At 39.5% G+C, this 72,089-nt stretch overlaps 1 protein-coding gene across 1 annotated transcript; it reads right to left on the minus strand.

Moving 5' to 3' along the window:
* Positions 1 to 8,701: 8,701 nt before the first annotated feature.
* Positions 8,702 to 10,825, minus strand: LOC147465580 (uncharacterized). Its single transcript, XM_086520627.1, has one exon. It carries the CDS (start codon positions 10,580 to 10,582, stop codon positions 8,960 to 8,962), a length of 1,623 nt encoding a protein of 540 aa, XP_086376753.1. The 5' UTR covers positions 10,583 to 10,825; the 3' UTR covers positions 8,702 to 8,959.
* Positions 10,826 to 72,089: the final 61,264 nt, after the last annotated feature.

Below are 72,089 nucleotides of genomic sequence, written 5' to 3' on the forward strand. Positions count from 1 at the left end.
TAGGTAATTAAATAATTAAATTAAACTCTCATTGGACCCCTTTGCCTCCTGGCCAATAGGAATCAGGCAAGCCATGGGGCTCCTGAATGCTCATTGGACCCCTTGGGAGACTGCCCAATAGTCTTCTAGGAGACTTAATTCTCATTGGTTTCTTTTATTAAATGTTTTTAAATTAATTAAACTAGATTTACTCTAGCTTAATTCTCATTGGTCCACTTCAAGGGTCTTCCAATAGGAATTGGGCACACCTTGTGGGCATCTGGCCTAGGGAGCTGACATGTGTCCCTCATTCCCTTTGTGTAAAGGGAGCCTGTGTGTGTGTGTGTGGCTTTCTCTCTCATCCCCTAGCTTTGGGGCTCGCCCCCTCCCATGTAGGGATGTAGAAAGACTTTTTGGGCACACACTAAGCATCCAATTTTCCCTAGGGTTGACCTTTGGACACAACCTTTGAATTTTGGAACCTTAGCATTTTGGAAGTCTTAATGGGCTGAACCTTAGGGTCTTTTTGGCCCATTGTTTCACATGGCTCTTTTGCAGATGGCCCCCCCTTTGATCCCTATTTTCCCTCCTTTGGATCCCTACTGTGGCCGGTCTGCTAACTTAACCAATATTCTAGCTTTTTCTCCCTTGGCACTTCCCCACATTAAATGATCAGTTTAATATGAGAAAATCATTTAGGAGAATTAGATATTGATTATTATGACACCTCCGCTCTTCATCTGCCCATCTCGCTCTGCACCCTGTGCCTACTCATCATCAACCTACCGCATGCACCACCCTCACCTTTGCCTGTAGCATCCACCAGCTCATGGGACACTATAATCTGCAACTCTCAATAGAGAGGAGGCTCAGCTACGACAGACGCATATCCTCCCGCCAGGCGCCAACACCTCCAAGAGAGGCCGTCCAAGTTGTCCATAGCTGTGTCCAGTTAATCCATCGCTTTCTCATTGCATTCTTGCGCCCAGAAATGCGTTATTCTCTCTCTCTCTCTCTCTCTCTCTCTCTCTCTCTCTCTCTCTCTCTCTCTCTCTCTCTCTCTCTCTCTCTCTCTCTCTCTCTCTCTCTCTCGCCTACATACAACACGATTTCTTTTCTTGTATGGAGCTCCTGCCCTCAAAAGCTTCATTTGCTAGCTCTCTAAGCCTGCTTCATTAACCTCGCTATCCTCAAAAGTTAGGTCACCTAGCTCTGACTGTGGGTCATCGCCTACACCATCTTCAAGGACTCTCACCTATAGCGTGCCTCTCATGGGGCACTACAAGCTGTAGATTTTGATAGAGATCAAAGAGGCTTAATTAGCCCTCAGCTGTGGCAGTGACAAGATGAGATGCAAAATGCTAGAAGGTATTAGTGAGTGTGTGCATGTGTGTTATAGAGAGAGAGAGAGAGAGAGGAATTGACACTATCGTGGCTAGCAGGTCATATGTATAAGAGAGTGCAAACCCTTCTTTGTCTGAAACTTTGGGTATTGAGAGCAGGCTACAGCATACCACTTTGGTTGTATTATTTGAAGTTTTGGCATTGGGTCCGTTGCAGAACTAATCTCGCTTTCTTTATGATTATGTTTTATAGTACAGCCAACACTATTTATGGGGAACCTCATTGTTTACCTTGCTTATTAAAAGCAGTGACACACACACATTTGTTTTGAAGCTCTATGTACAATATAACAAACCCATGTTGGTTTCTTTTGAAATATGATAGTATAGTGAAGCTTTCTCTTTGTACTTAGTTTTTTTTATATTATTGTGCACTGTATACTATTATACTTTGGCATAACCTTTGTGCATATAAGTCTTTGTAGTGTAGCAAGAGTTGGGGTGACCTTTTAAGTCTATTGATAACTCTTTGCCATGAGAATTTTTCTTGATTCTTGAGATGGAAAAGAATGAGTCGAGAAAGGTGATATGCTAGCCAAGATCGTACCTTGCAAACTGAGTTGTGGAAAGTCATTTTGGATGCTTTTGGGGAGCATGCTAAACAAGCTCGGCATGCTAAGCAAGCCCTTGATTCTGGGACCAACTGCGTGAAGGAGTCAATAGCTGATGAAAGAAGGGTAGCTCTCAATCATGTCAAATGAAGCATGCTTATAACAAGAATGGATTGCAAGTCTTTTGGCTGCTTGATACCTTATTCGCTCAATTTTGGGTTCATTATGCACATTCATTATGTAAATGACTATTGTGCATGTTGTTTAAACCCCTATTGTGGGCTACAGACTTACTAGAAGATATAATGCTAACTCATTCCTCTTCTTCTCAATGTTTCCAAGGTTTCTCTTTTTCAATGCTGTTTTCACTGTGCCACTGGTTTTGTGCATCAATTTGTAATGGATGCTCAAAAATTTATGTAAATTCCGTATTGTTTAGATCATATTGAAGGTCACAATTATAATCCCAATAAGACATAAGTGACCTTTGTAGGCTGTGAAGATCAATATGTTTTTTGTGCATGCACGAGCTTGCATTCGTTTGCTGTATGGTCTACTCGCAAGTAAAATTCTTAGCAAAGTGTGTATGCACAACTTCCCAAGGGTCACACATTCATTGCCCCTTTGGTTGGAAATGTCTCTCTCCTCTCTCTCTCTCTCTCTCTCTCTCTCTCTCTCCCCCCCTCAATCCCCCCTCTCTATCTACTTCTGTATATCTGTATGGCTTTCACACGTGTCACAAGCTACAACTTGAAGGTTAAAATCTAAATTTTGAGTTCTCCCTCAGATTTCCCATTGGCTCTTAGGTACACACACACACACACACATACATTCAGAGCGATAGAGAAATGAGAGAGATAGTGTTAGTGTTTCAGTGTGTACTCATGATTGAGCTTGAGAAATTGTATAAGATTGTCATTTGAAACTATTGGTAAGAGCGAGCGAGACCTATCATTCGGTGGGTCGTGCGATATAGATTATGTTTTCACAAGTTGCATTGCTCAACAAGAACACAAATGGACCAAAATAGCCTAATAACCAAGATCATTGATGGGCTTGCATCTTGCTCTCTTTTCTTCCGCTTTCGAAGGAGCTATTGAATTTGTCATGTAATCATCAAAAGGAGCCCTTGAATCTATCATGTAATCATGAAAAGTTGTGAAAGAAGTAGTCGACTAAGAAGGATTAGATAAGGTGTAAGGCTTGAGGGTAGGAGGGGTCATGCTGTCGCTGGGGGCGGCTTCGTTTTACTTATAGATGAAGGAGATAGGAATTCAGGTGGCCACATGCGAGTGTTCTCTGAGCCTCTCAAGTCAACCGGGCAAAATAGCGAGCGCGACACGCCACTGAACGTGACGTCCTCTTGCTTTGCAATGAATGCTTTAAAGTGAACTTCACTCAAGAGAGTATTTGAGGCGCACGGGGAGAGGGAGAGAGATAGAGAGAGATCCTGGCACCTGTAATAGGCGTTGCCCATCGGCGTGAGAGAGAGAGAGAGAGAGAGAGAGAGAGAGAGAGAGAAAATACCCCTTCTCCGTGTGCACGCATGAGAGAGAGCGTGTGTGTGTGTGTGTGTGTGTGTGTGTGAGAGAGAGAGAGAGAGAGAGAGAGAGAGAGAGAGAGAGAGAGAGAGAGCGAGAACCATCTGATCCTTAGAATTTTGAAGTTGATGGCCATGGGAAAGAAATGAAATGATATGTTAACAATAAGATTGAAGGTTAAAATGATGTATTGACTTCAAGAGGCCGTCCAAAATAATATATCGAAAATTACCAAAATACCCGTCTACTTTGTGGAATTTTCCAAAATGGCCCTCAAATTTCAAAATTTTCCAAAGTACCGTTCTTATTTTGTCACAAATTCTGAAAATGCCCTTCAAATTTTCCAAAAAACCTTTGGTTGTGAGATTAAATTTCTCCAAAGATAAAGAAATTTATAGCTTTTCATAAGAAGATTGATTGTCTATCAATACAAGATGCTATAACGAAAATTTGAGTTGGTTATGTAGGCTTTCGAGATGAAATGCGTCATTATTTTCAAACATAATTGCTTTTTTTGAAGGATCTCAATTGTCAAAAAAGAATAATGATTCGAAAATCTTGATCAATCGAGGCAAAATAGATACAAGTGTGTTTTGGGGAATTTTGAAATTTGAGGGATATTTTGGAAATTTCCACAAGTTAGAGGGGTATTTTGGGAAGGTTTCTAATAATACATTAACGTCTTCACAAGATCTGTCACACATATGTAAGTCATGCCTTTTTGATGTAGAGATCTCTTTGGGTCATTCCAAGTTTTGTTCAATTGCAAACTTGAGACTGGAGCGGAATTTCATCTATTGCACTTAGTAATTTGTCGGTTTGTTTGAACGGTGAAAGATATAGGTGGGTCTCTTTGTGCCAGTGGTGGTCTTTTCAAGAACATTATATGTAGCCTGTACGCTTGGTTTTCCATTTTAAGACCAACACCCCTCCAGTTTTAGTTAAAGCATAAGGTTTTGTTTGTAAAGGAACCAATGGGTTGTTATAGGGTATTGTCATCAATCAATGCAAGGCTACGAAGCACTCTTAATATCGTGCCGTACGTTGTCGCCGGTTCAGAGCAAGGGAAAAACGAGAAATTTTGCCCCATAATAGACAAAAATAACGCAAAAGCCCAAAAAATCGTGCAGGTTCAGAGCAAGGGGAAAAGGAAAAATTCTGCCTTGAAATAGAGAAAAATAATGCAAAACCCCAAAAAAATAATGTAAATTTATAAAATTTGCTCTTGGAAAATTTAAGGAAAGGAATTTTATTTGCTTGAAAAAATGATTGGTCCGGATTGTGTGAGATGGTAAGCATGACCATTGAAGAGAGAGAGAGAGAGAGAGAGAGAGAGAGAGAGAGAGAGAGAGAGAGGACTCAGGAGCAATGTTCATGAAAAATGCATCCCAGCTTAATATTGTGTCGTTTTCAATTTAAAAAATACCGACACTGCATGACGAGAGAGAGAGAGAGAGAGAGAGAGAGAGAGAGAGAGAGAGAGAGAGAGAGAGAGAGAGAGAGAGAGAGAGAGAGAGAGAGATGCTTAGAACCCCCATAGCTTTGTAGTCTGGAGTCCCAGTCTTAGGGAAAAATGTGTCTCTCTCTTAATATCGCGCCGTTTTCGCCGGTTCAGAGCAAGGGGAAGACTTATCTCTATAATGCACTACTTTGTTGTGTATGTGGTCAACAGAATGTCTCTTTAGCATGTGCATTCTCGGGAATTGCAGCTTTACTTCTTAGCAATGGACATACACCACATTCGAGATTTAAGATACCAATAGAAGTGCATTTTGAATCAACATGCAACATCAAAGTAAATAGTCAACTTGTAGAGCTTCTGAGATTAGCATCATTGATCATTTGGGATGAGGCTCCCATGGTCCATCGTTATGCTTTTGAGGCCTTGGACAGGACATTGAGAGATGTTATGCAAAGTGATGCATTGTTTGGGGGAAAGGTGTTTCTCCTTGGGGGTGATTTTAGACAAATTTTGCCAGTTGTGCCCAAAGGAAGTCGAGCAAATTTTTTTAATGCCTCTTTGTGTTGATCTTATGTATCAACAGCCCATAAATGCACTACCTTCCTTTGGATTTGAAGCAGAGAATTGGAAAGTGAGAGTGTATATTGTCGATGATACTCCAAGGTGGCTTGGACGAAGTGTGCGATACATTGAGCCCTGTGTATTAGGGATGCGAATCCGTGTCTATCGCAAGCTTCGCCGTAAACCTAAATGATGCCTTCTACAATGGGTTTGGTTTCATGGTGATCTCTTTTTGGGCTTGGGATTCCTTATGTTTTATCCCTTATGTCTTTGATGATTACTCTCTTATCAAGAAGCCTCTTTTTTGTAACAAAACTATTGGCTCCTATTTGGAATGAAAAGCATGTTGCGTTCTTTGTGTGTGTGTGTGTGTGTGAGAGAGAGAGAGAACCATGAAAACAACTAATTAAAATCATACAAGCACAACTTATGAATACCATGTGTGTCATTAATTTAATTTGTGTCATAGTAAGAGCGAGCGAGATCCGCCAGTAGCGGGTCACGCAAGCTAGTCCTTTATAATAGTGGAGTGAGAGGTTGGAGAAGGATAATCCTTGTCCACGTGTTGGCAAACAAGTGGCTCATGACTCGTGAGATCTCTTTCTTGCATAGGATACCAACCACACCAATGATGGTGGATAAGGGGAAGGAGAATCAAAGGCCTCCTTTTCACTCCCAGTTTTGATACAAAAAAATGTTTATTTTGACTTGTTACCTCGTCTCCCTTTATTGGAACACCTTCACTTTCTTTCCTCATGTGCAGTGACATACAGCGCTCCTAACCAATACCCTAACAACCTTAAAAATCCCATTTTTGACCTCGAAATCACCCCTCCCCTTAGGTGGCCTTAACATGGCCCCTTTTGCCCTAAAACTATTACATCACTTTTCTTCAAGAGTATTATAAAAATTCTTTATCTATAAAAATTTTATGATTATAAGACACCGTTTTTGGCTTTTTTTTAAAAGCTTTAGAGGAGAGTTGAGGTAGGCATACTTTTGATGTTTTTGGTGATGAGTGATGATAATGTTATTTTTGGTTTAAAATATTAAATGGATCTTTTTATTTCACCGTTCATTCCACTTCCGGACATGTCTTGGCCTTTCTTGCATTCTAGTGTTTTAGAATGTTAAAGTGAAGCTTCACCTTGCATAATTTTAGTAGATTCTATATACACACACACACACACACATATATATAAATTAATGAGTTCTTTTTATTTCACCTTTCATCTCACAGTCTCGCATGTTCAAAAAAGTCACTTTTATTAAGCGAGGCCAAGTTTCCTCCTCACAAGAAAAGCAAACCAAAAATACTAGCCGAAAGTTTAAAATTTACAAGATTTTTGAACTATTTTCTCACACAATTTCATCAGGTTTTTTCCTTTACCACCATGGTTTGCAACCAGCTAGTCTCGATTTTCAAGAGGCTCAAGGCTAAACTGAGACAATCCTTTTCCAAATATTGATAGCAATTAAACTCAACCTAATGATTTCTCAATTTTCAATTGGCTCAAGGTTAAGCTGAGGCAATCCTTTCTTGAATACTGATTTCAACTCAACTTAATGATTTTATCACTTTCTTATTGTTTTAGAAAGCCAACATGACCCTTTCACTTTTTTTCTTTAACTCGTAAATGTTTTTGAAGTTCCTTAAATGATACCCGTTAGTGAGTAAAACAAGGTGAAAGTTCACTATGGCCTACATAAGGCTATTGACAAGAATTTCCTATTAAAAAGCTTCTTTGAGAAATATAAAAACTGTCACGATTATTTTTAAACCGTAGTAACACAATTCAATATTATGTTTTTTTTAAAAACAAGTGAAAGGACACGATGGCTTTCTAAAACAAATGGCTTATATATTCTGAAAGGGCCCCAATAATAAGGTAAATGGTTCACATTGCACATTAGTATTTTGAAACAAAATAAAATAAAAAGGAAATAAAATAAAAAGACACTTAAAAAATCAAAACAAAAGAATATTTTAATGCTTTCCAATAAGCATAGAAAATAATTAAACAATTTAGTGAAGTGGTTTTTTTTAAAGATCCTCAAATGAGAGAATCGTTTATCAATACTTCCGTGTTTGAGAGAGATGTATCTGAGCTTGGGCTTAAGCCGATTGAAAATCGAAATTAGCCGGTTGCAAAGGAAGGCAAAGTAGAAAAACCCGATAGAATATATTAAAAAATAGTTCAAATATTTTGCAAATTTAAAATTTTCTACTAATATTTTCATTTTGTATTTTTATAAGGAGGAAACTTGCCACTTAAACAAAAAGGAATTTTTCGAAGATTGCATCAGAAGATCAAACTCCTATGAATATTTCGTTTAATGTTTTAATCTTTAAAATCATTTTCAAGCATGCAGAGAAAGTAAATGCTGCCTAGCATTTTAAAACAATAGAATGCAAAGAAAAGTAAAGAAAGGATGTGAAATGAAAGGTAAGTCTTTATCATGGACTGAAAATTGTGAAGCCCCCCTAACCGAGCCCAACACTAAGGGTTTGTTTTAGAAAGCGAAAAAGCGTAACAATGAATTATTTACATTGCAATATATTTCAAAGACATAACAAATAATGTTTGACACAAAATTCAATGTCCCTCTTTAAACTCTATGGTACACAAATGTCAACACCTTCTCACAAGGACCTAAAAAAATAATTTAAAATTATCATTAGCTTGTCATGTGACAATAATCGACAAGCTTTTTTCAATGGTCCAGATTTGCACTCAAAAATCAACCCTTCATTAAGCATTCCTTTTGTAGTCCAAATATAGCAATATTTGAAATTAAAAAGATCCTTTCATTGAGACAAAAGGAAGAAAGATAATATTGAGACTTGTAGATTCTTTTATGTAAAAATAATTTAAAATTATCATTAGCTTGTCATGTGACATTAATTGACAAGCTTTTTTCAATGGTCCAGATTTGCACCCAAAAATCAACCCTTCACTAAGGACTCTTTTTGTAGTTCAAATATAGCAATATTTGAAATTAAAAAAGTCATTTATTGAGACAAAAGTATAGCAATATTTGAAATTAAAAAGGTCATTTCATTGAGACAAAAGTAAGAAAGATAATATTGAGAATTGTAGATGCTTTTATGTGATTCACTCAAATTATTTCTGGGTGTCGCGTAGGTAGTGCAAATCTATTGAGTGCAACAAGCTTCTTCACGTAAGTGGGCACAATAACGCAACGATAGAAGTTTTTTTCCTTCTTTAAATTGAAAGTGAGTCTCCATGAAATGCAAATTTTGGACGTCAATTAGCACAATATTTACCTTAGGAGTGAGGGAAGATCTTAGTTAGCGTATGGAAAGAGTGAGTGTGTGGGTGTGTATGTTTGTGGGAGAGAGAGAGAGAGAGAGAGAGAGAGAGAGAGAGAGTAGGCCTATGTGTGTCATGTGGAGGTAAGTAGCCATGTGTTTCTAAGTGAAAAGGTTATAGAAGGAGGTCACACACCGGAAGTTGCAAAGAGTCGAAGCAAACCATAAGTGATGAGCATAGCAGACCATCCACCCAAAAGCACACGAAGGCTTCCTTTAAGGATGCTTCCGGCGGAGAGCTTTGCACCAATGCCACCCATGCAAAATAGAGCAACACTACAAATGCCCAACATAACACTGATACGAGAGGATTCCTTTCGTATGAAGCTTGCGGACAAGAGAGGAACCATGGCACCTAGGGCAAAAGCGAGTCCAGAGGCACCAGCTGCCTCCCAAGGGCTTGGCCCAATAGAGCTCTCCTCCTTGTCCACCACCTTTTCTTTGCGTTCTCCAAAATGAGACCCTAGTTGCTTCATAGTCCCACAATGTTGGTTGAGGGTCCCACAACCTACATCTAGCTTGAAGGAATGTAAAACTACCTTTTTTGAGTCATCTTTAAAAGCAGGGACATGTGTGAACTCTTTTTTATTAGGAGTCTTAGAGAGGAACATACCAAGAGTGAAGTTCCCTTCTTCTAAGTCTTTCTGGGATTGGGGGTGTTCAATGGAATGGGCCTTCTCTTCAAGGGCTTTGCTTTTCTTGTCAAATCTCTCTGCATCTCTTTGGGAGTAGACAGAGATGAACTCTCCAATGGCCATGCTACAAGCACCACCCACAAGTCCAGCAAGGCCAGAGATTACCATAGCCTTAGGATCAGTACCTTTGACAGCCCCTACTCCCAACATTAAGGAGGCTGTAGACACAAGGCCATCATTGGCCCCCAATATGGCTGCCCTCAACCATTGTCCCCTATGCACATAGTCCACTCCCTCCTCCACCACTACTACCCCATTCCCTTTTTCACTCTCTCTATTTACCACCTCCTCTCTCTTCTCCTCTTCCCCCTCCATGTGCCTACCCCTACCTCCCTCCTCTCTCTTACCACCCTTCCCTTGCTCTCCTACGCTCTCTCTTCCCCTTCTCCCTTCATCACAATGTCCATCCTCACTATCATCTCTCTTGAACCCCTCCTCGTTCTCTCTCCCTCTTTCTTCTTTCTTTTCATCACCATGCCTATCACCTCTTATGTACCTCTTCTCATTCTCTCTTTCCCTTTGACCACTCTTTGCCATACTTTGTCTTTCCCTCTTGTCTCCATCAATATCATACCCCCTCCCCTCACCACCAACACTAACCCTATCTATTCCCCCTCCATAGCCATGCACCACTCCTAGGGCTCTCTTCTCTTCTTCACCATATCCAAAACTTTGCCTCTCTCTTTTGTATTGCAGGATACCATGGCCAATGTTAAGGCTTCTTCTTTGAGTTTGTAGCTTTGTGTGATCTTCATGAATATGAAGAGCAGAATCAACATAACCAAGGCCTTCATGTGAAGCATTAGAGCTTCTATCCAAACCTTTGATTTTATTAGTACCATATCCAAAGTTACCTCTTGCATTAGAGATATTTTGGCCTTCATTCCTTGTAGATTGAGCATAATCTTTTTCTTTTTTGATGCCTCCATTATTATCGCCATTATTCATGAAGAATGCCCGTGCTCTGCCAACTACTAAGGATCCATCTTCATCAAAGGCACTCGGACTAAGTGGAGAATTGGAAATGATTTCAAGGTCATGTTGCAAGGATCCCATGTGATAGAACTTGATTGGCAAGTTTTCAAGAATAAAATGAGAATTAAGAGAGGTTTGGATTGGAGAGAGTGGGTACAATGAAGTAGTGGAGTGTGTTGTATCAAAGACAATCACGAGCTAATTGCTAATTGCGCCTACTTGCATGCTTAAAGTACCACTTAAATTGAGAGAGAGAGTATGTTTTCCCTTTGATTAGGGTTAGGGTAGTGCTCATTTGGGTGTACCTACTAAGTAGAGATCATGAAATGCTTACACGGTCTCTCTCACTCCCCCAGGTTGGCTTTTGCAATAATGGGTCCCTTTCGTCTTCATCCACAAGCCCAATTAAAAAAGGTTGCGTAAAAGATATCACCCATGTCTGATTCTCATCCTTCCTGTCTTGAACAAAATCAGATGAGCAAAGAAATCCACTTTAGATGAATGAGGAAGTCTCCGACATGTGTGTGTGTGTGTGTGTGTGTGTGTGTGGGGGGAGAGAGAGAGAGAGAGAGAGAGAGAGAGAGAGAGAGAGATTGTGTTAAGATGGTAGAATCAGAAAAGGCGATGGGGAGGTGGGTATGGCTTGAAAAGGCGTAGAAGAGGGTGAAGGGGGGAGGAAGGAAGAAACGCGTGAGCGAAAGCAGAGCAGAGCAGAGCAGAGCAGAGCGTTATCGCCCTTCCTGCTAAATGGGATGCTTTTCTGCCGTTACCTGCCTTTCTCTCTTCATTTTGTGGCGGTCCTAACGAAGGGTGGCGGTTCTCTCTCCTCACGACAACTCTTTTTTGGCCCATTAGTCATGCTTTAACCATATGTAATTGTGCTTGCCATAAGGTGATGGTCACACGAGGCATAGTTATCAGCTATTTTGCTAATAGCTAAGCATCAACCACGATCATGCGCATGAAGATTCCAGGGCACACGAGAACTATGCCCTTGAATTTGCAACTATGCCAAAATCGCCATAGTTGCAATGGTAGCGTTGTTTCAGCAATAAATGTAGAGGCAAAAGGCTAACTCTCTAGATGCAAGCGTGTTTTTAACTACCAGTGCCAATTGTGTTGGGCAACTATGCACGCACATGACCACTCAGACGCTCCAGTTGCGAGCAATTAATGTGATTGTTCACCAGTGAGCTCACAAATTGCAGCATCTATGTATAAAAGTGATGAACGATTTCATTTTAAGGGCCCATGGTACCATTCAAAATCCTTCTTCTTTTTTTGCCATACTCACAATTGTGAGTTGAGAGAAATTATATTAGCTCGAAAAGAATACAGTTTCCCTCAAGGCACTACATGTGCCTTGAGGGGACTAGGGTTCCAGTAGAGACTTGTACACAGAAACAAAGTGATGATACACCTACCCTCTTGAGTGTTCAAATAGTTCACTGCCTGAATCCATTATTCATCCTTGTCAATTGCCCCTCTTCTTCCTCCTACTACATGTATGAGCTCAGTGCTCTGATGCACAATATCCTCTTAATGAGCTACATCCAGGTAGTAGAATCTGATAATTTGTGTGCACACCAAAATGGCATGGCTTTAAAAACCACTTCTCAAGATCAGGTCACCCATAAGAATATGGGTGTCCAAGTCCTTCTTACCCATTTGCAAACTCTAGCAGCCAGCCCTCATGAAATAGGCACTTGCAGAACAAATAAAGGGGTCTTCAGAGGTTGCCCTGCACAGTCAGAGAAAGTGTCAGAGCCGATCCCTCTCGCGTACCTTAATCCCAGTTAGTCAAGGCAACCCAGAGCACTTTCCATATGAATATCTTTATGTATCCATGCCATTTAGTCTCCCAGATGGTGTTGACACTCTTTTGCCAATGGTCCATTCAAAATCCTACTTCTATCATCTTGTATTAAGGGAGAATGAGCTCAGTGCTCTGATGCACAATATCCTCTTAATGAGCTACATCCAGGTAGTAGAATCTGATAATTTGTGTGCACACCAAAATGGCATGGCTATGTGAACTTCTAATTGAACCATCCTATCGCTCTATCGAGTGGAAAAGGTGGCTTTTGTAGATGCAGGTCCATTGCCTAGTTTAAATGCACCCTAAGTTGCAAAATTCTTCACATAGATTAAACTTGGGTGAGGTGGCAAGCAACACCATCTTGACATTGTCTCTTGCCCCCTTCCCACCAAGAAAGAACCACACATGCCCCCAAAACAAGAATGCACCTCCTCCTCCACCACGTGTTGATTCCCACTTCTACATTCGTTTAGTTGTCACTAGAAGTGGGATTTGCAAAATGCCAAGCCGAGTCGTTTTTACAAAAGAGTCACTTTGCAAACAGGATGTTGTCAAGTATATATGGCCATCTTATGGATATAATGCCATACATCATGTGGATCATTGATCAAGATAATGGGCTGACCTTTAATAACTTTTAGAGGGCTCCCCCATAGCCTTGATGTAGAAGTGCTACTATGTAGCTTCCCTTTAATAACTCCTAGAGGGTTCCCCTATACCCCTTATATAGAAGGGCTACTAGGGGCCCTCCAAAACCTATTGCAACACCTAATGAGATGTCGGCGACGATCGCCATGCATGCCTAATCAAGAGATCACTTCGCTCAAATTGTTGTCTTCTTCCCCTTGAATATTATTTACTCTAAGAACATTGGACTTCCTGATATGGAATCATTGAATGCCTTCGATGTTGTTATAAGGGAAGGTGTTTTGGATTGCGTTGATGAATCTCTCTTTATTAGGATCTACAGCAGGGCCATTCATTTTTCCAAACATACAAAATTCCTTTCCTTGAGTTTGCCAAGAGGAAATTTTAGAAAATTAGATATTTTTTGAACATGTCAAATTCTACTTTTTATTTTGAAGGACTTTTTTTTTTGTGCAAAACTCACAATTGTGAGCTGAGCCTTGAGGAATAGAGGGTTACAACCAAGCTTAGTTACAAGTACCAAGTAGATACCTACTACGCATGGCACGACTGGATGGCGAGGGATGTCCTAAGCCAATCATCCGAGCTATACCTTTTACTTACCACATATAACAATCCTTGAGTAGCTAGCCACCGAGAGGTCTTTATCAAAGACACGGCAGTTCCTTGCCTTCCAAATGTTACTGAAGAAGCAGTATCTGACAATTTGGGTACAAATAAGTAGTGAAAAACTTTGAAACTGTCTGCCACCAAAGCACAAATCCTTCTTGAAATACCCAATATTCCATGTCCTTTGTATCCATTTGCACATCATTTTGAAGGACTTAAGGAAATTCTAGCAACCCTCAAAATTAAAGGGTTACTATACTTTTCGTTTTGAAGGCCTTAAAGAGATCATCCTATTCATTTCCTTCCTTTTTTTTTTTTCCTTGCCACACTCACAGTCATAAGTGGATCAATTAATTTTATCATAAAGGGATGTGCATTCACCCTCAAGCACATGACGTGCCTTAAGGGGCCACAAGATACACATAGAAGCTACAGAGTCCAATAAAGATGAAAGCTACTACGGAAGAATCTTTTGTGATATTATCTTTTTGTGACTATGATGGTCAGGATTGCTTGATTCCACTAGTCAAAATTCTTCCTTTTTCTAATAGATACAACCGCTTCCCTGCTTTCCTAGATAACCTCTATGAAGCAAGTAGTTGAGAGGTCATTTTTGGAGACATGTCAATTCCTAGTCCTCCAGACTTGTTTAAAGTAGCATAAGTGGACAGTTTGTGTGCAAAAAAAAAAGCTTCGTTCTTCATAATCTTCCCTCCCAGGATTAGGTCGTTCTTGAAGAACAAAATCTTTCAAGTCTTTTGTATCTATTTGCAAACTATTCATCCAAAGTAGTTGAGAGGTCATTTTTGGAGACATGTCAATTCCTTGTCCTCTAGACTTGTTTAAAGTAGCATAAGTGGACAATTTGTGTGCAAATCAAGAGAGCTTCGTTCTTCATAATCTTCCCTCCCAGGATTAGGTCGTTCTTGAAGAACACAATGTGGGATGGGTTTTTAACCTCACTCCTATCTTATTGCAGATGTAAAGAGAACCACGATTAAATTGTCAATCCATGGGACGAAGCTGACTCGACTAGTGCGTAAAGGCTACAAGAGGTCGTCAATCTCTTGCAAAACAAAAAACAACTCGCATCTAACTCAAGCTACACTCAAGTGACTGAAATCACTAAAAGCCAATCGCTCATTGGCAAACAAATCACATCGGTTACAACATCAAATTGACATCCAAACGTAACAAAACTTTTAGGACATGATTATAAGATCTAAGCACACATGCTTATGGTCTCAAATCCCACTTTAGGTCAAGTGCAAAAATTGTGATTATTAACAACAGTGGATTTTTTCACCTAGTCGTTTTCGACCCAGAGTGCATCTAAATGCTTAGCAATGATGCCCTTATGCCCCGCCTATGCTTAGTTTTTTATTTTGAAGTGTAAATTCTTACTTATGATGAAATTAGGCCAGGGGTTGGCGACGCCAAAAGCTACAAAATACTGTGAAATGCTTACATCAATGCGTAGAGCTCTTACCTGTTGTTGCAATGCAACAGAGGCGACTGTAACGTGACAACCGGGGAGGAAGTAGAAGCGCGAGAAGGAGAGAAATAAGCGCCGTTAGCTCACGCTGTGTATTTCATATGCAAAACTTAATAATAACTTATAAAAATTGGCTTTATACCTTAGCTAAGGTTTTTGGTGGTCAAAACTAATAATCTGGGAGCTCTAACTAAAGATAGGTAAACACAGATTGATACAATCTGGAAGCTTGTAGCCCCGACTCATCAGTTACAAAGTTTATCCAAAAAATAGGAGTTATAATATTCTTGATTCATCAAAATAATAAATATTTTTATAATGAGAGCTCCGAAAAATGGTATCCGAGTTAGCTTGCTGCTAACATTCCCCCCTTCTCGCCTGTGTCGTCCCTTGACACAGCTTTATGGGCTAAAATAATCTTCAATTAACGGCTGACGAGGCGGTCTTTAAGTGCATGTAAAGATTTTTCATATTTGATGTTTCTTTCTTTGTCTGGAACTTGCAAAAATTGCATAGTGACTCTGTTCTTTAGCTCGATGTTGGCGGATTAGTCTACGAATCTGGAAGTTAGGTTGTTGATCACTGTCCCAAAAATCTTCATTCGCCAAGTGAAGAACCCTGTGTAGAACGCTTCCTTAAACGCTAATATATTATGAGATGGCAAGAACAGGCAGCGGACGTAGAAGCCATAGAGGACTTCTTCGGAAGGTTGGCCGCTTAGGTCGTAGCATAGACCCTTATTGCCCTCGAGGAAGGACATCCACGGTGCACCTGCTTGCTCTGGCTCATGAAAGGCTTCAATGCATGTGAGCAGCATTCGGCAAATTTTGTAGAGCATAGCACATGAGATATCAGGGAGGCTTTTGAAGAATGCCATGGCGTCCATTAGGGTTTTCACCATGTATTCCTCTGTCGGCGTTCCCTTCTCTGAAGCTGGCAATCTCGGATAATTCAGCCATGTAGGTCGATTCTTTGTCATTGCCTCGTGTGCTTGCCACGTCCTTACTCTCGGTACATGACAAAAAGTTGGGTCTTCTTGAAGTGCCGCATGTGCTCTTGTGAACAGAATCAAGTATCTAGGATTCTTGTTCAGCCAGCTCTTTCTTCACTTGGGATGGACTTCATTCGCACCTTCTGCTTGCATGTCTTTATATAGTTGTTCCTTGACCTGTAGTAGCTCGACCTTGATCAAGGGATATGGCAGTGATTGTTGATGCCATTGTGCATTGATTTGGTTGGAAGTGAATTGAGTAACATTGACAGAATGAATAATTCTCAACTCCCAATCCATCGCTGCCTTCTGCTGCTCATCCGTCTCCTGAGAAACCTTCTCCTTAAGTGCATCTTTTTTAGCTTTTGACAACTGAACCATTGGCACTTGATCGGCATATGTTATTGGTACTTGAAATTATTCTTCTCCCCCAAGCCCTTCTATCAGTTGTGTTTCCATCTCAGCGAAAGAGACTGTGGGAATATCAATGTGGGGTTGTTCTCATGTACCTGCTTCTTCCTGCGTCTCTTATTGTCCATCTTGCAGTAGCTCGTTAACTCTCTTCAATTCTACTATCTCCTTGAGCAGTTCTTCTTCTCTTTGTACCCGCATTAATGCAAGGTCTCTACATTGTGACTGCTCTAGCTTTAGCTCTAGCTCGAGATCTTTATTCTTTTTCTCCATTTCTTTATACACTTCGTCTGTACCTTTGATCAAGGCAACTGCGGGATTTTCTCTTATCTGTCGCAAGAAGGTTGCCTGATCATTGATCCTCTGCTCTGAGTATTATAGTGAAGCATTTGCTACGTCTAACTGTACTTAGATATTTTAAACTAACAGAGTTTTAGTCAAGAGTTTGTTGGTAACTTCTGTCATCTGTTCGTCCTTGGTCTTGCAGGCGTCTGACAACTTCATGAGAAGTTCACCTAGCTCCTCCATTTCCTTTTGCTGCTTTTCTCTGGCTAGTTGGTGTTGTTTAGCTTCAACTTTCAACTGTTGGACTTGTTTCTGCAGATTGGTGATGACATTTAATCTATCCTCTAGCTCTTGCTGAAGAGCATCTATCACCATTTCCAACTCTCTAGCCTTAGCAATGTGGCTAAGTGCTACTGATCGCATTTTTTTTGTCATCTCCTACAGCTGCTTTGCATATTCATTAACTTGGAGAATTACCTCATCATTTGTCTGCAAGTCTTCTGTTTTTATGAGCTGCCTAGATGATTCAGCAGTCTCTTTGAGTGGCTCCTTGGGTGCGATTGTGGCAGTTATTGGTTGCGGGGCTTCTACCTCTCTTTGTGGTTGTGTGGTTGCTTCGGTCGTTTCCTGTTGGGTGGTGGTAGACGGTGTGGCCTCTGTTTCTTGTGCCTTTGGATGCTCACAACTTGTTACATCCTTTGGTTCAGGACTTGCTTCTCTGTGTGGTTCTGGTTCTTTTGCTTTGGCTTTCTCGGGAGTAGTTGCTTCCTGTTGTGCAGATTCTACTGCTTCTTTATGTATAGGTTGTTTTTCTTTAGTTTTCTCACCCTCTGTGGGTATATCTATTGGTGATGGTGGAGGGCTTGGCATGGGGTGGTCGTGTTGTTCTGTAGCAGGTGACGATGGTCTGGGAGACATATCACTTTGTTCGTGCTGGGTCACTCCTTGTGGTGGGTCTCTCCTTGTGTTGTTGCCTCTTCTACTTGTCTCTGCTGCTCCGTCGCATCTTCCCTTGCTTTTCTTTCTGCTTCTTGAGCTTCTTTTTGCTTCAAGGTGTCTGCCTCCTTGTACATGTGTTCAAGAAAGTCCTTGGGATCTTCTGGTTCCTTCTTGGCAGGATTCTTGGTTAAGGGGCCTTTCATATCCCTTGGAAACCATCGTGCTGGGTCCTCACCTACAGCTTGACGGATTCTTTTATAGGTCTCTTTTTACCGTTCAAACCTCGCTTTTTTTTGTTGAGGTTCTTTCTGATGTGCAGCCATTGCCTTCTTCTTCATCTCCTCTCGTCTAGCTCTTTTCTCTTCATTGTCTGATCTTTCGTTGCTATGTGCTTCATGAGAGCTTTCTTATGACTCCTCATCGGATTTGTAAACTCTTTTTGTTGACCTTGTGGTTCTTGGAGATGGCTGTGCTGACACTATCCATGTGTTTTGATTTGGGGCAGGTGGAAAATTGTTTGCCATGCCGATAGCATGGTAAGCTATTCTTGTGAGTACCTCAGGTGCTCCCAAATAGGTTATCTTTCCCTCTTTCTAATCGGTACCCTTCATCGTGGTAAACACATACTGTGCGTGATTGATGGGTTGCCTAGTTGTCTACTTTAACACTTGTGTAAATGTAGTCGCAATTGCATGATTGGGTGTTGTGTACCTTGGGGGTCTCTTTGCTAGAAAGTGGAAGTGTTGGTGATATAAACCATGTTGGTTCTTCCACTTGCTTTTGGATAAGATCAGCAAAGGTTGTCGTAGCGGTTTCCTTGGTGAAGGTACCTGTTGTCTTTCTATCTCTAGCTCTCATGGTCATCCCTTTTGTCGAAAATTTGAGAGCTTCGGCCACTATTTCTTTTGTAATTACCACCTCTACCTTGTGCCCTTGCTGGTCAATAATCTGGGCTGTTCCATCTTCCTTGATTGTGGACAGGAGCTCATAAGCTTTTTGAAAATCTACACCACATGGCTCTTGGTAATAAAACTCTCTTAGTCCAAGCCTTATGTTAGCTTCTTTTGTTTCAGGCTTTGCTGCCACATCGTAGACCTATTTTGGCAAAAGTTGTAGTTATACCTGATGTCCTTCTTCACTTTTGAATGTACCTATGAAAACCGTTTTGTTGTTCTCCTCAAGTTGTTCTTTCGACAGATAGGTTGCTTTGGCTGTCTTTATTGAACTAGGGTCCAGTTGGTATGGTGGCAGCTCTTGTAGCTTCTCTTTTTGGGATACCCTCTTCTTGGCCTTCTCCGCAACTTGCATTACTCCTGTTAAGTGCATAGAGTGCCAAAGTTATAAAATTTGACAGATTCCACTCTGAAATGTCCTTCAGTCTGAATTGCTGACAAATTGAGTCCAATTTGTTTCAAATCAATTTTTGAACATGCATAGATGCATAAAAACATGTAAAGATCAAAATCATGCATAAAAACATGTAAAGATCAAAATCATGAAGTCCAAGCAAAATTTTGCAACAAAAGTAAATAATCTAGATTATTTACAGTTGATGAATTTTTTTTAACTTTTTTGGCATCATGGGCTTGAAATAGACATCAATTAGATACTCTGAGTGAAGTGCACAGGGTGAAAATGGTGCCAGATTTAGGCTTTCGGTCTCTGAAACAATAGATATAAAGGAATTTTGAGATTTTGAGCTCCAAACTTGTTCAAACTTGGTTAGTGGGCTTAGGGCATCATGTGGTTTGGTCCCATTAAGTCAAAGTTGCAATTTTCCCTCATCTTGGCCAAAAAGTAAATAATCATGATTATTAACTTTTTCATCAAAATGGACATTTTTTGGTGCAACTTGGTTCTAGGCTTGATGTTGACCCTGTGTATGTGATATGAGGTGATTTGGATCAAAAACTGACTCATAACTCAGAAATTGGTTTGGAAGGACTTCTTTGCGTTTTTTGACAATTTTCCAAGTTATCATTGATCATTTTGGCTCATACTTGAAATGTGGCATGTAATAGGTGTGCACAAGTGATAGGTGAGGTATGGTATCATTTTTAAGTAAAAAATTTGCAAAAGTAAATAATTATGATTATTATAGTAGTCAAACATTTTTTTGCAAAACTTGAAAATTTTGACCTAAACATATTCTATACAACTAAAACAAGTCCTAAATTGAATTTGGTAAAGTTTCGTCTTGCCGGCATCACTTTGTGCTTTTGTCAACTCTGAAATCACCGATTTTTGTGACTACATGGCCTGTGGAGTTGATTAGTCACTTTTGAGGCTATGGATTTGTCCGCTACATAGTCCTGAAGCAACTCATCCAATTTTGGCCCATTTAAAGTCAGTTTGACCCCGTATGTCAAATTTGACGCTTTGTAGGCTTCGAGCTGTTTTCTGCTCTCCGAGGGCTTTCCTTGATTGATTTTATGAAACCAACCATATACATTGTGTATAGACCCAGTCTATAAGCTGTCTGTGGAGTCAGAATACAATTATGGCATCTGCCAAAAACCTAGCTTTTCTACTTGGGACCCCCCTCGACCCTTTCCGAATGGTCAACTGTTGATATAGAAGTGTTCTATCATCTAGAGACATGCTATAGTTCAAGTCTTGTTTGATTTGGTTGAGCTGACAGGCCGCTATGGTCAATTTTTGGTCGTAGGTCTTCGTGCACTGCTCGGATTCTAGGGTTTTTTCTAGGGGTTTAGATTAGCTACCAGCCATACAAAATGGATCATTGATAAATATAGAACTTACCCATCATGTCTCGTGTGAGACGGCGCTATAAACAGGCGACTATTGACTCCAAAAAATGCGCGCGAAGAAGGTCAAAGAGCTCTCTCTCCAAAGGCGACAAGTAGAAATGAGGTGATTTTAGACTACCTTGGGTATCTATACTCGGACTTTCCGAACCATTTTTCCCCAGATTCCCCTATTAAACGTACTAGGCCGTGAAATCTACGTTAGAGTCAAAAATTTCCCCAATCGGATTCCTGTAGCTCATTCTACAAGAATTTTACAAAAGTAGGTCTCGCCACCTAATTTAGGCTTCCTGCTTCCGTCTACCGATTTGATTGATATTTTTTTGTCTGTCCGCCTTGTCTCTTTTATCATCAACGTGTCTTCAGTTTTTCCATCTGAGCTCCTTTGCTACTTATTATTAATTGTTGACCTGTTAATTGAAAAAATCAAAGAAAATAACAAAATACGCTAAAAAAGCAAAGTGAAAATCCATTGAACAACACAGCTTTATTGTCTTTTGTTGGATTTCTCCATTTTTAAGTCTCAATATCAAGAAAAATGATAAAAATTAACCATAAAGGAATATTTTTTGATGATTTTCTCATAGTATATACACTATTTACACTCATTGGAGAGATATTATTAGTTAAATTTCCCCTGTTGATGATTTATAAGGGCATTATTATGTAATTTTACAAAAAATCACACGTTAACATCAATTTTTTTTCCTCCCTCTTCAAACATTGACCTTAATTACCTAGTACCCTTCCACCCCTCCTAGATGGCGTATTCCGGGACGATTGTGTGCATGGGTTGAACAATCGTGTCTATGCATAGCCTTGGTTGGCTCTACCATGCTTTGAAGATCAATGCAATTAAAACCATTATGATGTGCAAGAGTTGGGTCTTGAGTAATTAACTTTCTGATGTCGAGGTTTTCTGATGCTGTCTTCCAAAGAGAAAATCTTGTAGCTTGTGTGCTCTTTGCTTAATTGTACCATCAGGATGCTTTAGCACGCTGATTTCTTGAGCTGTTGGTATCACTAGTGATTGTTCTTGAGCTTTTAGCCACCATTGATATCTTGGTTTGTCTTTGTCAGAATGGTGTGGTTGAGTTTTCTAAGGCTTAACCCTCCATTGCTTGATCGGTTCTACAGTTTGCGGAGAAGATAAGTGCTCCTTTTTCTTCCAAAGCCATTTCTTGTTAGGTTCCTTGGTTAGAGATTCCCCTTTTTGTGTTTTGAACTTTGGAACCATCTTCTATACTGTTGATGATGTTTTGGGCACCTAGATTTGAATCAGCTTGTCCTTAAGCTGTGCTTTTGGTACCCAAATTTGCCTGACTCCTTGTATGCTACTTGTAGTATTTGCTTGTCGATAGGATGGAGAAGATTGATTGCTTTGTGGTCTGCTTTGCTGGTAACTTCTTTTCCATTCCTTTGTGCTTGGTGAAATTGGAACAATGAGATGTCCACCTTTAGGTGATAGCTTAAGCTGATTGGTAGCCCAATCTAGTACTGCCTTGTATGTCCGCATCCATGGGATTCCAAGAATCATTGTCTCATTCATGTGTTCACCTGGTAAGTATACAAAGTGATGAGGACATGAACATCCATGTACTATCACATTTAAATTGACTACTCCCAATGTTGGTGTTGGGTTCTTGTTGCATCCTTTGATAGTCTCTATTCCTGTTGTCAAAGACTAATTTGTTGCTTCCTTGTACGTGGAATAACTGACTGCATTTACTCGAGCTCCTGTGTTGACCAATGCATTTGTGCTATGATTGTTTAGATGTACTTTGATGCGAAGGTCCATTCCATCTAACCATTCAGCATCTGTTGACATGGCATCTTTTTGCAATTCCCATTGTCGGTCACCTATTTCCAGAGTGTTGATGGGAATAGGTATTTGTTGATTCTTAAAAGCACCTTTTCTTTTGAGTACTCAAAGCCGAGCTTCCTCTTGGGCCTCATCAATAACCCGTTGTCATTTTATCTTTATTTGCTTACCAACATGCATCCTTTTTAGCAATTCATTGGTTAATGGCAAATTGTACTTCTTTAATCGACATCCATTGATCCAATTAGCCATTGGTTCACCATCTAGGGTGGACTACTTAACAGCTCCACTTGGACATACATATTCAATGATAAACGGTTTGTTTCACTTTTTCTTAAACTTGGGAATGTGTTGCTTAAGGGAATAGACTAAAACCTAAGTCCCCTGTTTTGAATATTTTTGTGATTATATGGGAATCAAAAAACTGTTTTTGTTTCCACTTATGTGTATAGATGTGAGATCTCGGGGGATTCACTAGTAGTACTAGGAAGACGTCACCTGTGTGCACCGAACTGTCATTTTACCCCCTATATATGATACCCTCCTTTGTAAAATCTACCTTTCTGGCCTCATAAAACCCCCCTATTGTACACTCACGTGACACCATATGGTAATCCTTAGTGAAGACCCAGGGTGTGAGCTACAACAGTTAGCCTTTGCTTATCTAGATTTTCTAAATCTTCAAGTCTCTCTGACAATTCATGTCCAGTCCACTCAAGATTCTTAGCTACCCTTAGTGCCGGCAATAGAAATTCTATTGGCAATATGGCATCAAGACCATAAACGAGGTTAAAGGGTGTAGCATTTAAAGCTGTTTTGAATGAAACTTGATAAGCTTATAGAGCAGCATGGAGATTCATTTCCCAATCTGTCCTTCCTGAACTAACCACTTTAGTCAATACCGAACTAAGAATTTTATTCGTATGCTCAGCTTGTCCGTTCGCTTATGGGTGATAGAAAGATGATTTGTTATGGATGACCATAAATTCATTAAGCAAATACTCAATTACCTCATTGAGGAAATGAGTTCCCCTATCACTAACTATTTCTATTGGCAGTCCATATCTTGTGAACACATACTCATATAAGAATGCGGCGGTGGTTCTGGCATCATTCGTTTGAGTTGCTTTAGCCTATGTCCACTTGGTCAAATAGTCCGTAGCTACAATGATATATTGAGCATGGGTTCTATAAGTAGGTGGCTGTATTGGCCCAACAAAATCTATACCCCATTTTGTGAAAGCTCTAGTCCCCATCATTGGTCTCAAGGGCATGCTATCTACACGGGTTGGCATTTTTTCTCATTGACAAGCATCACACCTTTGAACATATTCTTTGGCATCTACAAAAAATGTTGGCCACCATATGTCTACCATTAAGATTGCTCTTGCGGTGGTCTCACTAGAGAAGTGACCTCCAGGTAATCTAGCATGTGCTTGTTCTATAATGGGAATTATTCGACTTCATTTGCACAAAGACGCAAATGTTGATCCTTGTCTCTCCAATAGAATCAAAGTTTAGTGGGATCACCTTCCAACCCCCACATTAACTACCATATTCTTGGGTTGTTACTATGGTACCTGCTTTTTTGTTAGATGGCACAAATATTGGGGTTCCCAATGAGGCTGTTAGGGCTGCAAGTTATCCCTCGGCCATAGAGGGAGGTTGGAAAACTCAATCCACATTGGGCACATGTCCTGGAAGGTGTCGAGGGATTCCAAGAAGGAGGGACCCTAGTGGAACATGCATACCGACAATCGATTAAAGAAGAGTGGGATTTTGGAGAAGACTTTAGCTACCATTTCCACATCGTTGAACTTGACTGAGGAGAATCCTGTCGTCAGGTATTAGGTAAACTCCACATATCCACTTCAATTTAGGAAATTTGAGTTGTACATCCAATTGATGATTTTGTCTTTGGCTAGCAATCTACACATGAACCCAAACACTAACATTGAGTTGGCTAGCATGGCAAACTGTCTCTTGATCAAGGCTGGAGGGATAGCCATTGTGTGAGAATCTTCTATTTCCACTCTATGTGGGAGGGTCTTCTTGAGAGCTTGAAAGGCCTTGTTGCCCTTGGTAAGGTCCGTGGACGAGGTCCGGGTGCCATTGAATCCATAAACAGCCTCTTATTTGACAGTGCACTCTGGATATTGAAAATCACTTTTTCTAGCTACATTTTGTGGACTCTTAACTCTTGATATTCAATTTGGAAGTGCTATACTTCAGCCAATAGTAGCCAGGGACTAGCCATCAAGGTGGTTAGCAACATCAAAATCAAGAGTCTAGAACTAGTCAAAAATGCATTTAGTGTTCCCAAATTACCCATGTAATGATAGCCATTGCTTATCAAGATGCAAAGCACAAAGCCCATTTCAGAGTCTAGATAGAAATCAAGAGTATGAAAGGAAACACGCCAAGCATAGGGGAAATTGAACAAAAACCTTTATGTTCATTTTTATCCAAAACCTTTATGTTCAAAATGCAATCATAGTCCAAGGTACAAACGAAAACCAAGTAATACTACCAAGAAACAAAAGTATCCCAAAGCATGTGAGTTTGTTTTTTATGAAGATATAAACCAGGTCAGCAAGGAACAAGCTCCTCTATGAGAAACCATAAACTCCTAATGGGACCTCAGTAGAAAAGGAATCAAGTCATCTCAGTAAGAGTCATTTGAGCAAAGCAAACCCCCTTTAAAAATTCATAGTACCATGGCCATTTTAGAGCAACATTGTCAGTTTCAAAGTCACCTAAGGAAAAATAGAAAAGGTGGTACTTTAAGTGAATTAAACAAGACTAAAATTATCCTCAAATTATCATCCTTTTGATAGGGAAAAAGGAATCTATAACAGAGGGTTCTCAGAGAAGGACAACAACCTTCAGATATTGCAAAATAGTCTCCATATTCATTTTAGGAGTCATCATCCAACCATAAAAGAATCATCTAGCTCCAAGATAAGACCAAGTATGTCATGCTAGCTATCAGTTAGAGTTTTTTTAGCTCAAATGTCAATAATATTAGGAAAATAGAATCCCTTTAAAGCACAAAATGATTAAGCTATTCAAATAAATCAAACTTGAGTAAAATCATGAGACCTTTATTTTTAAGAAAACCAACCCAGATGAGCACTACCTTCCTCAAAAATTAGTTAGTAACAAGGGAAGATTCATTACAATGTCCTCCATGGTGTAGATTCAACAAATCCATAGGTATGCAAGACCCAATATAATGAGATAAAAAGGACCATACATAGTTTGTCAGACATCCCAAAATCATATCCTTCTTATTCATTCAAATTATCCTGATCATCCAAAATTTAGAATTAGTCTGAAAAAGTACTAACTTGCCCAATGCATATTTGCATTCTAATTCATTTATGATTAGATTTCAAAGCAAAGTGACCATTACAAAGTCTAGGTAGAGCCATGTGAAGTCAAGCAAGTAAGATAGAATCAGATTTTCACTTAGGTAACCTCTGAAGCCAAAGCACTCTCATCTATCTCCATACAGTAACACATGAAGGGGCAAAGCAATAGTTTCAAGATAGTATCAAAATGGCATTCCCATCACACCACTACCTCTCATTCTCACTCTCTTTATCTTTCTTTATTCAAAAAAATTTTAAATAACAAACAAGGCTAAGTGAGGGATAGAAGAATCCCTCACCTTAGGTAAAAGTTGGGGAGCATAGTAATGTGCTAGTAGTAATTATCCCACCATGCTAAGTCCAACTAGTGTTAGATACCTTCATCTCATCATACATAGCCTCTTGAAGTGAGTGGAGGAGCCTCAAGATTCAATCAATAGGTAAAACAATGCAAAGCTAAATCAAGTCCAATTTTGTGTGAAATGGATGCATCAAAATAAGGCAGGAGACCTTTTGCATGCTATAGGGTTTTGTATTAACATGTTTTGTATGTGAATGTGTGTGTGTGTGTGTGTGTGTGTGTGTGTGTGTGTGTGTGTGTGAGTGAAATGATTCAAAGCTAAATCAAGTCCCATAACAAGGTGGGCAACCTTTTGCAAGCTACAATTTGTGTGTGGTGTGTGTGTGAATTTAATGTCTAACAGTAGTTTGAATGATACAAACTGTTAAACTATATAATGGATCGATGAGAACAGACCTTGTAGATGTATAATAATGTATCATCACTAAAGTTAAAGTTAGTGTATGTAGATAAACTATAACAGCTATAGTTACCATTGTAATTCCAAGGTAGGAACTTATTACCTATCATCATCCAAGAAACACAAGCACGTCAATACTCACATGACTTGGGAAGATAGGCATCAATGACCTCCTCCCCTTGATATCGGTGCCAAAAGTACAAAGAAACTAACAATTAGGCAAAGATACTTGAGGATTAAGGCTATCATTGCACAAAAAGAGAGAAGGATTTCCACTATACGTTGCAGATCCTCGAGTAGGATCTTTTAAAGAGAGAGGATTATTGTATAGCTAATATTATGCGTGAATCTATTAGGGGGAAGTTGAAGTTCAATAATGGGCGTATATGTGCGCCAGGTAGAGAAATTCATTAGCGTATGTGCATCTTCAAGGCATCTTCAGAGATTTGGACAAGTTGTGTGTGTGTGTGTGTGTGTGTGTGTGTGTGTGTGTGTGTGTGTGTGTGTGTGTGTGTGTGTGTGTGTGTGTGTGTGTGTGTGTGTGTGTGTGTGTGTGTGTGTGTGTGTGTGTGTGTGTGTGTGTGTGTGTAAGGTTTGAAAGGCGATGTTGCAAGGCAGGTAAGACTAGGGAAACTACGTTTATTTCATATGCGCCCATAGACTCTCTCTTTGTGCATGTGTGTCGATCAAAGTAAGAAGGGGTGGTTAGCACGGACAGGGAGGAAAATCTCGACCCATTTAGAACATACGATAAGGTGTGTGTGTGTGTGTGTGTGTGTGTGCACGCGTGCGCGCCATGCAACCGGGTTTGTGGGGATATAATGGAAGGTCATGATCCACCTAAAATTTTCTCAATGTCAAGAATAGATAGTTTTTTTTGGAGTGCCCACATGTGCATGTGTAGATCCATTAAGAGTGTCCATGTCTGGTCAAAATTTGGATTGTAACGAGGTTCTAAAACCAACATCCATCCACATATTCAATCCTTTGTGAATGTGGGAATTGAGACAAATCTTTTACAATGTGGATTAGAGCTAACAATCCTCAAATTTGATCCAACGTCAAAAAGTTGTGCTGCAAATTTCAAAAAGTTGGCCAACGTCAAGTTTGCATTATGACCATTTTTCAAAAAATCTCATAGACTTCCATTTCTTATGAGACCCTCACAAGATGTTGATGGCTTCAACGAAAGAAAAACCAGTAGTTTATTATTATACTATCAATCTATATTATGTCAGTATGTCTTATGTCATTACTACTTTGCACTTTCAAACTTGTATATAATATTATTATCAGTTCAACTCTCATTCAAATTTGTATTGGAACGGTTTGCCAAAAACCAAGATGTGGAACCAAACTATCGAACTAATATGTCCAAGATTCAATATTTGAGGCAGAGTTCCAAAGAAGTCCTTATCATTAAATTAGATTCAGATCCTACCAAAGAAGTCATTATCATTAAATTATATATATATACAAAGAACATATTTATAAATTTAGATCAAGGATAAGTAGATATAGTGTTTTTAACTTTATTATAAGTGATAATCCATTCGAATATGGGTGTCCAAGCATTACAAGGAGTTTCGTGATTCCCAATTTATACATGTTAAGTGTTCTTGATATAGTATGTGTGTACCTCTTCATGTAAGTGCATATTCATTTTTCCCAAAGGATATGAGCAAGACCTTTATATATATATATATATATAACATGTACTGAGTAGGTGTATAGTCACCTACCTATATGATGAGATCCTCAATAAATATGTGTGGAAGCTAGAAGTATACCCCATACTATGTTTGTGGCCTCTCCAAGCCTCAAGGGTCACACCAGCCTGATGAAGCATCACGTTCAAGTTGTATGTATGTGTGTACACACGCATGTAGAAGAGTGCATGTGGGTGTGCATGTTAGTAAAAACAATCTAATCTGGAGCTTGTTTAATACAATAGCTACAATCTTGTCACCAAATATCACCATGTAATGCATGTGTGTGTGTGTGTGTGTGTGTAGCTATTTTGAATTAAATACATATACACCAAAGACCATGAAGTTCAAAAAACGACTGGCTTTAAATGACTATGCAAGGATTTGTACAGAAACAACTCAGTCTTTGATCCATTACTGTAAAATATAACAAGAATGAGGTATTATTTCAAATGATTTTATACAAATGTATCAGAACTATCCCAATTGAATCATCAAGGGTTTTCAAAGTCGGACTGCAGCATGCTAAACCTTTTTAAGTCAAGATAGAATTCTCACCTGCATCCATTTACTCAAGACAATAGATTTTTTAGACTTGGCTACGTATGGCAAGATTCAAAGAACCTATCACTTGTTATCCATGTCCAACTTAAAAATTATTAGACTAGCTACTCTCCTAAATATTTCTTAAAAGTATAAATATACAAAAACACTTAAGTACTTCAACTTCTTTCCAATTTGTTATGTCCAAGCAAAGATTTGCAAATTCAAAGTAGTGTCTTCATGCTTTTAAAAACATATTCCTTTATAGTACTTTAAATACCCAATAATTTCCTTTATCCCCATTTATAACCGCATTCTCAAAGTGGTACCATATGCTATAACTTTTAGAACAATCTTTTATTGTATCAAAGAGTACCAACTTGTCAAAATCTTCCCTAATGAAAACCTGAATATGTAATTACAGCTTCAAAGTGATTAGTGATGCTTTGTATTGTAACTACAATTATGTTGTATGGGGCTAAAAGCACGCTTTGGTGGTACAAAAAGGACTAGGGCCTTGACAACACCTTTGACAAATCTTTGAGCTACAATTTCTATATGTCACATGAAAAACTACCTATCATACTATATATCAGTGGATAGATCTTCAAAAGGAGAATCTAAAAACACAAGGTCCGAAAAGTTTTGATCTAAACTACAAAAATTTTACCAGTCCCCACTTTTTCATTGGTAGAAGTAACATAGGTCCTTTTCTTGTACCACCAAACCACGCTTTCACCCATGGATCAAAGCCGAACTTTTCAACTAGATGAAGCGAAAATTACTCTAAAACGAGAGTATTCAAGGTCAGTAACGAGTAGTGTTACATCCTGGTAGCACGAGAGAGAGCAAGATCAAGATTAGCTTAATGCTAATTTAGCAAGCTGGATAAACAGTTGTCAAGAGCCAAATTTATAAAAGGCCATAGTGGAATTCCTTAAAGGCTTAGCTTGTTTGATCAGATTAGTAAAATACCTTCATCCAGGTGAGGTAAAGATCATTGCTAGATTCCAAAATTTAGAAGGATAATAAGTCCAAAAAACAAGTCAAAGAGCTTGTATGGAAGTATCACACCCAAGAGCCTGATATGGTAACATGTATATGTATGAATATTGTTACCTACAGTTTAAAAGGACCAAATTTACGCCAGTCATCCAAGAACTAGAAGCCAAACTGTAATCCAGTATTCAGCAAAACAGGCTGAAGGTCAGACTTTTTGCAACTCAAAGAAAATAGGCTCCCCCATATCACAATACCATAACATACTCCGGTAGTAAAGCATCAAAATCGGATCAGTATAACCATATGTCAGTCAAAATCTCTTGTTATGTCAGTTCTAAGGTAGTAAATCATGAAAACCAGAATATACATGTATAAGGTTTACATACAATTTATGGCAGCACCACCACCAAGAGCCAAATGTAGTAGAAGATGTAAATTCAAAGCAAACAAGCACTCCACTGATGTGTGAATACAAGTCAAAGAAAAAACTCCTATTTTGTGTCCAACTCATCCTACTATTGTATATCCATAGTCCTCAGCTATTTTAATAAGATATTCTCCCAATGAACTGCTGCTTTATCAAAAAGCATGGCTTAAAAGATCAGTAATCACTTTACTTGAACATAATCAAATATGAGACAGATTGACCTTGGGTGTTTGCAACACAGAGCCCTTTTGTTAAATCCAAAAAGAAGTAAACCTCTAGCCAAAGGAAATAAGCATGTTTTCCACCTTAATTCATTCCACAATTTATAAGAGTCTCTAAAAACATATAGAAGATCAATCATGCCATGCTTAAAGCAGTCATCCAATCAAGAGCTAGTACCCTTCCAAAAAGCCTCAGAAAATCACAGTGGCACAACACTAGAAATTTTCTAAAACTAAGATTTGAGTGAAATATAGAACTTGTGGAGCAGAAGCAATCAAAATTATCTCCAAAGTACTCAGGGAAATTTATAGCCAAGCACATTTCCATTCACTCTCTCTCCCTCTCTCCCCCTCTTTTTGAAAAAACAAAACCAAGTCCAAGTCTAAGTCGGCCATAACTGGTTGTTTTAATGTTGCAAGGGATAGCACAGCAAAACCCATTGCCCAATCCCTAAACCACAATCATTTTCCCTGTTTGCAAAAAGGCAAAATACAAAAAAAACCCCAAGTCTAAGTGAGGGGAGAAGAGACCCTTGCCTTTATATAGGGGTAGTGGATTGTTATGAAGCAGCAAAAAGCACAACAGCTACTTCATTGAAATGAAACTTGACACGTATGGCCACACCTGGCATGCTCACCACGGCGAGAAATACCATCAAATTAGTGTACATGCCCTTCTCTTCAGAGGGAAAGAGGAGGATTTATCATGAAAAGGATGAGCCACATGCCGCACTAAGCCGCCCACCATCAGTCCAAGTCATCAGAAAGGGATGCTTTTGTCGTGAATCGCCTTGAGTGAAAGGGGAAAGGGATCTATGGTGAGAAATGTTGAGTGCATTACCCTCGCACCGATTTATGCCAAGAGGAACCATAATGGGAAGGAGACCTATCATTTATCTTTTATGGGTTAAATCCTTAAGGATAGCTCCCACTGAGCCTAGCTTTTTAGTGGTTCACTCTAAACCATGCTTACCAAGATAGTAGTGTAAGCCAATATCAAGGATACCCTTATGCTCAAAATAAGCCACTTATAATCAGAAGTAATCATGCACCAAAAGTCTCAAAGCCTTAGTCAACTACCAAAAGTGTATGAGTATGTGTGTGTTCAGCTGGGTGGAGCATTAGCTGCATAAATAGTTCAAGTAGCAATACTAGTAGGTTGAATATAGTTGTGATTGTAACCGGAAATGGCTATCATGGTCAGATTCCATGACCAAGTGTGTGTGTGTGTGTGTGTGTGTGTGTGTGTGTGTGTGTGTGTGTGTGTGTGTGTGTGTGTGTGTGTGTGTGTGTGTGTGTGTGTGTGTGTGTGTAGCCCTCACCTGCACCCATAGAAACAACATAAGATTCTGTTAGCATTGGCTCTGTATGGAGGTGATGTATGGGCATCCTAGTTGTTATCCATGTCACAAAGGTACAACTTTTTTTATGCAAGTAAACTTATCGTTGAAGATAAACTTAAATAGACTTTGGTAGCCAATTACAACATCATAAAAACTTCAACAGTCTAGAAACTACCAATGATTGTCATTAGACCGATTCTCTGTTAAGGATCTTTATAATTTATCTCCTTATTCTTGCAGGTTCTATTAAGATAGTCTCTCTTCCTTGACCACGCCATGTTCTTAGCCGCAAAGGAAGCCACGTATTCTACCCTAGCTGCTTTAAGATTTTTCAAGATCTATGCCCTTTTGATCAGATCGACTATAGTACTCATCCAAGCCGTCAACCTATACCTTGGTATAAACTAATAACAATAGACAAATCATCTTTGGAATTATTATCAATGAAACCGTCATAACATACTCTTGTATATAAGAAAACATTGACAGGTTTTGCCATAATTGTGAGCGACACCAGACACCAAATGGCTGACTTCCATCTAGCTTTTAAGGAAACCGAGAGTCTAACTACTAAGATGCTATCTAAAGTAATATGTACATGCTACAGTAACATGCCAAGACAATAAGGAATCATCAAAACTAGTTTATAAAAACATATATACCCTTAGTCTGGTTCCACCAAGTTATATCAGCTTACTCCTTATAGCAAACGAAACCAGGGGTAAAATACACCTACAAACGATAGATCTTGTCTATGTTCCCAGACATAATGTCCATGTCGAGAATATCCAAAAATTTGAAAAAACCAGGAGTTTTACACTCAGAAATAGGAAATAGGTAATCCTATAAGAGTCCTACCAAGAGACTGTAACCATATCCATCCAGCCATATGATCCATTGTTTTGAGGTGTCAGAAGTTAGCAGAATTCCATTAGACAAACAAAAAGAACAAGTATATTTGCTAATGTATATAGCATCAGCCAAGAAGCCATATGTTGAGCTATATTTGCTAAACAAGAAGAATACCTACCTGGTTATCAATACAAACCAAAAAGCGGCCTCATATCAGCACCATAAATGGTTTCGGTGCCTTATACCAAGTGAAGTTAGCTTTAGATGTAACATTTAATGCACTAGTAACTTGTGTGTAGTGGAATTGATAACATAGTGAGCATTTCATTAAGAACAAGTTCCTAATGAGCATAGAGAGCGTACTTAATTTGATAAAGCAACATAGCAATTTACACCTAGCTAGCTTGGCATAGACAATACTTGAAAAGAGAGAGAAATTGAACAACTGACAACAGTTGAGGACTGGATTTACATGGAGCCGGTCCCCCCTCCAAAAGGCTTTGTATTATAGCTTCTCCCATCAAAGGATACTTTTGTACAATACAATCTTTATGTTCCTTGACAAAACTCGTTGGTGCAATGAAGATGGAAGCTTCATGCACCAACTTATGCTTGAAAAACACACCTAGTGTCCCTAGCCTCAACCCCAGAACCTCACACACCTTCAAAAATGGTGAGAGCTAGTAGGGACCTCGCAAGGAATGAGGAAAGATTGAGAGGAAGAAGGTGTATCTTACGAGAAAGAAGTATTCTCCTCACATAATCACTCTAATAGCATAGCTTATCTTAGTAACTAGCATGGTAGAGGAGATGAGCATGCCATTGAAGATTGGCTCTTAGTTGGATTTGCATTCCATAGCCAAGAGTTGTTGGTGTAGGCCTCCACTTCTCAATGCTTGGAGAAGGAGATGGAGTTCTTCTTGCACACATGAGGTGTGTGTGTGTGTGTGTGTGTGTGTGTGTGTGTGTGTGTGTGTGTGTGTGTGTGTGTGTGTGTGTGTAGCAATGTGTTGGTCAAGAATGCAGCCCTCTCTCTCTTCTTGGTTGACCCATCTTGCCAATTACTCTTGTTGGCCTCCCATTGGCTCCTGTAGGGCTTAGCAAATCACAAATTAAGAGCATAATTGATAGCCTTGTGACATGTGTGCTCCTTTCCCCTTTTGTGAGAGCATTAGGTATTTAAATAATTTATTGAAACTCTTATTAGACCTTTTAGTCTTCTTGCCAATAGGAATCAAGTAAGCCATTGGGTTGTTGGATGCTCATTAGACCCCTTGGTAGACTGTGCAATAGTCTTCTAGGGAGCTTAATTTCTATTGGTTCTTTTATCAAGCATTTTTAAATTGATTAGACTAATTTTACTCTAGCCTAATTCTCATTGGTCCACCTCTATGGCCATCCAATAGGACTTGAGGTAAGATTGGGGGCAATTGGGCTAGGAGTCTGCCATGTGTCCATAATTACCTTTGGGGGAAGCTTTGGAGTGTGTGTGTGTGTGTGTGTGTGTGTGTGTGTGTGTGTGTGTGTGTGTGTGTGTGTGTGTGTGTGTGTGTGTGTGTAGCTGTATTAAATCTTACTTAATAAGACATAATTGAACTTTTACATTCAAAAGACAACTGGCCAAGGATCAATGAACTGATTTGTACGAAAATAACTCAATATCAGAATTATCTAAGTACAAAGATTGTGAGAAAGAGATCCTCTTTCAATGTGGTTTGGTAGTAAAAAAACTTCCCCGTTTTTCAATGGATATTTCATAACAGAAGTGTTGCTTGCCAAAGAAAAGAAACCCTCCAAGATAAGATAGAGTCCTTACCTGCATCCATCCAAACAAGACAACAATTCAGTTAGCCTTGGATGTGTTTTACAGGTATTAATGGACTATATCAGTTGTTATCCATGTCCATCTTTACAGAATTTAATTACTTTAGACAAGCTAGGTTATAGAGATTTTTTTAAAAAACAGTGAGGTCTACTTGTTTAAGCCATAGCTTGGTAGCTATGCTTGAGCTCATAGAAACAGCCATATACTTACTAGTCAATAAAGTTTTGTAAAAACTTCATTCTTATCACTTCTCGAGTCATATCTCGGTATTTATGCCAAGTTTTGAGAGTACCAACCATATACTTACCTTCAATTTCCCAAGCTTTCTCCATAGCTTGGTAGCTATGCTTAAAAATAACAATAGCAACTATTCTCTTTCCAAAAAGAGAGTATCAAAAAAACCTATTCAAGTGGAGCTTTTATGTTTATGAGAAAGAGGTCAAATTTTTCCGCAATGTTGAGAGTAATCCCCACATTCTTACCTTCAAAAAACTTCGAGTTTCTCATTAAGCCCTTAGTATTCCATTCAGTTCGACAGTATTCAGCTCTATTTTAGCCAAGATACTTTTAAGTGTAGCGTCTTTTTATCAGTTCCTTTCCACATGCTAAAAAAACCATATACTTTCCTTCATAAAGAGCAGAATATCCAAAGATTGGTAGTTCCCCTAAAAAAACCCCAGGGTTATGCCAAGCAAGAGGTCATCCTTCCTCACATTGTGAATCCATACACAGTACCCCATGTTTTGAATGATACAAAGCTAAGATTAGCTTTTTTTTAAACACCAGTTTTAACGTCAAAAGATTAGTTAAGCCACAAGTTAGAGATAACTCGCAACAACTTGAGAAAAAAGCCAAAAAAAAACCAGTTTTAAAAAAAAATGTTTTGAATGATACAAAGCTAAGATTAGCTTTTTTTTAAACACCAGTTTTAACGTCAAAAGATTAGTTAAGCCACAAGTTTGAGATAACTCGCAACAACTTGAGAAAAAAGCCAGAAAAAAACCAGTTTTAAAAAAAAAAACAACGACATAACCAGTCCATCATGCTAGTTTTTTTTCCCAGAGCCAAGTGACCATTAGGTTCACACTCAAATGCTGCTTCTATTCATATATTTGGAAAAAACCAATTTTTCTGTCAGTTGAAACAGATGTTTAAGAACGGCCATGAAGCCAAGCCAACCAATATACTCCCAACCATATACACCTGTACATGCCAACATACTGCCCCATATCTACCTAATAATTTTATGCAGAGGTGAAGTCTTTCCATGGTTTTTTTTTTAGAGCCATTTCATCATACTGTGGCAAGCCTCGGCTTCTATGACAAGTTTTCCTCTTCAAAAAAACCGAAAACAGAAAATACCTCCCTTCATTTCCTATGCATAAGTGATTCCAAGGTCATCAATAATGCCTAGGCCTATCAGAAAAAACAAGTAGATAGGAGCTTGGTGATAAAAAAAATTATATGCAGTAACGAAAAAATTGTCCAAGGTTTCGCATCAGAACAACCACTATCCATCAAAGTATGCCTTAGTTAGTACATCCAGTCATTTCCCTTGATCTGCCCAAGAGATGCCAGCCCATCTAAATATGTCCCACCCTAATTGAGGGCAAAAGAGTAGGTAGCACTACCTGCTGCTACAATCTTTCTTTAGGGGAAAAAACGTTTTAGTCAGAGAGAAAAAAACCAAAGACACCTATTCTACAGTCATTTAAACGATTGCCAAAGCCTTTGAGAGCTTTATGCAGTATTTAGCAACCATATGCTATGCTAGAACATCTCCAGAACCACAATAGGTCAAGGGATAATAACCATTAAGCTTGATCAGGCCTCATGCTACAAAAAAAACAGCAGTCGGTTTCTGGCGAAAAGAAGACAGTTTAGGAAGACTTATAATACCTGTGGTGACTAAGTAGCAAGCTCCATTGCTTTTGGTATTTCAAGCGGAAATAACACAGAACGGGTTTACCCAATATACACACTGAATCTCAAGCTAAGTGAGGGCTAAGGAGTGCCCTCACCTTTATAGGTTTGGTATGCACGCTTTCCTGAGTGTCTGAAGTGAAGAGAGTAGAGCCGCCCCATGCTGTGAGAGCGCCTCGTCCATCAGATGCCATTACTGCCAGGTGAGAAAGCTCACCTTTACACGGTCCGATGATGGAAGGAGCCGCCTTCCTTCTGTAATGATAGTTTTGAAGACTTTTTTACGAGCTCCTTGCCCAATACCCAAGTCGGTGGCACAATGCTAGTAATGTAGGCCCTACTTTGCCAATAGGGGGGGGGGAGATATATAAGACTCCATAATGCTCCCCCATAGTGTGTGTGTGTGTGTGTGTGTGTGTGTGTGTGTGTGTGTGTGTGTGTGTGTGTGTAGCTGTTTAAATCTTAATAAGGCATAATTGAATTTTTACATTCAAAAGACAGCTGGGTACAATGATTGTAGGAAAGAGGTCCTCTTTAGGTAGGGTTGGTAGTAAAAAAACTTCCCCGTTCCTCAGTGGGTATTTCATCACAGTAATGTTGCTTGCCAAAGAAAAGAAAACCCTCCAAGATAAGATAGAGTCCTTACCTGCATCCATCCAAACAAGACAACAATTCAGTTAGCCTTGGATGTGTTTTACAGGTATCAATGGACCATATCATTTGTTATCCATGTCCATCTTACAGAATTTACTTACTTTAGACAAGCTTTAGGTTTATTAGATTTTTTAGCATTCTTTACATATTCCTTCCAAAATCAGTGGTATAATCTACCTTCTAATCTGAGTGGTGAAGTCCACCAAGAATCAAGAGTTTTCTTTTTTATAAAAATAAATAGAATAGTGAAGTTTACTTGTTAAGCCATAGCTTGGTAGCTATGCTTGAGCCCATAGTAGCAACCATATCCTTACTAAGCACTAGAGTATAAAAAAAACTCCATTTTTACCAAGTGGAACCTCATTTCTCGAGCCATATCTCGGTATTTATGCCAAGGTTTGAAGGTACCAGTCATATACTTACCTTCAATCTCCCAAGATTTCTTCATAGCTTGGCAGCTATGCTTTATACTAACAGTAGTAACCATATACTTACCAATCCGAAATAGAGTATCAAGTGGAACTTTATGTCATGAGCCAAAGGTCAGTTTTTTTTCCGCTGAGAGTATATACTTACCTTCAAAACTTCAAGTTTTTCATTAAGTATTCAATACAGTTCGGCAGTTTTCAGCCCTGTTTTTCTCCAAGATACCTTCAAGTTTCCACTGTCCTGGGTGCTAGATGGGTTAAGATAACCTTAACACCTTCTCCCCATATGAAATCATGAGGGAAGGTATTATGCCAAAGTCCAAGAGTTGCCATATTTCTTAAAACAGAAAAGCCAGACGTCTCCTTGTCGGTGTCAGATAGAATTTTATCACTAAAACAAGCATAAGCTTTCAGAAAACTCAAGGTTCCATTCACTTCTCATGCGGTCACTAGCCTTAGCTACAGGCCAGAGCTAAAATGCATTAGCTATATACTTATCCCCCTGTTTTTAAACAAAGCCAAGTGATTAGTTATCATACAAAACATTGTAATGTTCGGTTACTGTTATGCTTAAAGAAGAAGAAGACCAGTGTCGGTTACTGTTATGCTTAAAGAAGAAGAAGACCAGTGTCGGCTTAAAACAGAGCCCAAAGAAACCAGTGTCGGCTAAAACAACGCCCAGCGAAAAAGCCTGTATCGGCTTAAAAGAGAGCCATCTTTTTTGAACAAACCTTAGTTAGGTTGGTAAACGGCAGGACCTACAGCGGCTTAAGCCAAGCTAAGATACGCAATGATGCATATTTTTCTCAACAAACCAGTTAGAAAATCCCCCAATCCTTCTAATAAGTCCCATTAGTCAAAAAAATATTTTGCTACCATATCTAAGGGCTACAGCAGTTTTTATGAAACAAACCAGTCTACGCAGAGTATTGCCAAAACAACTTCGTAAAGAAAAAGCTCTAATTAATGTTATTCAGTTCCATGTTATGCTATGAGAACTACTGCAAGTAGTATTAACTAACTGTTTTTGAAGAAACAGATAACCAAAAGATTTTTTCTCAAAAAAATCCTAGAGAAAAACCTGAGTGTTTTGAGCGGCGAGCTCCATAGCTCGGACAGTGAAGCAGACGGTATATTGCCTTTAGTTAGAACAACAAAAACATACACAGGCTAAGTGAGGGGCAAGGTGCACCCTCACCTTATTTATAGAGGTTGAGGTGCATTTTCTTGAGCGTGATCGATGAGAGAGGCAAGCCGCCCTCCTGTGTAGCATCTTCAAGTGATGCACAGAAAGCCTTGCTAGGGGAGATCCATACCCAAGATGCGCAGGTCGCCTACCATTTGCAATGAGAGCTCGGCGTTTTACTCACACCCAATTCTAGGAGAGATTTGTTATGCAAGGGCATAGTCCCACAGGCCATAAGTTTGAATGTTATAAGTCAGTATCCCATGAGTGCTTCAGGATGATGGGGGGGGGGGGGGGGGGGGGGGGGGGGGGGGGGGGGAATATATAGAAGGAGGGAAAAACTAAAGCCTTAATAGTACCACTGTGTGTGTGTGTGTACCCGCCCTAACCCAGGCACCATACACAATGGGTCGGTAGTAAGCCCATTGTGTATGGGCCTACTACCTTATCAGAGAGATGAGACTCTCTTTATGGAATAATAGTCCAAGCCAATTATGCCGAATGAGAGCTTGAATGATGGTGTTACGGATCTGGTTATGATTAAATCGGTTATGGCAGTATTTTTTAATTAGTACAGAGATTTCTTCCCATGCCATGGAGGGTGTAGATGAAGAGTAGCAGATTAAGTAAAGAAGGCCAATACAGGAGCAGATAGAGGCTTTGTATGGCCTATTGCTATTTCTTTTGATGAATTCTATGTGAGGCATCTTAAGAAGATCCTTTCTCCAGATAAATCTAAGGTCATATCCACCTGTAGATGGGGAGTGAAGGGATATTGAAAGGTTAAGAAATTGGGCTAATTTGCAAAAGTTCCTAAGAGTCAAAATTTCTGGGATGGAAGTAGGTTCAATTTTCAGGTAGTGGGGATATATTTGATCAATCTCAGTAGAGAGCATTCTGTTGTTAATACTAACCAAGTCATCCATATATCTAAAAATATGATTGAATAGTGGAAGTTTTCTATGGTTAGATTCCATGTTCTTAAGACACCATTTGTACTCAAAAAAAGCCAGGTAGATGTTACACATAAGTGGTGAGCAAGAGAAGCCTATAAGGATGCCAAGGCATTGATTAAAGCAGCAACCGCCTGCAATAATAGTGCAGTTATTCAACAGACAAAAAATATAGGAGCAAAGTTTTGTTTCATTGAAGTGTAGAGGGTGTACGGAGTGAGATGCTTGAATCCATCTGGGTTTCTTGGCTAGGGAAATATAATGATGCTTTCCTTTTTTAGCATTGGTAAAGGCTAAGTTAATAACCTTCGCTAAAACCGTCTTAAGGCCAAGATCCCCACTAAGTGGGATGTTTTCGTAGCATTGTGTAATATCGGCTCTAAAAATCTAGAAAATATGTTGAGGAAGGTTAAGTGTGACTTCTGTGGCATTTTTTGTCAGCCAGAAGGGATTGTATTGGATATTTAGGAAATCCTTGCAGATTTTCTGCTTCTCAGCACAAATGAGTTCTAATTCTATGAGAATAATATCAAGGAAAAGAGTAATATCTTTGGTGATATCTGTGACGATACAGTTAGAGGCATCAGATACCCATCTGAATTTATGTTTGTGGAATTTATATGTAGGAAATAGTACTGGTAACTTGGTGTTGCTAATAGAGTAACCAAGCTGTCCTAAATGTTTAGAGATCTTTTTAGAGATATCTTGCGGCGTTTTGTTGGTATGACAGAATTCTTTTCTTGATACTCGATCCCAAGCTGCTTTCCAAGCAAGGTATTTGCACATAATAGTAGGGTAGTTACAGCTTTTGTCAAGCCCGACCACAAGCCATTTATCTGAGATTAGTTGAAAGTCAAAATCTAGCTGAGGTGTAAGCCAAGAACTATAAGAAGAAAGCTATTTTCTAGGAAGTAGAGAAATTTTGTGAAGGAAGCATTCCTTCACTAATTCCTTTAAGTTTGGTAGGACTGTCATCTCCAGTCGGAGAGCACTGACAAGGTCAGTGAGGCAGCTAAGTAAAGTTGATAGGGCAAGGTAAGGGTTTTTTGGATAGTTGGGTATGTGATTGAGACCTTTGGCCAGTAACTTACGTATTGTGACATTATCTATAATGCTGAGGTCCTAAGTACAAACATGGTTCCCAAATCCTTCAAAATCCCGACAGAATGAGGTAAATTGAATGCATGTAGAGTAAGGGATTGTTTCTTGTCTAAGAAAGTCATTATTTAAAACTAATCCTTTTATAGGATGATGGTATTTCCATCCAATGAGAATATTGTCAAGCAGTTTATGATTCCCAATAAATAAGTCAAAGCACTCACAAAAAAGACTTTTTGGTAAGATCCAATCGAGAAGTATTTTGTGAAACAAACAGTGTATGTAGATAGCACCACAATTCGAATCATCTTTGCTGAGAAATTTTCTTCCACATGGGTTTGTAGAGACATGCAATATATTGAGGGGTTAGATTTCAGGGAAGTTTCTAATTGCAGGGAATCTGCCTCTCCCTCTTGTAAAGCTACGAGACTTTCCTCGATTAGATGAGAAGCTAGGTGTGAAAAAAGAGGTGAAAAAGTTGGGAGAAGCTAAAGAGTTAGCTCTTTTTAGAGCAGGAAAATCATCATCTTCAATACCAAGGTTTAAGCAGATTAGTGATGTATTTGACTCCTTTGTATTTAGCATAAGTGGTGAGGTATAGACCGGGCTCATCAGCTTTAAGTTTTTTCAGAATATCATGCATCAGACCTCGAAAGATATTAAAGGCAATTTGTGCAATCACAATCTGCTTAGCATGTCCACCTAGCCATGAGCAGATGAGGGATAGATGAAAGTCATTTGGTTTCTCTGGGAACAACAGATCCAAATGGTTGAGGATATACCATATTGCATGATCAAACCACATGATGCTTGATTCACAGGTAGCTTTGGGATCAAGAAATCTGCAGGCACATTTTATATAAGGATGGAAGATATTCCAGATAGACTTTTTGTAGAAATCTGGGTTACTTTTTGCAAATTCCATGCTACCCTTAGTACGTATGTACAATCCAGCATTTGAGGGGTATTTGAAGTGGTCGATAAGATGAAGGTTAAAGGGGGCTTTAATCAGTTCTCCCTTGTCCAAGAATTGTCCACCTTTAAGAGTCTTAAGTTTACAGTCTTCCACTGTTGAGGCGGGGAGCAAGTATACCCAGGTTTCACTAAGAATAGGAGCCAGGAAGGCTTTGTTTGGTAGAACCCACAGTTGATGGTCAACTCCGAGAGATTCAATTTCTATTTGTATTATTGGTAAGACAGGAAAGACTTTTAAGATTTTAGGTACCATCTCAAGGAGGTTAACATCATTGAGAGAGCGAAGATTATTTTGAAACTCTTTTACTGCTTCTAGAGCTGCACTATCTCAACAGAAGATGCCACCAGTTGGAGGGATGGAGGGGGTATTTGGGGTGCAAATAAATGAGGGGTTAAGCCCACTGAGTTTTCTAAGGAAATTTGACAACTCAGCTCCAGATGAGGAGAACAGGGCAAGCTCTTGCTGATATTATGAAGCAAGGACAAGAAGTTGGGCAATATATTGGGATAGCAGATTGACACCTTCTAGGGGGTCTTTGTCCAATGAAGCCAGAATTTTTACCCAGTCATTAAATGACAACATATGCACGATAGAAAGTTTTTTGTCCGAAACAAGAGCTGAATCATAAATAAGCTGTGAAGCATCCAAACTGCTAATAGATGTGAGGACCAAAGAGGAGGCCACAGAGAGGGGCTCCGCGTTAAGTTCCAATCCTTGAGATAAAGCAAGAGTCCGCAAAAATAGTGAGGTCAGGTTTATTTTTTCTTGCCATAGTATGTGATACATAATTTGGATTTCCTAGCAAGGAAAGTTCTAGTTCTAGAAGCTAGGGCATCCTTTGGTGTATGGTCTTTAAGGTAGAGCTTAATCTGATCAAGAATCTTTGCATGAATCTCAGGGTTGTGATTAGTACTCATGCGAGCTGTCATTCTATAACGTGAGCAGTCTTGAAACAGAGGTGACATAAAAATTAGCAAAGTGTCTAAAATGTAAAGTCTTTTTGGTCCTGCAACCCTTCAACCGGCAAAGTCTGAGACTATGGTAGCCGTGAGTAGGGAACCAGAAGAGAGTCTAAAAGGGGCCACCTAACGCCATGAAGGATTTAACGACTGTGGGTCCAATTTAGAGCTCCCTTCCTACGATAATTTCCTACGCCAGCATCTCGATTTCCCCTAAGAAGAGAAACCTTATGTATAGCATGTGTGTGTAGCTGTTTAAATCTTAACTAATAAGACATAATTGAATTTTTACATTCAAAAGACAGCTGGCCAAGGAACAATGAACTGATATGTACAAAAATAACTCAGTATCAGAATTATTTAGGTACAATGATTGTAGGAAAGAGGTCCTCTTTCAGTAGGGTTGGTAGTAAAATGATGAGGTCCAGCTCTATATAGCAGAGCAGACCGCGCGCCATTAGCATGGCAGGGTAAGTGAGGCACAATTGTAGAGTAAAATTTAAGCCAAGTTAATAGCTTCCAGCTAAAAGACCCCCAGCCATCATAACCCATTAGGGGTTCCATCCCACGGTGGATACAAACTTGGTGTAGCTAGGAAAAATTTTAAGCCATAGTTTAAGTGGAAATATATATAGCAAAGATGACAGTAGTAAGGGGTAGTATAGTTTTTTTAGGAAATAAATAGAAAGATAAGTACTAATGTGTGTGTGTGTGTGTGTGTGTGTGTGTGTGTGTGTGTGTGTGTGTGTGTGTGTGTGTGTGTGTGTGTGTGTGTGTGTGTGTGCCCGCCTTGTCCCATGCACCAAACAAAATGGGTCGATAGTAGGCCCATTGTGAATGGGCCTACTACCTTATTAGAGAGATGAGAATATTTTGGTTAAAGAGTAACCGAGGCCAGTCATTCTAAGAGAGTGACAATTTAATTTTATCAATTATGTCACATCTTTTCAAACCATCAAGGCAATATTTGTGTATAAGTAGCTTAATATCTTCCCAAGCAAGGAGGTAGTTGGAGGAGGAGTATATAATCAGGTAAAGCAGGCTAATACAAGTGCTAAGAGCGGCTTTGTGGGGTCTATTACTATTCCTCTTTGTGAATTCAATAGGTGGAAGGTTCAAAAGATCTCTTTTCCAAGAAAATCTTTGGTCATACTCTCCTACACAAGGTACATGAAGAGAAATAGAAAAGTTAAGGGATTGTATCAAAGTGCAAAAATAGCCACTGGATATAGTAAACCCTTGTCCATAAGTTGGTTCAATTTTTAAGTAGTCAGGATATATATGATTGATCTCTCTTAAGAAAGACCTATTGTTGAGGCTTAGTATGTCATCCATATACCTATAAGTATGTCTAAATAATGAAAGTTTATCATGTTTATCACCCATGGCTCTGAGAAACCATTTGTATTTGAAGAAGGCTAGGTATATATTACACTTATGTGGGGAGAAGGAGAAGCCCATGGGGATGCCTAGGCTTTGGTTAAAACAATGTCCTCCAGAGAGAATGGTCGAGTTATATACATAACCATGATATGTTTAAACATAGCTTCTTTTCATTGAAGTGCAAGGGGTGGGATGAGTGTGTTCTTTTGATCCATCTAGGCTTTTTGGATAGAGAAGAAACCCTTCTTCCTAGCATTAATAAAAGCTAATTTGATAACCTATGACAGGACATCCTTAAGACCAAGATCTCCTTCTAAGGGAATATTCTCATAGCATTGAGTAATATCTACTGTAAAAAAATGAAAAATCTATTTAGGGAGGTTAAGAGTAACCTCTGTAGAGTTTTTTGTTATCCAAAAGTGGTTGTAGTGTATCTGCAAAAAGTTATAGCATATTTTTTGTTTGGAGGCACAGACTAATATTAATTCTGCTAGTATAAGGTCAAGACAAAGGGTAATATCTTTGGTAACATCCATAAAGATGCTATTCAAGGCATCGAATATCTATCTAGATTTATGTTTATGAATTTTATAGGTGGGAAAAAGTACTAGAAATTTAGTATTCTGAAGAGAATAACCCAAATTTCCTAAGTGTCTTGAGATATTAATGGTAACCTCTTGTAGGGATGTGTTAAGTATTGTGAATTCCTTCCCAGATACCCAAGAATGTGTTGCTTTCCAAGCTAGGTTTTTGCAAAAATCAGAGTGGGACAATTAGGGCTTTTATCCAATCCTACTATGAACCAATTTTTTGATAGTTTTTGAAATTCAAGAGTCAGTTGTGGTGTAATCCAAGAGCCATCCGTAGACAACCATTTACCAGGTACATGTGAGTTTTTTTGGAAGAAACATTTTTCACCAATTTTGCTACGTCTAGTAGGATTGTCTTCTCCGGTCAGAGAGAACTGCTGACAAGGTCAGTTAAGCAGCTAAGTAAAGCTGATAAAGCGAGATATGGGTTTTTGAGAAAGTTGGGTATGTGATTAAGCCCTTTAGCCAGGATTTTCCAGACTGTGGTATCTTCAATGATGCTGAGATCACAAGTACAAACATGCATACCATATGTATCAAAGTCTTTGCAAAATGTGATAAAGTTGTTACAGAAACATTCAGGAATGGAGTTGTGTCGAAGAAAATCATTACTTTAGACCAAATTTTTAATAGGTTGTTGATACTTCCAGCCAATAAGTACATTGTCAAGTAGTTTGTGGTTACCAAAAAGCAAGTCAAAACACTCACAAAAAAATGCCTTAGGGGGTATCCAATCAAGAAGCTCAATCTGAAAGAGACAGTGTTCGTAAATATAATCTTTTTAAGGATTTTTTTTGTTGAGATATCGCCTTCCACATGGGCTCACAGCAACTTGTATATTCATCAATGATTATAAGTCAAGAAGGTTCGTGATTGGGGTGTTTCTGCCTCTTCCTCTAGTGTAGCTATGAGATTTTCCTCGATTAAAGGAAAAGCTAGGAGTTAGAAAAGAAGTAAAAGAGTTGGGAATAGTAAGAAAATTAGGTCTTTTTAGTGAGGGGAATTCATCATCCTCAATACAAGGCTTGAGTAAACTAGTAATAATCTTCACTCCTTTGTAATTAGCATAAGTGGTTAGATGAATCCTAGATTCATCAGACTTTAGTTTCTTCAGGATATCTAGCATTAGCCCATGAAAGATATTGAAAGCATTTTGAGCAATTACTATTTGTTTAGCTTGGCCGCGCAACCAAGAACAAATAAGGGAGAGATGAAAGTGTACTGGTTTTTTGGGGAAGAGTAGGTCCACATGGTTGAGGATAAACCAAATGGCATGATCAAACCACTTGATGTTGGATTCGCATGAAGCTTTAGGCCCAATATCCAATCCCTTATGGAGTACCCTTGGCATTTGGTTTGTTTCACCTCCTCAAGGGTCATCATAACAAAGTTATTGTTATAACAATTCCTAAATAGGTAGATTGGTAGATCTACTGAACCATTATCTTTGATTTTGAAGATATAAATTATCTTCAATGGGTGTTAGTTGTCCTCATTTGGCATGAGAAGTCCATAGAAGATCTTTTACATTTCTATCCTCCCAAGAATAGACTCCGATCCTAAGATTATCTGTACTAAGCCGTTTCAAGGGCTTCATGTCAACTTGATCATAGCCCTCGAATTCTAAAGTCGGTGGTCCTTCTTTTGCTGCCATATCTAGAATTATGGTATTTACCTCTAACCCCCATTTGTCTATCACGTTAGGGTTTTCAACTTGTAAATATTGAGTTCCGTTTCTATCCATGTACACTTTGCTTGTTTGTTTGCCCTGATGTACTTCACATTATTATTTTTGTTTACCTAATAAAAATCAATTATTTCGTTCTAATTCATTAGGAAAAGTTTGGACTCAAAAATGGGCCTTGTAAGAAAATTGTTGATGTGGCATAGCTTTCAAAAAGTGGGGATCGGTAAATTTTTTGCAAATAAGATCCAAACTTGTCAGAGGTTGGATATCTAGAATCTACTCTTCAAATGCTATCTATTGATATATAGCATGCATGTATCGGACATTGCCTTCATGTAGATCTAGAAAAAGGTGATTTTAGATTACCGTAATGGTAACAAAACCTGGTTGATTGAAAAAAAATGGCATAACTTTCATAGAAGTTATCCAAACTTTTCGGACCTTGGCTCTTTAGAATCCATTTATCAAGAACTTTCCAATGAATAGGTCATATCATGGGGTTCTAAGCAATATTTAGAGGGGTCTACCGGGTTGCTTTCTTTTGTACAACTTTGATGATGTGGCACTCTTAAAAGGCCCAAAAATGAGTTCAAAATTTTCCTAATGTAGAACCAAATGATATTCGTTCAATTAAAATAAGATCTTCTGATGTAATTATAATTGATGAATTATCAATGACGACATCACAAATATTACATACAATTATACTCCAAATTTCAAAAGCTTGTAATTTATCTATGCTAGAAATATTTAACACTAAAAAACTACTTCTATTTGGAGATATAGCGCAATTGCCTGCAATATGTGATTGTAAAAATAAAGACTTGATATGCCAAAAATGTGTAATAACAAATTCTACATTTTGGAAATTAGCTATACACCACACATTATATACCTCAATCCATCATTGTTCAGATCCAGACTTCATTGAATTCTTAAATATAATTAGACAAAGTAAACCATCTAAATCACAATTAGATAAATACTTAAAAGATACATTTATACGGGAGAAAGATTTAGAAGAATATATAGATAAAGACACAACTATATTATGTACACATAATAAAGATGTCATATACTATAATGACCTCATATTATTAAAGATATTCAACCATTCCAATATATTCAATATAGATATTTCTACAACAGCACATCATATACCAGAACTACAACATTGGATAAATGATACAGAATTTCATACCCTATCCAAGGTAGCAATAGGGGCATTAGTAATGTTTACACAAAACATAGATCTAGCAATAGGTATAGCTAATGGAACTTTTGGCAGTCATAGATATTAAATATAACAATATAACATCTATTATAACAAAACTTATAATATGTGTAAATCATATTACACAAAAATGTAACTATTAGAAAATCTAAATATAAAAAAAAGACATACAATGGAACATGGTATCATAAAACATCTTTTCCACTAACACTAGCATATGCAATGAATGGACATAAATCCTAGGGATGTACTATCTTTGGTAAGTCATTGTTAATAATTCAAAAATGTTTTTCTCCTGGACTATTATATGTCATGTTGTTTCGATCGACTAATCGAAAGAACATAAAAATATTGAATTCAATAACAATCGACGATTTCTAAATACAAGTAATAAACCACTATATATATGAAGATTATTGACTTACAAAAGTATACTCCAAAGATTAAAACAAAGGTAACGGATGATTAATTATTTTATATCAAACTTAAGGCGCTATAATTTATTACTAGATTGATATAAAAAAAACTATTAATAAATTCATTTTTATTTTTTTCAGATTGAAAGATAAACAATATGGAGGTAAGTTTTTATCTCTATTCACATACTTCAATATTTATAACCTTAAATGTATAAATTGTGTTAAAATATATTAGGTCTTCAATTCTATCAAAGCTAAAGCAAAAGCCACAATAGACCTACAAGAAAAACAACAAGAAGAGCAACGAAAATAAAAAAGGCAACATAGAGAAAACTTCTTCTTAAGAATCAAACAACTTAAATATGCAAATATCTCAGGACGTGATCCAATAAATTACATTTATGGTTGGCCATCTTATGATGAGCTAAAACAATATATGGACGCAGCCGAAAATATGTTTCAAACATGGGAAAAAACACATACTACTAAAGAACTCCCTGCAGATAGTAAATAATTCAGCTTATGATTTAAAAAAATTACTTCTATTATTCATAATTTCAAATACAATTACTTTGCAGGTCTAACAATATGAATTCTTAAGATATTCAAAGAAGATTTACCAAATGAAGATATAATGCTTGAGCGATACGAAGCTCAAGCTTTACTAGATAAACACATGAATGGAATTTCAGCATATGCTATGAACTTATTGCATTTTGGCTACTACATTCCATTAGACTCTTTGAAAACTCTTGATAATAGACTAGCTTCAATCATTCTAAAAGAGTATGAGCAACTATACAACGTAAAAAACAAACAAGATCCAATCACTTTGGAGAGCATTACAGCATCACTAGATATGGAATTTGCACGAAGACAATATGGCACTACTTGCAACTTTTTCATTACTATGAATCAAAGCTATGGTATAAAATCATAATTTCTTCTCTATTTATAAAATGATTATATTCTTCAAACTAAACAAAAAATTACATACCATTGTTTATAGATATGGATAAAGCTAATAAAGGAGAATCATCTTTGCAATCAACTTCAATACCTATAGATATTCCATCCACCAGTCAAGGTACAACTATTACTTCAAAATTCACATTCTACTCAAATACCAACATGTTCAATAATATTTTAAATAAATTATCAACATAATCAAATAATGCATTCTCACATCTCTCTCTCTCTCTCTCTCTCTCTCTCTCTCTCTCTCTCTCTCTCTCTCTCTCTCTATATTTATACTAAAACTCGTAAAAGTTTATACAAAATCATTTTAAAAGAATCTAATTGTTTTTTTTTACAGAAACAAAGTCTCTTCGAAAATCAACAACTCTAGAAAACAAAGGTAAGATTTTTATTTATAAATTACAATGTATAATAAATAAAAATATATATATTGGACAAACGACTAATCTAAAAAGAAGGATTTTACAACATACAAAACAACCTACTAAATTGATGATAACTGACATTAGTAGATACAAGCCGTTCAACAAAAAGTTCACGATCGAAATTATAGATTCAACAACAATAAAGGACAAAGCAAATCACTTAGAAACACTTTATATTAAGAAATTTAGATCGATTACTCCAAATGGATACAATTTTTTTCGAGAAATCCTTCTTCTTTTAATAAATACTATTACCTAAAAAAAAGAGATCTTATATAATTTAAAGGGTTGTTATCTCTTTCCAACTCTCTCTCTTCTTTTTTTCTAGGCCACTCCCCTTTGATCCTGTAGTTGATGAGCATGCAATTGTTTGGGGATGTCGTTGTTCTGCTTTTCTGTGTTTTAATAAGAAAAATAGAATAGTAAAAATAAAATGTGACGTATATTACAAAATGAAGGTCTTGGATACCTGGATGGGACTAAAGGGAAAAACCCAGTGGGAAAAAAAATGCCTTTAGTCACCATTAAATGTGAGGCTATATGTACTTATGTTTCATGTAACCGAGTTTTGTTGAGTTAAAGTACTTATGGCCGTGTGGCTACTATTGCTGGATATACAATGGATAAGTGTTAGTAGCTTAAAGTCAGAGTCATTGTTGTTGAGCAAATGCTTATGAAACGTGTTACCACTTCGTCATCGTCATTTTGTTGTGTAAGTGCATGGGTGGAACACAAATCGTGTCAAATGCAAATGTCCAATGATGGGACATTATATATGCTTGCACAGATAGATGCATGGGAAACAATATGCGGTGCGAGAGGAGTTTGAATGGGTGCTTCCAGGAGTGAACGTAGCTAGAGAAGCAAAAATATATTTGACTTCAAGAGCTACCGTTACTCACAAGAAGGGTTTTTGTCGACGAGGTTTTTTCCACTCTCCTCACTATGTTCATGTGCGTGAGTGTTTTCTGGACTACTCCGCCACTCCACCATTTAAAATAGTAGACTTTGACTCTTATGCTCACCTCTTCCAGCATGAGTGACATGACTTTATGTATGCTCAACTCTCCAGCTTGAGCTTTAATCTAAATATCTAGACACATAGACCACAAAGAATATTAAGACATGAAGCTTGGGTCTAATGCTTGCTCATTTAGTGGCTCAGCTGCCCGACTCTTGACTCTTATGCCATTATTTTTATGGCGACTTGACTTACTCTCGGGAGCTTTCGACCAAGAATAGGTTTTGAAATTCCAAACTCCCATCCTCGAAGAGAGGATTTGTAAAGGACCATACTGGCAATATTTGTTTCTTTTGCCATACCTGGGTGACCTTGGTTGTCAAAATTTCTTTTTGTTGTTGTTGGTCCCTTGGTTGAGAAGATTGGCTCGCTCCATTCCCCGTAACACTTTGTCTATCATGTCTTGACATTTCTTGAGAGCTAGAGATGACTTCAATCTTCTTCGGTATGTGTGGTTCTTTTGGCACCCATTTGTATTTGCATCGTGTGATTAGCGTGTCTTTGCAGATATCCTTTTCCTTGACTGTGACATTGTCCTTGATTTTTCCTTCCGTGAAATTGCGATTATTTTCAAGCTGAAGTCGTTTGCTTGAAGAATGTTTACCTGGCATCTTTGGTAGCCAGATTCTCCGATTTCCTTGATAGTAACCTTGTGCTTGAAGAATTGTAGATGGCACTTCCCATGATGTTTTTGATGTCGTATTGAGATGTACAAGAGTTCCATTTTTGGGATTATTTATCGATGAAGTCCTATGTTGGTATGAAGGCCAGTTGGATTTGCAATTTCGTGCATCCCTTTGGCGAGCCTTGTTGGTTGGTCTCCTTTGAAGATATAAATATGAGCTTTGTTGCTTTTGGGGACGCTTTTTGAAACCTTTATCCACCACATAAGCCAAGGTCTGTGGTTTTGGTAACCAAAGTTTCTTTTGACCCTCATAACAGCCTTGCTCTTCTAAGCTGTAGTGGGAGGCTATCCATCCCATGTGTTTACCTTTCGTCAATCGGCTAGGCTCATTTACCCATATTGGGTCCTTGACCTTGATTTCTTCAGCTTTGATGTAGACCTTTGAAGATTTTTGTCGACGATGATCGTGCAGTGTAGGGTATTTTGGTTGAAAGATTTTCTTTGGAGTCTGTCTTTCATGTGGAAGCATGTGGTCAGTTGATGTCGAAGCTCTGTCTTGAACTTTTCAGGGCTGGATTGAAGACTCTGATTTTAGGGGCTGCTTCTGTTGGTAGGACATTTGTGGGCTCATTTTGGCTTTGCCTTTGTCGAAAGCCGATAATCTTGGAGCAGTAGTAGGCTGGATTTCTTGAGAGCTAGTCATGATGACCATTGTTGAAAATCCAAGTTCTTCTACCAATGTTTTTGCCAAGTGCTTGGACAAAATCAAATGTGTACTCATTTTCGATGAATCCACCACTAGGAATTTGTCTTTGATTACCTTTGACCATAGTTTAAGGGTAGCTTTTGCAATCCCTAAACTTGTGACGGCTATTCCATGTGATATAGGAACCTGTACCTGTATTTCATACAATTCTGGCTTATCTATAAGTAACCACAGCCCATAAGACATGACATTAGTCGTGACAGTGCAATCTATCTCTGCTCTAAAATTGAATTTCAGTTTCTCATGCACATCCAACGAGAATTTAATCTTCTTGTTGGCTGCCAAGTAACTGATGTCCTCTTTGCTTTTGGTACTTTTCTTAGACTTTTGTGCCTTGAAGGCTTTGTCATCCTCTTGTATGTTGAACTTCTTTGTCATTTGACTGGTTGTAGCATGTCCCAAGTGCTTACTATCTTCTACTGTAGCTGCTTATTGGTGTTCATTGCTAGTTTCTGATTGTGACGCCTTGATTCTTGATTTTAGAAGCTCTGTGTCACTATTTACTTCTTCTAGCACTTGAAGGTCATGCAATGGTGACTTTTCTTCTTGGAAATGTTTTGAAGCTTGTGTAGCAGGATGTTGACGTTTACTCTCTTCTTCTCATGCAATGGTCGCCGTGGCCTTTGGTTTCCATTGTTCCATGGGTTTTTGTAGAGTCTCTTCTTGAAAACATTCATTCATATCATGTATTGCTTGTCCTTGGTAGTTAATCTTGGACTCAGTCATTTCCTGTTCTTCTATGCATTGTATGTCTTCAGTTACATCTTCTTTTAGCTTCTCATACTCTTTGATTTGTTCAATCACCAATGAAGAGTCCACAATAGAAAATTTATTTGGTAGACTTTCAGCTTCATCCATTGACTCTATTTGCATGTCTTCCACTTGTGACTTGGCACTAAGAATTTTTGTTACCTCTGCCACCTCTTCTTTCATTGGCTCACTATCGTCAGAATCTTGGCTTCTTTTGCTCTAGAACCTTGAACTACGAGCTTCATCTTCATCACCTTGTGGATGCTCTGACTTGTCCTCACTGAGGTTCCTTAAACGATCTTGAATCAACTGATTCAATTGATCTTTTCTGAAAGCCTGATTCTCTATGCTAATGTCGTTGACACCCTTGACTTCAAGCAACTGTGTCTTGAGCCTATCTTTTGTGCTCTATGACAAGATCTGCTTCTTTTCCGGGGATCTTGTTGGGGATTCCTTCTTTCGTTCCCTTGTTGTCACTGTCTGAACTTTTCTTTTGGCTTGTTGCTTCTTCTTTTCCATGTAGAGCTTTACTCGGCAGTCCTTCACTAAATGACCAATGGCACATTGGTCGCAATATGTTGTTATCTCCACATGTGCACCCTTTGGATCAGGCAGCTCTCCATAATACTATTGATAATGGTTTCCTGTGGTATCTAGATATAGATATGAACTCTTCTTTGCATGCATGAACCTGTAGATTATGACTGACTTAAGTGTATCCACTGGCTTTGTCTCTTTATCCTTTATCATCTTGTCCTTGAGAAGCTAAAAATAACTTCCATTATTGCTTGCATACAAGATCAAATCACTATCCATGCTTTCTAGCAGTTGTAATGCTAATTCTTCCATCAGTACATGGTCTTTGACGTGGGGCTTCTGCATATCCTTAGGGCTCTGTTTCCGAGTTGATCTTGGCGAGTCCTGCACCCAGGGTGAAGATTGAACCAAATTTTTGTTTTCCGTTTCCCTTGATGGTGCTTTTGGACGAGGTCCAAGTATGTGACTTACAGGTTTCCCACAATTGCTAAACCCATCCATATTTCTCACATTGGCTATTTCATAGTGCCTATCGTATTTGTCAACCACAATGACATCTTGACCTGACCTTGTACATTGGGCATTGTGAATTTCCATTGGTATCTCCTCCGGCTCGGCATCTTCCAATGCTTCTTGAAATTCCACTTGGACTCCTCAAAACAACACTGCTTCTTGTAAAACTGGACTTCTTAATCCCGTTCTTGAAGATATAGGGTCTCTTTGTTGAGTTTGAACTCCCACCATCCGAGAGGATTTCATATCTGATGTTGGCATCTGTTTAATGCCTGATGATATGACTTCTTGTGCTTTGTTAAGTAGCTCCTGAGACCGAGCTAGTTCTTCTTGAAGTTGTGCTATCTTCATAGGTGATACTTCCGGCGTATTCCCTGTTTGTGTAATTTGGTGTGTTTGAGATTTGTCTTGTGCTGGTGCGGTGCACGAGACTTGTGTCATGTCTTTCCATGTGGTGTCTTGTGTTGTGCCTTGTTGTGTGTCATGAGGTGTGTCACTCATTTGTGTAGTGACAGCCGTAGGTGTCAATTCTTCCACGTGCATAGTTAGAGGTAAACCCATAACAAGATGGTATACATTACCCCCTTTAGACATGTAGTCTTCTCCTCTTGAGCCAAACGCTTCTGTTGTAAAGTAATGATTGTTTTCTACAGGAACTTCATGACTTGTGACAGCCCTGTAGTATCGACCGTCTTCGTCTCCATAGAGGGTACCAAACTTCTGTTTTCCATCTTGTGCTTTGTATAGAAAAATACTTGGAGGATATGCGTAGAGTTCTGTAAGTTGATCCTTGTACAACATTTCTATCTCATTGTCGATGTATTTTCCGTGCCTCATGTAAATTGATCCATGACAATCTTCCATGAAATTTGGATGTGGGTGTAGTACATTCTTCGTTGTTTCAACTTCCACATATTGAGATGTCCGAGTTTCCTCTGTATCTTTCTTTGTCTTGATGTACAAATTCCGATTGACATCCTCATAGCATGGCAGTCCTTTGTAGTATCCAATCGGATAGATCCGAATTTTCTCTCTTGTAACATCTGTGGATGTACTTGAAGCTTCTTCCTAAATGGTCTGATTCCTTTGAGACGCCATTGCTTTCGTCTTGACTCCCTTGTCAGTGATAGCTCTAATTGCTTGCCTCAATGCTAATAAAAATTATTAGCACCCTTGTGTCGGTCTTTTTCGCTTGAGGTTCTTCAGCTTTTGTGGATGTCTTAATCTCTGAGTTTTCTGAATTGGGCTTTGCTTGCACTGCTTGAACTTCTTAGCTCCCTTGCTTGCCAAGACTGATATTGTCTTGTCTGGCTACTTGCTTTTCCTAGAGCTTTTTAGCAGGCCTCGATCTAGTGGAAGCAATGTGATAAGTTATGCAACTTACCACTATACTGCAACGACTGCTCCCTTGTAGCGATTCTTGAGTCGAGCTAACCTGTGTTCACTTTAGCACACAATCTGCAAAATTCTATTTAGCTGGAAAAATTTTTCACAATGAATGCAAAAATCCTTTGATGTACCTTTGACGGCCACACTTGTTCCTTGAGCACCTTCCAGCGGGTGACCAATGGTTTTCCCAAAAGATAATTTCAATCTGCTAACTTAGCAGTCTTCAAAACCGTGACCGTTTTCTCACAATTCTTTCGAACTGTCTGTTTTAGACACCCCTGACTTCCGGATGCATTTTGAGGCCTTAAACGACGTTTTTTTTCAAAGTTGAACTACATGGCATGAATTTAGTTCAAGTTCTGCTCTAAGATCTGTAGTGTCTCTCTCAAGCTACATTTTGATATAAAAACTTTTCCGATCCGATACCGTTTGTGAAAGTTATGGCCAAAACAGTGAATTGCAGATTAGAATGGTCAAAATGAGTCCAAATTCAATTTTGAAAGAAGATTTGGGATCTCTGTGACACTGTGAACACTCCTGTATGATCAAAATTACAATTGGACCCTAAAACTGGCCTAGAGACATCCTACGCGTAGGATATCTATATGCACAGAATTTAACAAAATTTGGTCCAGAGACTCCCCTTAAGTCCAGCAACACACTGGTATGCTCAGAATTTCATTTGGACCTAAAAATGACCTTGAGACATCCTACACGTAGGATGTCTTTTTGCTCAGAATGACTTGAAAATTTCACCCCAGCTTCTCCTTGATGTGCTAAACTCACAGCTATTTTTACTTTTTGATTCTGACACCTATAGGTTGGTCAAATGCTCAAGAATATGTTCCAAAAGCTTGATGTCTGTTCTGATGAATTTCCAAGTCAAATCAACTCCAATTTGGACCAAACTTGCCTAGGAGGCTTATCTAAGGCTATATGATAGCATGGTATGGTCACAGGAGAATTTTGGTCTCTGAATCATGCAGTAGACATCCTACGCGTAGGATGTCTTTTTGCTCAGAATGAACCCAAATTTGAACCACAGACTCTCCTTAAGGTGCTGATCACTGTGGTATGCTCAGAATTTTGTTTAGAGTCCAAAATCACACAAAAGACATCCTACGCGTAGGATGTCTTTTTGGCCTGTTTGACCCCAGACTTGTCCCAAAGCTTCCCCTTGATGTCAGCATCCCAGTGGTATGCTCAGCTTTTGGTTTGGATTTCAAAAGACCCCAATTTTAGCTGTTCTAGTCTTTTTCAGTCAAAAGTGCTAAAGTCTGCTTAGGACCCCCGTTTCTTCCCCAAATGAGATGAAAACTCTCTCAGTCACTCAATATATCATGCAGATCATGCTCCTACAGCCATCATATGGTTTTGGTCTTGGAATAATGCCTTGGCACAATTTGGATAGGATGTTTGGCAATTTCAGTCTATCTGGCCTTATCCTGTCAAGATATGGTCAAATTTCCACTTTCCAGCTGAAAATAGGGTAAAACCTACCTTCTAAACACACTGGTAACCTCAAAATTTCAAAATTTCCACCAGATCACCCTGTAGACATCCTACGCGTAGGATGTCTTTTGTTCTCAGAATGGACTTCTGTTTCTACCCAAGGTGCTTCTTGATGCATATAACAAGAATATGTGATCACAGCAAATTTTGGATGTCAAAATTGCTAAGAATCACCACTTTTGGGAAAATATTACTCTGAAAGAGTAACATCCCCTTAACTCTCAGTCTATATGTCCAAATGACATGAGCTTTGGTGTGTGTGTCCAACACAACATGCAGAATATGGGTATGATGCCAAAACTTGATTTTTGCTTCCAGAATCACTCTCTAGACATCCTACGCGTAGGATGTCTACTGATGAAATTTCTGGCGGAATTCATTCACAGGCATCCCCAAGTCTTGAGCACTACTTTTCAAGCATTCCTACCAGTTTTTATGCAAAATTGTGCTCAGAATCTTACGTTTCTTGTTTTCGCGTTTTTGACACTCTGTCTTTGGTCTTTTGGGTGTCAAGAGTTGGTCAAAACTTTAGTTTCAATGTATACTAAGGGTAAACCCCCCCTTCTGAACACACTGGTAACCTCAGTTTTCCCAAATTCCTTGCCAAAAGTGCCCTAGAGACATCCTACGCGTAGGATGTCTACTGTCTTAACATGCAATTTTTTTCTGGAAGTAGTATTCCCTATGCTCTCTAGAGCTCTCAGTAATAGTCACAGAAACTTTTGGACTTCAAATCAGCTTCCAAACACAATTTACCGTCTTTCCTACTTAGCGTTTCCCACTTCTCTGATGAGCCTAACATCAAATAAGACATGCATAAAGTACTCTAGATCAACAATCAAGATATCCTACTTACCCTACTCCTACTCATCATGTGAGATGGTGATTTTGATGTCTCGGTTGCTTCCTGGCCTCACACAGACTCTCAAGTCAACCTACCACCACATCTACCACTCCAACTCCTACTCTCTACACCACAACCTACTACTACCTAACACTACCTAAGACGGAAGATCCAGGCCAGACACACGCTCCCTAGATTCCTCCTAAGACCTAGAGATTCCACCACCCTCTGATCCTATCTAAATGTAAAATAGTACTCTGGCAAGCCAAAGGGACCTCTATCCTCAAGGACTAGTCTCAGTCACCTACTTAGGGCCCTCGTCCCCGGCAGCAGCGCCAATGTTGGAAGGGTACGCCGCGACGGACGTCAGCATAGCGAGAACTCACCTAACATATAATGTCAACTGAGGAGGAAGCTCGACCCGCAGGCGCGTGGAAGCAAGCAAAGGGTGTCAACCTCTACTCGACCGACTAATGACTACTTCCTACAGCGATATCAACTCTACATGCCATCGGTTCTGTGAATGTGAGAGTCTCCTATGATGCTACCGCAAGCCAAAAGCCCATTAGACGTTCTCGAAACGTTATGAAACTTGAGGGATATCCTATCAACACCAATAGGCCACTCTCCCTAAGGTCCGTGACCAAAAAAACCTACTCAATACCCTCCGTGCAGAAAACGCATAGGATGTCTGGCTGGTTTTTGCAGGTCGACGTTTCCGAAAACTAAAGTGCCTAATGTGTAGCTCTACTCGCTCTGATTGCGTGGATATGCTGAAATGCAAAAACGGACAACAGTTACTCACCGAAACTCTAAAAGTAGCTCGCAGGTGAATCTGCCAAAAGACATACGAACGCGCGTGATGTAAGCATCAACGCGTAGCTCTCCTCGTGGGCAACACACTGCTGCTCTCCGTTTGCGAGTCCGACCACCGTAGCTCCTGTAGCACACACACACACTCTCTCTCGCAGTCTCCCAACGACACTGAAGATCAGATTTATTAGAAGTCTCTTTACAAAGCTTTAGGTTTTGGCTTATATACTAAGCCTTAGAAAACCTAATGTCCGACCAAAATGACCTTATTTGTCCCTAGGCTTCTATAGAGCTTAATTACAACACCGTGAGCTGGCTTTGCTCATCCAACAAGCATTTGTGCCCTCAATACAATTGATGACTTAAAATATGAAGTTCTCATAAACATTACAAAAGTGGCCGTAATGGCTCAAAATGATAATAACGGGATATTTGATGATGTCCATGAGCTTGTATCTTCACATTACAGCATCCATCTTCGTCTTCATCACTTCATCAGCATCTTTATTTGGAATCTTTAGAGAATCTTTGAGGGATCTTTATGAAATCTTTGTGGAAGCGTTGTTGAAAGATTGACCTTTCAACAGCAGCGGTGCCAAATGTGGGACGGGTGTCTAACCTCACTCCTATCTTATTGCAGATGTAGCGAGAACCACGATTAAATTGTCAATCCATGGGACGAAGCTGACTTGACTAGTGCATAGAGGCTACAAGAGGTTGTCAATCTCTTGGAAAACAACAAACAACTCACATCTAACTCAAGCTACACTCAAGTGACTAAAATCACCAAAAGCCAATTCCTCATCAGTAAACAAATCACATGTGTTATAGCATCAAATGACATCCAAACGTAACGAAACTTCTTAGGCATGTTTATAAGACCTAAGCACATATGCTTATGGTCTTAAATCCCACTTTAAGTCAAGTGTAAAAATCACGATTATTAACATCAGTGGATTTTTGACGTAGTCATTTTCGACCCAGAATGTATCCAAATGCATTAGGTAAAATATGAACCTCAAAAGGGCCTTGTAAGGATCCCTAATTTTAAGGGCTAAAAATATGTGTGGTTTACGAGACAACACCATTGAATGAGAGTATTCTCATAGGCTTTTTCTTAGGCTGTCATAGACTTTTCATAGGTTGAAATAGAGGCTAAGGAGAGAGGATAGGTACATTCTCTCTCTACCCAAAAGAGTGGTGGTGTTTATGACAATAACTACCCTCCTCCCCTTTCTTTTGTCACATCATCAAGGGCATCCATAGCCTCAGCCCAAAAAAACACTTTTTTCAAAAAAAAATCAAAAAAACCTCACTTTTACTCAAAACTTCTTCCCAACCTATATGTATACTCAAAAATCAATTTTCTCTCTCAAAATCTCACAGCTAGACCTGGAAACTATGAAACTTTCCACCTTTTTTTATTTGTCTCCAAAATCACTCCTCTCTGTCTCTTCTCTCTCCTACTTTTCAGCACACACTCTACCTCCTTCCCTCTCTCAATCCTCTCCCTCCCTCTTCTCTCTCTTACTTTTCAGCACACACTTCCTCCTTCCCTCTCTTTATTGCAGGTCCACTCCATAGCTTTGCTACAGCTCTCCCTCCCATGGCTCTCCGCTCCATAGCTTCATCCTTCCCTCTCTTTGTTGAAGGTCCACTCCATAGCTTTGTTGCAGCTCTCCTCCCCATGGCTCTCCACTTCATAGCTTCCTCCTTCCCCCTCTTTGATGCAGGTCCACTCCATATCTTTGCTCCAGCTCTCCCCCCCATGGCTCTCCACTCCATAGCTCTCCACTCCATAGCTCTCCTCTCCACTCTATAGCTCTCATGAAGCTCTCCATCCCATAGCTCTTCACTCCGTGCCTCTACTGCAGCTCTCCACTCTTTCTTGAGGCCAACTTTATTCTCCTTGCCATGGAGCTAGGCGACATTACAAACCTCCCATCCATAGCAAGATTGTCAAGTTCAAAAACGGTTTCTCTACATGTTCGGTTTCCAAAGGACTTCGCACCCTCAAAGTGTCATTATTTGCAAACTTCACAACAACGCCGTGCTGCAGGTCACACCAATGTGGACCTTTGAGTGCATGGTTGCCTCTACCCTAATGCTCCAGCCATCAATGTGTACCCAACATTCAATAGCCTTGCTTCATTCTTACAATATGTAGGTAGAGGTGAGCAAGATCTTCTTGGATACTGCAAGCGATTGTCGACTATTGGAGTTGATAGTGCACAATGGTCTTTGCATCAATGTCAACTTCTTTTCCATACCACTAGTGGATAGCGCGAAAGGATCTTTCATGCGGAGAAGGAAGTGGAAACTCTTAAGCTACAGTTGTAAGAGAAGGATGCTAAGATTGTGAAGCTTGAAGATAAGATCATGCATTTTAAAAAGATGCCCTTAGGTGCAAGGAAATGTAAGAGGAGCTTCAATGCCATAGAGACTTTAGCCCCTGAAGGTGGTGCTAGAAAAAGAAGGGTTACAGCTACAAGGTACATTTTGCTACTCATCAATTGTGTTTCTGTGGTAATGTTTTTGTTCATTCTTGTAGGAATTTTATCCAAGAGTTGTGTGGTGGCCACAGCCAAGAGGGTCGCATCCATTTGTTAAGTTTGTGCCTCAAGAAATTGGATGCCATAGCCCTTTTACGAGCACCGAATGTAGAACATTTAAACAATGCTATCACAAAGGAGGTGATGTGAAAGTTTTCAAATCTTGTGAGCGATGTTGATGTACAGAAGGCTTGTGATGAAGTTGGAATTAGTATTAAGGGATACATTGCCTTATATGGTCTCCTTAAGGATGCTTTAAGGGAAAGAGGAATTACTCATAATGTTTTTCCTATACCACTTAAGGTCAATCTTGCTAAGAAGGCCTCGAACAAAGATTTGTACTTTTGAATAGGAGGCTATTTGCACATAGAGGAGATAATACCTTCATCCGTCTTTACCAAGCAGTCCAAAGGAGTTAAGAAACGTACCAATGCAATCATAGGTGTAGACAGGGTAGACAAGGGATTTCCTTACTCAATGTAGAATAATATTTTTGTCGATTTGAGAAGACTTAAAATGGCAATGATACATTTTTATGGTGTACCACCTAATGGTGAGGCTACAGTAATGCAGTCTTTTTTTTTCAATTATGGTTTTCCTTATGTTATTTTGGACATTTTTCAGTGCTAGGCTCAAAGTTGGTGTTTGTGCTCAAGCGAGACGAGTGTCAAATTGTGACAAAACAAAGATTAGAAAGGATAAGTATTACTCTCATGAACGAGGCATTATTTCATGCAAAATGTACAACTATGAACGAGGATTGTACACCATCTTTCAGTGTGCAGTCGGAGAAAGAAATTTGGTGGCTTGGTGCTATTGACGTTCCCAAGGAGACCCATGGAGTGCTTGCTTGGATTTTTGAACGCATTCCGTGGATAACAGATTTCATTAAGGCACAGCTAGCTGGGGAAAAACTACAAGTAGATGGCATAGGAGAGTTTGAAGTTGATTGGCACTTAGGTGGCGATTTGAAACAATCGAGTGCATTCTAGGGTGAAAACAAGGGGCAAGAGCTCTGTATCCTTGTCCATTTTGCATTAAGGGCTATAAGGGGAATGCACGCAAGATCGCAATGGTCCACGAAACATAGGAAGATGACAATTCACAAATTACACATGTGTGGGAGCATTCGGTTCTACGATGTCCTATGCTGGAGGAGCCCAATCGTGCCACAAAAGACAGTGAATGGAACCCTATAATTAACTTCCCTCTCAAAAATGTGCATTTTTGCACACTTCATGCTTTTATGCGCATCTTAATTGTTTATTAAAACTTCATATTGATTATGCCTTTACAATGAAGCCTACGGAGAGGTCGTTTGACGCTATCTCAAAAGTGGAAGGGCTCTTAAATTCAATAGGTTGTCATGGGACCAACACCTCCATTGTTGCATAGAAGAACAATGCAGACGCTTAAGAAGTGGCCCAACCAATGTCCATGAGTGGACTAAAGGCAAGGCATTTTTTGAAGAGGGTTCGGTCCAAGAAAAAGGTTGCTGCTGTCGGAATATCAACATTTGAAGGTGGATGGGAGTTGTGGAAGGATCTCTGCAAGTATACAACGGACAATGATAGCAATGCAAGTGTCGTGCTTAGTCGACAACATGTTTGGGCGGTATTCGACAAGATGATGGAGATACTACGACTTGCAAGCAAAACCAATAAGCAACGACAAGAATTCCAAAATTTGGTGGTGGAGTTCACAAAGGCAGTCGTCATTGCATGGGGTGAATCGAACATTACACACTATATGGTGAGTGCTTGCTATTCTGACTTGGTATGTACTATGATTTAGTTTTGATCATCGATGTGTTGTGGCTTTTTTTGAAGCACATCCTCTATGCCCATGGTGCATACTTTATGAACATGTATGGTTCATTGGATCTTTGGAACACGCAAGGTATAGAGAAGTCACACTATGGTGCTAGGGGTGTCTACTTCAAGAATACAAGACATGGAGGAGGTTTAGTTCGCTCATGCTATCTTCAGAAAATGTTCAACTGGTTTTATCGCACCACCTTTGGACGCAAAGTGTCGATTGAACGTGCAAGGTCATTGCGCTTGGCAAAAGAAAACCGTCCCGACTGGCCCATCTTTGTTCCTCAGAACGTTGGATATCCTCACAAGGTCAATCACGGCATGAAGTGTGGCAAGCATCAAGGACTAGGGTTGGAAAAGTTTGGGTCAGGCGGTAGTAGTTATATTTAGAATCTCAAGAAAATGAAAAATCTACTACATTTGGATGCTCTCTTTTTTGGATCAAGCGTTTGCATTGTTTGATTGTTTATGCAATTTTAGAAGTGTATGTTTTGCTCTATGTGTTTGAATAGTTCTCCAATTTCATGTGGTTTCAAATTCAAAAGATTATTTTCACGTGCTTTTAGCGGCTCTTTTCCACCATGTGAACCCGCCCTTATATGGCCACCCTATATAAAGAGGTAAAAACCCCCCATTCTCAAACACATAGCACTCCTTCCCTGATCAAGCACCACAAGTTCTACGAAGGCCCCCAAATGCACTTTCACGATGGCAAGGACAAAACAAACTGCAAAGAAGAATCCCAATACCATTGAGACGCGCAAAAAGCAAAGATGCGTGCAAATCGACAACCTAAAGAGCTAGTTGACCCGGATCGGACAAAGACGGATACGTCCAATGAACGTGCACCATGGGAAGGGGAGGACATTCCAGTGAACCATAGGGTGGGCGGGAAGACGTTGCCAGGCGAAAACGGTCTAAGGCCATCTGGCCTAGGTCACCCCACTGTGGCCGGCAAGTCACTGCCCAGAGGAATGGGTGCCATGCCTTCTGATCAACACAACAATGATGAGCGTAGAATTGAAGATGAGGATTATGATCCAGATGAAGATGCCCCCCAGCCACCTCCCAAGCTCCGTCAAAAGTCAAAATTCTACAAGAAGCCGCGAAGAACAAAGCCACAAGGAGCTCAGAGGCCCCCACAACTTCGACCTCAAAAAACAAGACGATTTTGTCGAGCGTTTGCTAAGATCCGGCATTACCCGAAGACAATAGACCTGCTTGTTAGGAAAGCACCTTTTGCACGGACATGTAAAGAAGTGCTACAAAGCTACATTACAGAGCTCCGTAATTGCCCTCGAATCAATTCAAGAGGCTGCAAGGGCTTATTTGGTCAGTCTCTTTGAAGACACATTTGTTGGACGGATACGCCGCGACGGACGTCAGCATAGCGAGAACTCACCTAACATAAAATGTCAACTGAGGACGGAGCTCGACCCGCAGGCGTGTGGAAGCAAGCAAAGGGTGTCAACCTCTACTCGACTGACTAATGACTACTTCCTACAGAGATAGAAAATCTACATGCCATCGGTTCTGTGAATGCTATGATGCTACCGCAAGCCAAAAGCCCATTAGACGTTGTTGAAACGTTACGAAACTTGAGGGATATCCTATCAACACCAATAGTCCACTCTTCCTAAGGTCCGTGAACAAAAAAACCTACCCAATACCCTCCGTGCAGAAAACGCGTAGGATGTCAGGCCGGTTTTTGTAGGTCGCCGTTTCCAAAAACTAAAGTTCCTAATGTGTAGCTCTACTCGCTCTTATCGCATGGATATGTTGAAATGCAAAAACGGACAACGGTTACTCACTGAAACTCCAAAAGTAGCTCGCGGGTGAATCTGCCAAAACACAGACGAACGCGCGTGATGTAAAAATCTGCCAAAACACAGACGAACACGCGTGATGTAAAAATCAATGCGTAGCTCTCCTCGTGGGAAACACACAACTGCTCTCCATTTGCGATTCCGAACACCGTAGCTCCTGTAGCACACACACACACTCTCACTCTCTCGTAGTCTCCCAACGACACAAAAGATCCGTTTATTAGAAGTCTGTTTACAAAGCTTTAGGTTTTGGCTTATATACTAAGCCTTAGAAAACCTAATGTCCAACCAAAATGACATGATTTGTCCCTAGGCTTCTATAGAGCTTAATTACAACACTGTGAGTTGGCTTCGCTCATCCAACAAGCATCTGTGGCCAAAATACAATTGCCGACTTAAAATATGAAGTTCCCGTAAACATTACAAAAGTGGCCGTAATGGCTCAAAATAATAATAACGGGATATTCGATGATGTCCATGAGCTTGTATCTTCACATTACATCATCCATCTTCGTCTTCATCACTTCATCGGCATCTTTATTTGGAATCTTTAGAGAATCTTTGAGGAATCTTTATGGAATCTTTGTGGAAGCGTTGTTGAAAGGTTGACCTTTCAACACTCTCCCCCTCCGTAGTCTTGTCGTCCCCGACAAGACCCTATGTCTGAAGTGGCCTTGGCGACATGTTTTGGTGTTGGTTGAATCTTTTGTTGTTGCAGTTGCTTCTATGAGATGCTTTGTATGTTGTAGAGTTACCTTTTTCTTGTACATGTAGTGTAGTTGAAGCCCTAGCTCTCCCCCTTCGATTTGTTGTTGTATCGTGAATAAGTCGAGTGAGGTTTGTTGTTGCAACAATTCTTTATCTTGGCAGCTCTGTATTGTTTGTGCTTTGGGTGTCATCCTACACGTGTACCTGTAAACTTGAAGCCTTTTTGAACTTTTTCTGGGCCGCTCCCCTTTGATTTTCTAGTTGATGAGCATGGAGTTGTTTGGGGATGTCGTTGGTCTGCTTTTTTGTGTTTATATAAAAAATAAAATGTGGCGTATATTACAAAATGAAGGTCTTGGATACCTGGATAGGACTAAAGGGAAAAACCCAGTGGGAAAAAATGTCTTTAGTCACAATTAAATGTGAGGCTATATGTACTTATGTTTGATGTAACCGAGTTTTGTTGAGTTAAAGTACTTATGGCCGTATGGCTACTATTATTTACTGGATATACATTGGATAAGTGTTAGTAGCTTGAAGTCAAAGTCGTCGTTGTTGAGAAAATGCTTAAGAAACCTGTTATCGCTTCGTCATCGTCATTTTGTTCTATAAGTGCATGGGTGGAATGAAAATCGTGTCAAATGCAAATGTCCAATGATGGGACATTATATATGCTTGCACAGAAAAACAATATGCGGTGTGAGAGGAGTTTGAATGGGTGCTTCCAAGAGTGAACGTAGCTAGAGAAGCAAAAATATATTTGACTTCAAGAGCTGCCGTTACTCACAAGAAGGGTTTCTGTCGACAAGGTTTTCTCCACTCTCCTCACTGTGTTCATGTGCGTGAGTGTTTTCTGGACTACTCTGCCACTCCACCATTTAAAATAGTAGACTTCGACTCTTATGCTCACCTATCCAGCATGAGCGACCCCAATTTACAATATGCTCAACTCTTCCAGCTTGAGCTATAATCTAAATATCTAAACTCGTAGACCACAAAAAATATTAAGACATGAAGCTTGGGTCTGACGCTTGCTCATTTAGTGGCTCTGCTGCCCAACTCCTGACTCTTATGCCATGCTTTTTATGGCGACTTGACTTACTCTCGGGAGCTTTCGACCCAGAATAGGTTTTGAAATTCCAAACTCCCATCCTCGAAGAGAGGATTTGTAAAGGACCATACTAGCAATATTGGTTTCTTTTGCCATACCTGGGTGACCTTGGTTGTCAAATTTCTTTTTGTTGTTGTTGGTCCCTTGGTTGAGAAGATTGGCTCGCTCCATTCTCCGTAACACTTTGTCTATCATGTCTTGACATTTCTTGAGAGCTAGATATGACTTCAATCTTCTTCAGTATGTGTGGTTCTTTGGCACCCATTTGTATTTGCATCGTGTGATTAGCGTGACTTTGCAGGTATCCTTTTCCTTGAGTGTGACATTGTCCTTGATTTTGCCTTCCGTGAAATTGCGATTATCTTCAAGCTAGATTTGAAATTTCCTGCGTACCTTTGATGAGCCTTGTTGATTGGTCTCCTTTGGCGATATAAATATGAGCTTTGTTGCTTTTGGGGATGCTTTTTGAAACCTTTATCCACCGCATAAGCCGAGGTCTGTGGTTTTGGTAACCAAAGTTTCTTTTGACCCTCATAATAGCCTTGCTCTGCTAAGCTGTAGTGTGAGGCTATCCATCCCATGTGTTTACCTTTCTTCAATTGGCTAGGCTCATTTACCCATATTGGGTCCTTGACCTTTATTTCTTCAGTTTTAATGTAGACCGTTGAAAACCTTTGGCGGCGGTGATCTCGCAGCGTAGGGTATTTCGGTTGAAAGGTTTTCTTTGGAGTCTGCCTTTTGTGTGGAAGCATGTGGTCAGTTGATATAGAAGCTCTATCTTGAACTTTTTTTGGTTAGATTGAAGACTCTGATTTAAGGGGCTACTTCTATTGGTAGGACATTTGTGGGCTCATTTTGACTTTGCCTTTGTCGGGAGCCGATAATCTTGGAGCAGTAGTAGGCAGGATTTCTTGAGAGCTAGTCGTGATGACCATTCAAGTTCTTCTGCCAATGTTTTTGCCCAGTGCTTGGACAAAATCAAATGTGTACTCATTTTGGAGGAATCCACCACTAGGAATTTGTCTTTGATTACCTTTGACCGTAGTGTAAGGGTAGCTTTCGCAATCCCTAAACTTGTGACGGCTATTCCATGTGATATAGGAACCTGTACCTGTATTTCATACAATTCTGGCTTATCTATAAGTAACCACAGCCCATAAGACATGACATTAGTCGTGACAGTGCAATCTATCTCTGCTCTAAAATTGAATTTCAGTTTCTCATGCACATCCAACGAGAATTTAATCTTCTTGTTGGCTGCCAAGTAACTGATGTCCTCTTTGCTTTTGGTACTTTTCTTAGACTTTTGTGCCTTGAAGGCTTTGTCATCCTCTTGTATGTTGAACTTCTTTGTCATTTGACTGGTTGTAGCATGTCCCAAGTGCTTACTATCTTCTGCTGTAGCTGCTTATTGGTGTTCATTGCTAGTTTTTGATTGTGACGCCTTGATTCTTGATTTTAGAAGCTCTGTGTCACTATTTACTTCTTCTAGCACTTGAAGGTCATGCAATGGTGACTTTTCTTCTTGGAAATGTTTTGAAGCTTGTGTAGCAGGATGTTGACGTTTACTCTCTTCTTCTCATGCAATGGTCGCCGTGGCCTTTGGTTTCCATTGTTCCATGGGTTTTTGTAGAGTCTCTTCTTGAAAACATTCATTCATATCATGTATTGCTTGTCCTTGGTAGTTAATCTTGGACTCAGTCATTTCCTGTTCTTCTATGCATTGTATGTCTTCAGTTACATCTTCTTTTAGCTTCTCATACTCTTTGATTTGTTCAATCACCAATGAAGAGTCCACAATAGAAAATTTATTTGGTAGACTTTCAACTTCATCCATTGACTCTATTTGCATGTCTTCCACTTGTGACTTGGCACTAAGAATTTTTGTTACCTCTGCCACCTCTTCTTTCGTTGGCTCACTATCGTCAGAATCTTGGCTTCTTTTGCTCTAGAACCTTGAACTACGAGCTTCATCTTCATCACCTTGTGGATGCTCTGACTTGTCCTCACTGAGGTTCCTTAAACGATCTTGAATCAACTGATTCAATTGATCTTTTCTGAAAGCATGATTCTCTATGCTAATGGCGTTGACACCCTTGACTTCAAGCAACTGTGTCTTGAGCCTATCTTTTGTGCTCTACGACAAGATCTGCTTCTTTTCCGGGGATCTTGTTGGGGATTCCTTCTTTCGTTCCCTTGTTGTCACTGTCTGAACTTTGCTTTTGGCTTGTTGCTTCTTCTTTTCCATGTAGAGCTTTACTGGGCAGTCCTTCACTAAATGACCAATGGCACATTGGTCGCAATATGTTGTTATCTCAACATGTGCACCCTTTGGACAAGGCAGCTCTCCATAATACTGTTGATAATGGTTTCCTGTGGTATCTAGATACAGATATGACCTCTTCTTTGCATGCCTCAACCTATAGATTACGACTGACTTAGGTGTATCCACTAGCTTCGTCTCTTTATCCTTCATCGTCTTGTCCTTGAGAAGCTGAAAATATCTTCCATTATTGCTTGCATACAAAATCAAATCACTATCCATGCTTTCTAGCAGTTGTAATGCTAATTCTTCCATCAGTATATGGTCTTTGACGTGGGGCTTCTGCATAGCCTTAGGGCTATGTCTCCGAGTTGATTTTGGCGAGTTCTGCACCGAGGGTGAAGATTGAACCGAATCTTTGTTTTCCGTTTCCCTTGATGGTGCTTTTGGACGGGGTCCAAGTATGTGACTTACAGGTTGCCCACAATTGCTAAACTCATCCATATTTTTCACATCGGCTATTTCATAGTGCCTATCATATTTGTCGACCACAATGACATCTTGACCTGACCTTTTACATTGGGCATTGTGAATTTCCAGTGGTCTCTCCTCCGGCTTGGCGTCTTCCAATGCTTCTTGAAATTCCACTTGGACTCCTGAAAAGGACACTGCTTCTTGTAAAACTTGACTTCTTAATCCCGCTCTTGAAGAGATAGGGTCTCTTTGTTGAGTTTGAACTCCCCCCATCTGAGAGGGTTCCATATCTGATGTTAGCATCTGTTCAATGCCTGATGATATGACCTCTTGTGCTTTGTTAAGTAGCTCTTGAGACCGAGCTAGCTCTTTTTGAAGTTGTGCTATCTTCATAGCTGGTACTTCCGACGTATTCCCTGTTTGTGCAATTTGGTGTGCTTGTGCTGGTGTGGTGCACGAGACTTGTACCGTGTCTTTCCATGTTGTGCCTTGTGTTGTGCCTTGTGTTGTGCCTTGTTGTGTGTCATGTGGTGTGTCACTCATTTGTGTAGTGACAGCCATAGGTGTCAATTCTTCCAGGTGCGTAGGTAGAGGTAAACCCATGACGAGATGGTATATATTACCCCCTTTAGACATGTAGTCTTCTCCTCTTGAGCCAAACTCTTCTGCTGAAAAATAATGATTGTTTTCTACAGGAACTTCATGACTTGTGACAGCCCTATAGTATAGATCGTCTTCGTCTCTATAGAGGGTACCAATTTTCCGTTTTCCATCTAGTGGTTTGTACAAAAAAATACTTGGAGGATATGCATATAGTTCTGTAAGTTGATCCTTGTGCAACATTTCTATCTCATTGTCGATGTATTTTCCGTGCCTCATGTAAATTGATCCCAGACATTCTTCCATGAAATTTGGATGTGGGTGTAGAACATTTTTCGCTGTTTCAACTTCCACATATTGAGATGTCCGAGTTTCCTCCGTATCTTTCTTTGTCTTGATGTACAAATCCCAATTGTCATCCTCATAGCATGGCAGTCCTTTGTGCTGGCCAATCAGATAGATCCAAAATTTCTCTCTTGTAATTTCTGTGGATGTACTTGAAGCTTTGTCTCGGCTGGTCTGATTCCTTTGAGACGCCATTTCTTTCGTCTTGACTCCCTTGTTGTACCTATTCAGTGATAGCTTTAATTTCTTGCCTCAATGCTAATAAAAATTATTAGCACCCTTGTGTCGGTCTTTTTCGCTTGAGGTCCTTCAGCTTTTGTGGATGCCTTAATCTCTGAGTTTTCTGAACTGGGCTTTGCTTGCACTGCTTGAACTTCTTAGCTCCCTTGCTTGCCAAGACTGATATTGTCTGGTCTGGCTACTTGCTTTTCCTAGAGCTTTTTAGCAGGTCTCGATCTAGTGGAAGCACTGTGATAAGTTATGCAACTTACCACTATACTGCAACGACTGCTCCCTTTGTAGCGATTCTTGAGTCGAGCTAACCTGTGTTCACCTTAGCACACAATCTGCAAAATTCTATTTAGCTGTCAAACTTTTTCACAATGATTGCAAAAATTCTTGATGTGCCTTTGATGGCCACACTTGTTCCGTGGGCTCGGAAGTGACTTTCAAGTTCGCTTTTAGCTGAACTAAACTTAAGCTAGCACAAGAGAATTATCCACAAGTCGATGTGATTTGCTAGCAAAAATCTTGTGTTAAAGTTCTCCAAAACTTGCGACTGTTGTTGCAAAATCAAGAGTCCTTGTGTATGGTCTTACTGCTACCAGATTTGTGTATGGACGCTCAAATTTTACACGAGGCCGTAGTTAACTTTTACACCTTCCCGCGGGTGACCAATGGTTTTCCCAAAAGATAATTTCAATCTGCTAACTTAGCAGTCTTCAAAACCGTGACCGTTTTCTCACAATTCTTTCGAACTGACGGTTTTAGACACTCCTTACTTCCGGATCCATTTTGAGGCCTTAAACGGTGTTTTTTTCAAAGTTGAACTAAACGATTGCCGTCGGCATACATTTAGTTCAAGTTTTTCTCTAAGATCTGTAGAGTCACTCTCAGGCTACGTTCTGATATAAAAACTTTTTCGATCAGATACCGTTTGTGAAAGTTATGGCCAAAACAGTGAAATGCAGTTTAGAATGGTCAAAATGAGTCCAAATTCAATTTTAAAAGAAGATTTGGGATCTCCGTGACACTGTGAACACTCTTGTATGGTCAAAATTACATTTGGACCCTAAAACTAGCCTGGAGACATCCTACGCGTAGGATGTCTATATGCTCAGAATTGAACAAAATTTGGTCCAGAGACTCCCCTTGAGTCGAGCAACACAATGGTATGCTCAGAATTTTATTTGGACCTAAAAGTGGACTTGAGACATGTCTTTTTGCTCAGAATGAATTGAAACACTACAAGAGGTTGTGTGCTCTTGTGACGCTCTTAGCGACGGAAATACACTGGGTTTTTATAACCCCCGGCGTCGCTATAACCGTCGCTAAAAGCGTCGCTACGAGAGCGTCGCTATCTGCGTCGCTATAGGCGTCGCTATAGCCGTCGCTATAGGCGTCGCTATATAGCGACGCCTATAGCGACGCCTATAGCGACGCAGATAGCGACGCTCTCACAGAAGAGTATAGCGACGCATATAGCGACGCTACAGAGCCATAAATAGCGACGCTTATAGCGACGCCTGAGAGAATATTTTTTTGGTGGCAGGGCATTGAATGCCCTGCCACCCATCAACCATATTGTACTTGATTCACTTTTTAAAAAAAGTGCAAAGGTAAATAATAGACCCAAAATAGTCACCCACAAGACGCATTGTTTGCAAAATTGACAATTGTACACATCACCCCAGCTTCTCCTTGATGTGCTAATCACAGTGGTGTGCTCATAGGTTGGTTTGGAGTCCTAAATCAAGCTGGAGACATACTATGCGTAGGATGTCTAAGTGCTCAGATTTTGTCCAAACTTGATCCCAAGATTCTCCTAGTGCTCAACAACCCAATGGTATGCTTAGAATTGAATTTGGATGCCAATAGGTCAAGATTTGGGCTACATAAGCTTCTAGTGCACTCCAAGAGTAGGATGTCTGACAATTCTTGTCTTTGCTTGGTAAATAGGCCAAACAAGGTCCAAATTCACTTTTGAAAAGAGTTCTGGAATCCTTGAGACACTTTGAACCTCCCTATATGGCTTCGGTAGAATTTTGACCAATTTATGATCCTGGAGACATCCTACGCGTAGGATGTCTTTTTGCTCTGTTTCAGCTCAAACTTGCACTGTAGCTTCCCCTTGATGTGCTAAACTCACAGCTACTTTTACTTTTT

This window comes from Adiantum capillus-veneris, chromosome 1 (assembly GCF_014529385.1).
Source record: "Adiantum capillus-veneris isolate H3 chromosome 1, ASM1452938v2, whole genome shotgun sequence".
NCBI lineage: Eukaryota > Viridiplantae > Streptophyta > Polypodiopsida > Polypodiales > Pteridaceae > Adiantum > Adiantum capillus-veneris.

Excerpts from the sequence above, each read along its gene's own strand:
- LOC147465580 (XM_086520627.1), bottom strand. The coding sequence starts at position 10,582 with ATGGGATCCTTGCAACATGACCTTGAAATCATTTCCAATTCTCCACTT.